This window comes from Octopus sinensis, unplaced genomic scaffold, assembly GCF_006345805.1.
Source record: "Octopus sinensis unplaced genomic scaffold, ASM634580v1 Contig02042, whole genome shotgun sequence".
In the NCBI taxonomy this organism is placed as follows: Eukaryota; Metazoa; Mollusca; class Cephalopoda; order Octopoda; family Octopodidae; genus Octopus; species Octopus sinensis.
Genome location: NW_021825323.1, coordinates 663646 through 735734, shown reverse-complemented (window position 1 = coordinate 735734; position 72089 = coordinate 663646). Strand labels below are relative to the sequence as shown.

General features: G+C 34.0%; 5 protein-coding genes, 2 long non-coding RNA genes and 2 pseudogenes across 7 annotated transcripts; 4 read left to right on the top strand and 5 right to left on the bottom strand.

Annotated features, from left to right (window-relative positions):
- Window positions 1-11749: 11749 nt before the first annotated feature.
- LOC115227207 lies at window positions 11750-12901 on the bottom strand (annotated as a pseudogene).
- Window positions 12902-26265: 13364 nt separating this feature from the next.
- LOC115227175 (RNA 3'-terminal phosphate cyclase-like protein) lies at window positions 26266-27276 on the top strand. The gene is made up of 3 exons (XM_029798088.1): window positions 26266-26288; window positions 26651-26773; window positions 27165-27276. The coding sequence occupies exons 1-3, from the start codon at window positions 26266-26268 to the stop codon at window positions 27274-27276; spliced, it is 258 nt and encodes an 85-aa protein (XP_029653948.1).
- Window positions 27277-30816: 3540 nt separating this feature from the next.
- LOC115227174 (guanine nucleotide-binding protein-like 3 homolog) lies at window positions 30817-38761 on the bottom strand. Its single transcript, XM_029798087.1, is given in 7 exon segments — window positions 30817-30981; window positions 30984-31124; window positions 31304-31417; window positions 33399-33473; window positions 36170-36259; window positions 37626-37739; window positions 38630-38761. Coding segments are annotated over 7 exon segments (831 nt in total).
- A 3671-nt stretch (window positions 38762-42432) lies between these two features.
- On the top strand, window positions 42433-42981 carry LOC115227172. The gene has a single exon (XM_029798086.1). It carries the CDS (start codon window positions 42433-42435, stop codon window positions 42979-42981), a length of 549 nt encoding a protein of 182 aa, XP_029653946.1.
- Window positions 42982-47308: 4327 nt separating this feature from the next.
- On the top strand, window positions 47309-52010 carry LOC115227171 (annotated as a pseudogene).
- Window positions 49816-51071, top strand: LOC115227208. The gene is made up of 3 exons (XR_003883084.2): window positions 49816-50079; window positions 50110-50247; window positions 50803-51071. It is a non-coding gene; the product is annotated as an uncharacterized LOC115227208 (long non-coding RNA).
- A 6219-nt stretch (window positions 52011-58229) lies between the features above and the next one.
- LOC118760931 (spectrin beta chain-like) lies at window positions 58230-59317 on the bottom strand. Its single transcript, XM_036498553.1, has 5 exons — window positions 59265-59317; window positions 59122-59234; window positions 58908-59090; window positions 58568-58877; window positions 58230-58537 (listed from the first exon to the last, which is right to left on the bottom strand). Exons 2-5 carry the CDS (start codon window positions 59212-59214, stop codon window positions 58230-58232), a joined length of 894 nt encoding a protein of 297 aa, XP_036354446.1. The 5' UTR covers window positions 59215-59234; window positions 59265-59317.
- A 206-nt stretch (window positions 59318-59523) lies between these two features.
- Window positions 59524-61414, bottom strand: LOC115227170. The gene is made up of 5 exons (XM_029798083.2): window positions 61277-61414; window positions 61091-61194; window positions 60498-60636; window positions 59817-60467; window positions 59524-59685 (listed from the first exon to the last, which is right to left on the bottom strand). The coding sequence occupies exons 1-5, from the start codon at window positions 61412-61414 to the stop codon at window positions 59524-59526; spliced, it is 1194 nt and encodes a 397-aa protein (XP_029653943.2).
- Window positions 61415-63133: 1719 nt separating this feature from the next.
- LOC115227201 lies at window positions 63134-63432 on the bottom strand. The gene is made up of 2 exons (XR_003883079.1): window positions 63282-63432; window positions 63134-63251 (listed from the first exon to the last, which is right to left on the bottom strand). It is a non-coding gene; the product is annotated as an uncharacterized LOC115227201 (long non-coding RNA).
- Window positions 63433-72089: the final 8657 nt, after the last annotated feature.

Sequence of the window (72089 nt, the reverse complement as noted above, 5' to 3'; positions counted from 1 at the left end):
AAAAATTTGGATTTAGCATTTCACGTTATTTTTTTACACAAAAAACTAGATACGACAAGGCCAATAAGACCAGGAGAGGTTGATGGAAAAGGTATTTGATATATTTGATTTCGGATTATCATTTTTGTGACAAAAAAACAATGAAAAATCTTATTAAGAATAATAAACTAATTGAATATGCTGAATTTTCCGGGAACATTTACGGAACAAGGTTTATGTTCATTCTATAAATTTATTCTAAAAGTTTTCAGGCCGTTGAATCTGTCAAAAACACTAAAAAGACGTGTGTTCTTGACTTGGAACTTCAAGGCGTCCGTTCTCTCAAAAAACTGAAAGACTTTCCTGCCAAATTCATACTAATCGTTCCTTCTAGTTTAGAAATTTTGGTTTTTTTTATTTTTCTATTACAATTCAGAGAAAACGCCTTGAGCTTCGGGGAACTGAAACTAGCAAAAGTATAGAAAAACGTTTGAAACGTGCCAAAGCTGACATGAAAGCGAGTTTATTTTGTTCTCCAATTATGCTTAGTCGAGTCTAAGAAAAATTTGTTTGATGCCACTGTTGTGAATGATGAAATTTGTGAGGCTTATCAGAATTTTCGCAGTACAATCATGTCGTTTATCGGTGATAATTAATTCTATAAAATGGCTTTTATTTTTAACTAAATATTTTATTACATTTCTGACCTTGTAAATTTCTGGCAAATTTTGGCATTTGTTAACGAATATTTTTATTTTGGTAGATACTTTTAAGAGTTGTGCCCAAATTTATTCAGAAACAAATAAATATGTGTTCTTTTTTTGAAAACTATTCTCTGCTGTCTTTATAAAATATAATTTTTGGCAATTCGTTATAGTTAAAATAGCTGTTTCATATTCCACACCACCTTTGGACAAATTACGTATTTTATACTATAAAAATTTAATTGAAAACTTAAAGATTGAGATTTTGAAGGCTTTGAAGTGTAAATAGATCTTTTATTAGTAGTTTTGGCCATCTTGTATATATAAAAACAAAGACGTGAAAAAAATTTATTCTGTAATTTTCCATTAAATTTATTAAAAAGTTAAAATCGAACTTTTATTTGTTAAATAAAACATATTCAAATTATAAAAAAACTGCTTGCGTTAAGTGAGGTGTTGCCCCTATGACCGAACGAGAAACAATGTACAAACTTATAATTGGGTATTAAAATTAAATTAAACGTGTTCCAGTCAACTGCTATTTGACGGACACCAGGAATTAGCATTTCAGCTAAATTCAACAATTCATTCAATGAGGATTCTTTCTCCATCAGACCGACTAGCCCAAATTGTACAAAAAGGAATAAATGCAGAAGGTTTATTAACAATTATAAATATTAAAGAAAACATTGCCTTTCAAAATAATGAGCAATTTTCAAAACTTTTCGACTCCGGAATTGATATGGACAACGCACTCGAAAGTAGTCGCAATAAACAAGATTTAGCCCGTCCTTTGGCTTCCTCATTCGACAAATACGAAACATATTACATAACATCTCACAGAGATTGCTGTCGTGCGGCTGCCTTTGATCTGGTTGGTCAAAACATTGCCACAGCCTCAACTGATTGTTCTATTAAGGTTTTAATGCTTATTATAACTAAAATAGATTTTAAGCCTAGCTAAAATGCTAACCAAAAATAGTTCTGCAGGCGACACGGAGTTTCATCCCGTCGTGCGGAATTTGTATGATCATACTTCGGTTTTTTAAGAAAGTTCTGTTTATTTGGTAGGAAGTAAGTTGTTTGCGTTTTCACCCAACGGTGGGTCATTTTATTGTGTCTGGCAGTCGGGACTGTACTGTCAAGTTTTTTGATTACAGTAAACCGATGGCCCGAAAGGCTTTTCGTGTTATTACAGAGGCTGCTGAAGTAGTCGATTTGGCTTTCCATCCTTTGGGGGATTATTTACTTGTCGCCACTACACACCCAACCCGTTGTTATATTTTATTCGTTAGTTTAGTCCGGTTATACAATGCCAATACACTGCAATGTTATGTTTCCTCTGTGCCGTCGGATCAACACGCTGCAGGACTAACACGGGTTATTTCCTAATGGGTCAAATCAGGTGGCTTGGAGTGATTGTGGACGATTCTTGGCATCCTCTTCCATTGATGGAAGCATTGGCATATGGGATGGAGTAAGCTGTCGCAGAGTAAATCGTTTTATAAACGCCCACTCATCCACTCCTGTTCATTCTGTTGTTTTTTCAAAGAATTCAAAGGTTAGATTTCTGTTATTTATTTTAGTATGTTTTGTCCACTGGAGGTGACGGAATCGTCAAACTGTGGGATCTTTCTTCCTCGAGATGTCTTCAGGCTTATAGGGGAACTAGCAGTGGCGAAATGCCGTCGATGATTCCATGTCCCGCAGTCTTTACCCACACCGAGGACTTTGGTTTTTAGTCATGTTTTATTCCAGTTTTGGGAATAAATAATGACATTCGTGAGATATGTTGTTGGGATGCTCGGACTGCTGAGTTGTTGAACACGCAGAGTTATGGTTCAGATTGAGTAATGAGGAGTAGGGCACAATGATGTGGTCAGACATATTGCACATTCTAATACAATTGGGGCCTTCGTGACTTGTAGTGATGACAATCGGTGTCGGTTCTGGTGTTCTGATGATTTTGTTAATACTGTTTGAAAGATCTTTTATTTTCATTCGTTTAAAAATATTATAAAAGTAAAATAATTGTTTTTGAATGGTTAACTGAATTGACCTTGATATTAATCCTACCGTCCGGATTTGAATATTTGACAAATTTGTTAGTTTAATTTTTTTATGATATCGCATAAAAATTACAGTCGATTAATATTCTATTGGGTTGGCAACTAAGTTCACGCGGTTTTTTAAATCTACATGAATTAAGTAAAAACTAAAAACTATTTAATCAATGATGTATTCTCCATTTGTGTTTATTATTTATTAATGACCAAGAGACCAGGGTAAGCCAGTTAATTATAATCCCCGTGAGTCCCCGATTCAAGCGAGGGAGATCCTTCTGAAAGGTTCGATCCTGCCCACGTGATCGGACTGAGACGACGATTTCCCAGGGTCAGAGTTCTAGAAGTCCTTTTTCGGTAGGCATTACGTGCCTCCTGAGCGTTTTCATATCCGATTGGAAATTCCAACTGATATGGTGGACCAATAAATAAATAAATCTCCATTTGTGTCGATAATTTTTCCCCATCGTTCAACAAGTTTTCAATACCTTCTCGGTAAAAATCTTTTGTTTTTGACTCAAAAAATCCGCCTAACCAAGCTTTCAATTCTGTATCGTTATTGAACGAAAACCCACGCATAGCATTAGAAAGTGACCTAAAAAGATGAAAATATGTTGGTGCAAGTACGGCGAGCGTGGCAGCACTACCCAGCCGTATGTTTGGACATCTTCTTTGGTCATATTTACGATATGAGTCCGGGCATTGTCATACAATAAAAGAACATTGTGTTGTCGATTAAGGCGCTTTTCTTGAATAACCATTTTGACTCTTTTCATTTTTTGAACATAGATTACGGCGTTCACAGCTTGGTTTTTTCCAGCAATTCGTAATGAAAATCCCCTCCCAGTCCTACCATGCAAGTTGGTTTAACTATCCTTCATCAATTTCAGTTGAGCGGACAGAACGTGGTGCATCTTTGAAATCAAAATTTTCCTCTTTGAACCTAGCAAACCACTTACGGGCGATCTTTCTGGCATTGTATTGTTCCCGTATATAAGATTAATTTCACGAGCAGCTTTTGCAGCAGTAAAACCTTCGTTAAATAAAAGAGAAGGAAGTGTCGAAAGTGTACGTTTTTTAACTTGATATTCCATTTGATAATCTGAAAATAAAGTGAAATAACTTTAATTGAAACTCAATAAATTTAAAAAACAGTTGCCAACCCAATGATAAAAAAATCTTAGAAGAATTGTTTAATATTTCGGTTTAAGAACATTTAAAAAAGTATTGTCTGTAAATTACAATTTTGAATAAGTAATGACCCACAAAGATAATGCCCCACCAAGTCGCTGCCTAATAATGCCTCATTTTTTGTTTATATATGTGTACAGGTATGAGCCGAAAATGATTAGAAATAACTTTGCGTTTCAAATCTTTAAGCTTCTTTACAAAATTCAAGTCTTAAACTCAAAGACAATTAATCAAAATATATTCAACTATATACAAAATGTTAAAACAAAGCTAATCATTAAACTTGAACAACATTATCCCAAGTCCGCTTGACAACCTTATTAAGAAAGAACGAAAGGGCTTCTTAGCCATCCAACAGGACCACCTGGCAAAAGACCTTAACAACCAGAAGCACATCACCCCGATTCAATTCCTCAGAAAAACTGCTCCCCGCCCGTCCCGCACTTGCGTTGGGTCCAGAGTCCAACATCTGGAAAAGCTGAGAAGGATTTTGAGGATTGTTGGAATCACCTAATTAATTACCCTAATTAACTGTTGGTAATTCTTAGGTTAAATAAAAAAAAACTAATAAAAAGTCAATTAAGCAATTTCGTTTGAGAATAGTTACAAAAATTCTCTATGTGTAGTCCATCTGCTTTGATGCATGTATCTTTAAATAATAGACTAGAATTTCCTCATGACTGCACATTGTACAGAAAAGGGGGTATTTTGACTACTTACCGCCAAAAAAGTGGATTAATTTATTTAAAATTCTAAATAAACAAGACAAATATTTTCAATCAATAGGATCAAAATCAAGAAAATCTAAGGAATCCTGAATCGAGTCAGGTTTTGATTCAAAAATAATTTTTTGTTGCATGTCAGTCACATTCATATCAATTTGGCGTTTCTTTATTTCTAATGCTTCAATCTTTTTTAATTAAATTGAATAAAAAACGTTTAGATCTTCCAATCTTTCTTTCAAAATTTCTTTCATCTTTTTAATTGATTTCCTTTGCTGTGATATCTCCTCCGTTATTATATCAGCCAACCTTGAATCCATTAGTACGACTAAATATATATTATTTAGATTATTATATAAATAAATAGTTTTTCACGAACAAAAAAATAATTAAAAATTTCTCACTAAAAATACCCAAAAAACTCGATTATGGTCATATAGTTAAATATGGAGTTTTTCATGAATCATGAACATCAACAAAGTTTTATCTGAAAGTTTCATTGATTTAATTTTAAAAATTTATTATAATAAATTGAATATAAGAACACTTGGTGTGCTGTGTTCCAAATGCTCGACTTGTTAGAATTTGAAAAAGAAATGTTTTTAGATTTTTACGACAACGACATTTTACTTATCGCTGCTCGGTAAATGATAATAATTTATTCCAAGCGGACTAGACGTTGATAATATACTTTTACATTTTTTAATGGCCTATGGAGACCCTGGAGTATTAATATTTATTGTCAACCTTCATAAAAACGACGAGGCATTAAAGTATATTTTATTATTTTTAGATTTATTTAATCAAGGAATTGCTTTCTAACAATGTCGAATGTACAGTCCGTTCAATCGACAGTCATTGCAGTTCTTCCGAACGGTATTAAAGCATTAATAAAGCAGTTTAGTCGGGATTTATACTTAAATGGTGGAATATATTTTGTGACATCCAGAATCCTTATTGTCGACATTCTTTGTGACAGAGTACCAATAGAATATGTCACAGGAATTGTAATCCATAAAGCACATAAGTTTATACATTTAATGACCATTTTAGAATAATGAAACATACTTCCGAAGCGTTTATTGCTCGGCTTTACAGAGAAAAGAATTCTGTTTTTTTTAATTGATATTTTTGATAGAAAGGATTTTTAAAAGCGATTTCGTGGGCTCCCGAGTCATTTATCCGTAGATTTGGGGATTTGGAAAAGTCTCTGCAAGATCTATTCATTAATAGAATTTGTATTTGGCCACGTTTCCACTCAACGGTTATCAACACGATTGAAAAACGAAATGTTTTAAACTAACTAAATTATTAATAGCATAATATAAGAGAGATCGAACTGAAGATGTCTTTTCTTATGGAAAAATGCCATTCTTCTTTATTTGAATTATCTACCGCATGTGTACGGGAATTAAAAACAGTTCTTCCTACAAAACTTGTAGTAGTTGAAATGTCAAGATATTTTAGAATTCAATTTTTAAAATGGACGAGTTGGTTGTGCCGAATGTTGAAAGTTTGCTAAATTATGTACTTGATTCATCTCCGAGTCTAAGTCAGCGTACGAGAAATATAATTTCAAATTTGAAAACTTTTATTTTATTACTTGGGTAAGTGTTTTTGTTTTGATTAGAAGTCAGCTTTTACATTCCGACGGGCTAACGTTTTTAAAATCAGTGAGGATTTGAGGTATTTTATGCTTGAATTTGTTAGACAAACTGCTCGGGAGGGGGATAATAGTGTTGGGTGGATATTTCTAGACTCAGCAGATACTCTCTTTAACGTTTCCATTATTTGGCCTGTTGTTTAGGCAGCTCAGGAGAGAGTGGAATATAAGAATGATGGTTATTTTGTTATTAATATGCTTTAGTTTGTTATATTGAATCTAACTCTCGATGGAATTCTTTTTTTAATATTTTAACGGAAATTATCAGTGATGGAAGTCTGCAAGTGTTTCCTGTACGTATATTGGTTATAACATCATCAATTAAAAACCGAGAGACTCTTGCTCACGTAAATCACGTTTATTTAAACTTTATAGATATTGAAAGACGGTGCTGTTTCTTATTTTAAAAGTTTATACTTGTCTTTATATGGGAAGGTTTTTGATGGGGATTTTATTTATGAGTGTACCCATGTTAGTATTATTTAAGTGGAAATAAATTTTAGAATATTTTTGAATTGCAAAAGTCTTATGGAACCCCAATAGTAATAAGAGACGAAGAGGATTTTCCCATTTTAGAAAATGAGCAGGCTGAATTTTCTTTTAAAATATATTTGCAATCGGTGTCGTCATATGGTGGATATTCCCGGCCTCTCTATGATTCTTGTAAATCAATTAAGCCCGCAAAAGTAATCTTATATGAGCCAAAGCACCACCTTATACGTCAATTAGAGGTCTAACTTTAAAATGTGAATTTTGTTAGGTCTATCAATGCAGGGTTGATTTCACCGTTTCTTTCTTCTTTTTGATGTTTGTAAATAGTTATGAAGAACAGTTATACTTGACTGGTTTAGCTAAAGAGCGTGAAGCATTTGAATATATTGCTTCACAGAAATCATCGGTGGTTCCAATTGACGGGCTACAATATTCTACCCCAGGTTTGGCGGATGAGAGAAGAGGAGGAACGATTCAGAACCCTTATGTTATAATGTAAAGTATTACATTTTAGATGTTTGTTGATATGAGAGAATTTCGCTCTGATTTGCCATATTTCCTTCACATAAACGGATTTAGAGTTCTTCCCACGACTTTAGAGGTCTTATTTATGATTTATATTTTAGATTGGAGATTATTTGATTTGTCCAGGACTTTGTGTGGAGAGAAAGAATGTGGCGGATTTGATCTCTTCGTTAAAATCGGGTCGCCTTTATACTCAGTGTGTCGCCATGTGTTCAGTTTATCCGCTTCCAGTCTTGTTAGTGGAGTTTGATTTGGATAGAGCTTTTGCTCTTCAGGTGATGTGAATATCCCAAATACTTTTAGTCGAAATCGCAGTTCTCTGCAGATATTGTTTTATACGACTTGAGTACTAAATTGGGACTGCTGTCAATGTGTTTTCCATCTTTAAAGTTTTTGTGGTGTTCTAATCCACGTGCAGCTGCAGGATTATTAACGCAGTTGAAAGTATTTGTTTATTTGTTTGTTTAGAAAAATCGAAAAGATTTTTCTGTAGAAGAAATTGAAAAGAATAAAATAAAGGTCGTCCAAGAGTCTGATTCACATTTCTCTGTTCTCCAAAGAGAACTGCTCTTGAAGATTACAGGAGTCAATCAAGCTAATGTTGGGTGCCTTTTGAATAACTTTGGATGTTTGGCTGATATTTGTCTTGCGGAAAAAGATTCACTTTATAAAGTTTTAGCAAACAAAAATACTGCTAATGAGATTTATGATTTTTGTCATTTCAAGAAATAAAAATTTCGTAATTTATTAGTGAAGTATTTATTTTTATAATTATGTATTCTTCTTGCTAGAAAGGAACTATTATTTCAGACAATTTCCAATGAGATTATTTGGCACAGTGTAGTCGTGGTGGTCACGTGTTTTCTTTTACATAAACAAATAGGTTAGTTATCGAAAAATTGAAAGAAAATATAGATAGTGGTGCAAACCACAGTATTCCAACCTCAAGTGTTAATAGGGTTGGGTTATGTGACTGGTTTTCAAACTTTCAGAGACCCTTTCTGATTTTCTAAAAATTTGGTATCCTTAACAGGTTCCTCTGATGTCTCGTGGTGGCTGCTTCCTTCACTTAGTCGTTCATTGATTGCATGCTTCGGCGTTGTAGGTAAAAGTTTTTATTCCGGGCGCATTCTCATCAATGTTTTTTTGATCACGATTGTCTGAACATATGCACGCGTTGAGTCATGGGCTTGTAGAGAGTTTTGGTACTGCTCTGACGTTATATATTAAGGCAACAAAATTAAATGAATGAGACATGTTTTTAGCTTAATATTAACATCCAGGGTCAATGTGGATAGTTCCGAGCTTATGTCCGAGAAAGCTTTAAGTTTATTCCTTCACTTTTTTTCGTTGAGGAATATAAAGTAAAAACCAAACTTGCAGAGGTATTTAGTCGATAATGATAATAAAGAAATTATTACTTTTTGTTTATTTTTTGATATTTCCCACTGTATTTAGTCCGAAAACAAAAAAATCCTTGTTTTTATTTGTATTTTAATAAATAGTCCTCAGTTAACTGATTTAACTGTTCGTAATCTCTTATAGTTAAATTCACAGGTTCTGTCTTAATATCAAAAATGATTTTTTACCCAATGATAATTATCAATATTTTCCTAAAAATATTTTTGAAAATTTTCTATTAATTTTTTTAAATGATAGTCGATTTATGTGTGAACCTCAGAATTTAACCCCTGTTTGCTTCAACATCAGTTGATTCTTCAAACTGAATAGAAACATAGTCAGATTTTTTTGCTGAACAACAAAATGCCGATAGAGTTTAGATAGTACTAATGCCTCTTTTGACACAATTTGGTGGCAGATCATACATTTTGCTCTCTTAAAATCGTCCCCAAATCGGCAAAATCCAGGAGCAAGATATCCTTTTTTGTATTTTCTCTTCTGGATGTGGAATAAAGAAGCTATTCATTTAAATTGATTTTTTTCAATATCATAATTTTTTGAGGCACCCAGGATCCAAAATGAGACAGACTTTGAGAACCACTGAGTTAGGTTATCCAATTAAGTCGTGTCCGACCCATGGAAATTTAATAACCCAATTTTTCTCACCTCTCTTACTTATTCGTAATTTTCAGAAACCTTGATAAAGGTAATCTCGTGACGTCTTCTACCGCTAATAGCCATCGAGTCCTCGGTCGGCCGGGACTTCTTCCAGTAATATTCTTTATTCCTTTCAATAAATCAGAGCGGGCAAAATGTCTAAAAAACGCCAATCTGTGTTTTACTTCAAACAAGATATATTCATCCACTCATTTGAGTATATCGATGTTTGTTATTTTTGACGTTCAAGGGATTCTCGGTAAACTCCTCTAGTACCAAAGTTCGAATGCATCAATTTTTTGTCTATCCGCCTTATCAGTATTTATGTTTCTGCGCCGTATAGACAAACCAGGAACACAATTGCATTGACCAGTCTTCATTTGCTTCTTATCTCTGCTTTTCCATTACTGTTCATTTTCAGGAAAGCACTCCGTTTTATATCAATCTGTTTCTTGATTTTCAAGTTTCTGTCACCAGTCCGATTATTAGGCATTCCAGAAAAAAAACATACAGCGGTCAAGACATATCCTAAGCAGATCGTGGAACAGATCTTCAGCTACTTGTTGAAAAATTAAGACGAACTTCAATAACACTTGGAATACTCCCGAGTAAAAAAATTCGATTACTAAAGGATACCACAGACATACGCCGCGGAAGTTGAGCACAATATTAGATTACTGGATTTTAATGAAAGGGAGCCGATGAATTGTTGAACGATATGAGGTTAGTTGTCAGGAGTGCTGTAATACAACACGGTCAAGAGCTTCGAGTGGCTCTCTGTCAAGGCCCTAAACATTGCTGGGACTTGTAAAACTGCTAAACTCCCTGGGAATATAGACGAAACGAGAAAACTTAACTCTGAATTCAAAATGGCTGCCAGGAGGGATAAAGAAGACAACTAAAAGTCACACTGCAAAAAACTGGAAGATGACTATAAGAGAAGTCACACTAAGAATGTGTATTTACAATTAAAAAGATTGTGTACTCTAAATGACGAGGAAAATCACTATGAAGGATGGTATAGAATCGCTAAGATACCAAGGGATCAGAAATTGCTGAAGAAAATACGCGAAGATCTACACTTTTTGGTAAAAAATGATTCAAAATCAATTTGTTCTTTTTCTTTAAAAATTTGATAAATATAATATTTTTGTCGAATCTGATTTTGAATCATTTTTTGTCGAGGAGTGTGTATTCAGAAACGGTGTGCCCACATTAATATGTTGATAAAGCAACGTTGGATAGGGGACATAAAACCCTTAAGGAGGAATGCTTGTGATTATCACGGCAATTACCTGGGAACAAAGCTCCGGATATTTATTCAAATATTGAAAATAGACAATAGCAAAGACTGCTTAAAGTTTAAGCACACTTGAGAATCTATGGCTTTAACTATTATACAATTGCCTTAATTCTTTACGCCAGCAAAATACTTCTAAAGATAATACAATATCATCTAATGCCAATTGCAAAATGATTTTACCAAATGTTCAAGCAGGATTCAGGAAGGGACGAGGTACACGTAACCATAACACAAATGTCAGATGAATTATAGAGAAAGCCTAGGAATCACAAAAGAATGTATACATGTGCATTATTGACTATTGAAAGGTTTTTGATTTCGTTATACACAACAAACAGTGGTCCACTTTAAAAGAATTTCAATTCGATGTCCATCTGATATTGCCGATTAAGTGTTCACACTGTATAAAAATCTTTTAGTGGAATGAAAAACAAATGGCTTCAAGAAAAGGTTTAATCTAGAATTAAGACTAATAAGCACCATTCCGATTTTAGTTCACATAAGTTGTCACTTATTTTTGAATATATTTAACAAATCTTTTTGAACTAAGAATTGTAAGACAATCAAAGCATTCTGAAAGCCTCATATATGGATTGATCATCCAATAAAGAGGAAAACGTCAAATTTACCAAAGTTTATTTGCCAAGTTATATTCGAGCACGATCACAGTCATGCACTTTAATCTGAGGTTTGAGTAACATATACAGTTAAACACATACTTTTTGCGCGTCTTGAAATTAGCAGTAAAACTCTGATAATGTTCAAATTTCTCTTAGTGTTAAACCATTCATCGGTCTCTTTAAAAAAATAATAAAAGCAGTTCATAACGTAGAGAATCAAAAACACAGTCACGCCCAAACCAACCTGTCACCTGATTCATTCTTTTTTCACAAATCATTTTGAAAACCCATAATGTTTTATCAGGATCGTTATTTATCTGAAATTTCATATAAATTTTCCATCTCCCTATCTTTTTTACTTATTTGGTTTTAAAAAATATAAGACTTAGAAAGCAAAATTACAACAAATCCAATGTTAGTCAAGTAAGAAGTTACTAATTGTTACAGTTACGAAAGCACGTGCCAGGAATAGGCGAATTGTAAATGTTAGTAAATAACTCATTTTTGTCAGGAAATGGATCACTCAATGCTAGTTTCACACTATCAGCCACTTCCATCTTACACCTCTTCTCTATTTCCTAAACTATTAAACAAATGCATTTTTAGAACGTTCAACTCTTGACTTGTAGAAATATTCGAGTGGATAAGCTTGTCCCGCAATTGTAGAATCGGGTCAGACTGCTTCCGCACTGTCTGGACTTCATCTCGTGTACGGTAACTATATTTACCATCTTTATGGCATACCTAGTGCCCGGATCACTCATGCTGTGTCCAAAATAACGGTATGTGTCCATTTCCACAACAATAGGCCCCTTCCCACTACGGCAGTAATCTACAGCATATCTCATCCCTTCAATCACAGAAAACAAATCCATCCCGTCAAGCTATTTGATGACCATTCCTGATAAAAATACCCAAATTCCAGGGACATAATCTCCTCTAGTGTAGTAGTCTGTACAATATGAGGCTCGTTCCACTGCAGTCCCCATCCCATATCGATTATTCTCGCATACAAATATGCAAGGAAGTTTCCATAGCATCGCCATATTGAACGCCTCAAAGACTTGTCCCTGATTTGCTGCTCCATCTCCATATAGATTGACACACACGCAATCTTCATTCCGATATTTCATAGCAAAAGCTACTCCTGTTCCGACCGGGACCTGTGCCCCCACAATTCCATTTCCACCAAAAAGAGTGTCCGTGTACATGTGCATTGATCCACCCTTTCCACGAGAACAACCCGTGTCACGACCCAAGAGCTCTGCAATTATAGACCGGACGGAAAGTCCTCGAAGATATGCAAATCCGTGAACGCGATATGCGGTTATCACAGCATCGTTCTCTTTTAACATTGCCTCAATTCCAACCGCACAAGCTTCCTTCAAGAGATATTCGATTTATGCACAACCTGGCCGGAATAAAGATGAAGGAATCCTTTAATTAGTTTGTCTTTATAAAGCGTAGCGGATTCTGACTCTATTCGACGTATGATGGTCATTTGTTCATACATTTTCAGAGCATCAGCCCTAGAGACAGTACTCTCCTCGGAAGGAGAGGCTTCCAGTCTGTGTAGTTTGTATGGCTAGTCGGAATGTATTAGATCTGTGGTACCTTCGTCTTGAATGTGTGCTCAGTAACATTGCTAAGTAAGCAACGCCGAAGAGAACTTGTGGTTAAATTTAGACGTAGCATGTAATAAAATAATAACTAGAAATATAAATAAAAACTAATTATTTAAGTAAAGATATATTTTTATTAAAATTAGTTTTTTTATTTTAGCTTTAGGGTTTCTTTAGCATCAAAAATGCCAACCTTTAAATCTTCCTTTTCAAACGGGAAAGAGTTGGGACCTCACGTGTGTAAACTCTGTTTACTTCACAGAACATAAAAATATCACTCGAAACCCTTGGAGCCATTTAGAACTGGTATTTGGCCGAAAGAGTCTTTCTCGCTATAATCTGGGGTAATGCCTGGGCTATCCGTCAATAAGCTTTTTCTTTTCTAGTGAAACTAATCAAATGATACTTAAAAACAAAATGAAGTCCCAAATGTCATTTTTTAATTGTCTTTAATATACAAAATTCGTTGTTGAAATATATTTTTTTTTATTTTAAATCTATATTTCTTAAATATCCAATATCACGCCACTTTCTAATCGATGTCTTTGTTACTAAAATTTTATATTAACAATTTTAATCTGTTTAAGAACCTCGTCACGTTTGTCGAAAATGCAGAAAAATGCAGAAAATAATTTTTTTGCCGGAAAGATTTAAAGGACCTTATCATCAAGGATATTTTAGATTTTTGGGTGGAAGGTCCTCGGAAAACTTCATCATTTTGTACTTGCTCCACATTATTAGCTAATTATAAGGGGAATGAATTTTCACAATTTATCTATATTTTGCTAATTTTAAGTTGGTTAAGTGTGCACAGACACACCATACCATTTTATTATCAAGATTTTATTGCTCCATTTTGATTTTGCTAAGACCCGCGTTAAACCTGAAATAATATAGACTACTTTGCTTTTCCGAATATCTTAAGATCAAAATATAGTTATAATACAGTCAAGCCTCTCTAATTTACCACCTCTATGGTTTGTCACTCTTCTTTTTTTACTGAAAAATGGAAATTCTGTTTTTCCCTTATGTTTTTTTATTTTTGACCATTTTGTATTTTTACCACTTTTTTCAGGCATTGTGTTTTTTATAAGTAAGTTTATCAAAATACAGGTTATTTCTATTAAAAAAACAATGTCCCTGATAATTAACAATCGCTTGGAATCTCAGATCGCTATTAAAAGAGAAAATCGCTATTATTCGCTATTAATATTGTAAAAAAACAAACTTATAAAACATACCAGAGTTTCCAAAATATTTTCCTTGCTATTCAAGAAGGAAATGCGTCGTGTGATTCGCCTTTTCTGACCCTCTGCTCTTCCAACCTCGCACCTCTGGTCAAATGGGGCGTTACCTACGATCTACGGAGCAATCACAATCCGCTAATTATAAAAGTCCAAGTCAAATTGCCCATTAGAAAGGGGCTCCACAACCTGAAATACGACTACAAGCACGCAGATTGGGTCAATTTTGCCTATTCCATTGACAAAGCACTGGTTAACTTTGATGTACATAATTTCGACTCGATCGACAACGCCCTCAAGCACTTCTACCGAACAATTTTGATTGGAAGAAAATTATTCTTAAGAATGAGGAAAATTTACCCAAAACCAGTAAGAAAATTTCCGTCGGGGATTCTACCTCTAATCGAGGAACGAAACTCATTGAAAGGTCGCTCTCATCTTACAAAAGATAACCGGCATCGGATCAGACTACTGAACAAAGTCATAAAACAATCTGCAAAAGACAAACGGTACGGGAGGGCCGAAAAGTTCGCCAGAGGATTAAATGCGGAGGTCCCACTAACAAAAGTATGGGCTTCCCTAAGAAGATTCACAAACCCTGAGAGATTTGAATCGGGTGAGGATAATGCGGTTCCCTTCACCAACAAACTGATAAAGTTTTACGCTGGGATCAGCAACATCCCCCACAGGAAATACGATGGACCACGCTTGAAGTCGTTGAAACCTCGAAGATGTCGGGACATGATTATCCTCACTCAAGAGGAGATGTCTCAGACCATCAGAAATTTAAGAAGCACTGGCTCTTGTGGACCTGACGGAATTCCTACTATCCTGGTGAAAAACCTAGGACCGGTGGCAATATCAGCTCTCTGTCAAATTTACAACTTTTCTATAAACAACAACGCAATACCCACACTATGGAAAATGGCACACATTCGCCCTATTCTGAAACCAGGGAGACCAAAAGACAACCCGGCGTCCTACAGGCCAATATCTCTCCTCTGCGTCCTTTCCAAAGTTCTGGAAAAACTTATACTCAACCACATCAAACAATATCTCCCGGATTTGGACTTTCAACATGGATTTAAATGTGGTAAATCAACCACCTCGCACCTTGTCACTTTGACGAACTTCATCTCAGATGGACTATCTACCAAACCGTATAACCAAAAACGGTTATGTGCTCAGTGGATATCCATAAGGCTTTTGACTCCGTTCCCAGAAAAATACTGAACAGGAAAATATACCTTAGTGGAATTCACCCAAGACTGAAAATGTGGCTAGCTAACTTCCTCAGCGGCCGAAGAGGCAGAATCCAACAAAACAATACAAGATCGATGTCTCGATACTTTTTAAACGGGGTCCCTCAAGGCTCCCCCTTTTCACCAGCCCTGTTCAACTTATTCTTATCGGATCTACCGCTACCAAACGACAAAGACTCAATCATTTTATCATACGCTGACGATATCGTAATTGCTACCCGGAGCCGTGAGGTGAACACGGCGAGTACAAAACTGCAGAACCACCTTAACAATCTCGAAAGTTGGCTCTCGCTAAACCGACTATCAACGAGTCCGGAAAAATCGGTCACCACGCTTATGACCTCAGCAAGGAAGCTTGGGAAAACGGTGGTGAACCTGTACCTAAATAACATGGAAATCCCGTTTCAAAAATCTCAGAAAATCCTCGGGGTGACTTACGACAGTCATATGTGTTTCTCTCAACAAGTCGATAATATTACTACGAGGTGCATGAAGAAACTGAACATCTTAAAAGTGTTTCCTCGTAAATGCAGACAGTGTATCAGCTTCCCCGCACGACAAGCCTTATACTGGCAATTCATCGAACCCTCCCTTAGCTATGCTTGTGAGGCGTGGGGAGGGTTTATCAGCGGAACGAACCGCGCTAAAATCGGGAAAACTCAAGATCGCTTCCGAAAAGCACTGCAGGGACCGAACGAACATCTACTCATCGCCCCATTTAATGAAATCTTGAGAAGAAACCTCGGGGCTACAGGGCCTAAAACACCACCACCGCGCCCTCACAGAAATTGTGCCGGGACAAGGGAGGAGCACCGGGCAAAGTTGAGGACCCTCCTCAGAGAAGCCGGGATCACCTGATTAATTAGTTTTATGTTTTTGGACGGTGATCTTGGTTCTAATAATAATAATAATAATTCAAGAAGGAAATCAAACGGCGATCTATTAAAAATTATTTCGATAATGAAGTAGAGCTCAAAAAACTTTTGCTCTAAATGAAAATTTGAACTCTATACCACGAAATTTGAAATACAAAACTATTGACTCGGAGCTAAAGGAATGGCTCGATATTGTTGAAGCTGATGGTGGCTTTTATAATGATGGAAGCAAAGTCATTATACGAAAATGGAAATGTGTGTTCTAATTCAAATGAAACTGATATATTTAAAGCATCTAATGGCTGGATGTCGCAATATTCATATGAGAGTATGCAATGTCAGAGGATTTAAAAAAAAGATTGTAACTATGATGACTTTATTTTATACTCTCAAGAAAAATTTATTTTATGCAGACCTTCAGACATATTTAACTGTGATAAAACCGCACTCTTTTATTAACTCCAAAACAACTCAACAACAAAATTACAACCATTAGACTCAGGAATAATTAAGTGCTTGAAGTCTCAACATTATCATTACCAACTCTCTCATATTGTGAACGAAACTGATTCCAAATGACTGCTGAATCGCTATTTAAACAGATTAATATAAAAGATGCAGTAATTTTTACATCATATGCTTGGAATCACATTTCTTCTAAGACTATCAACAATTTCAGGAATAAAAAAGGCCTCACGAGTAGAATTATTGATGATTTTTCGTGCGAAATTGAGGGATTTGGAAAATTGTTAAATGAACTAAACATTATTGATGTAGCTGATCAAGAAGAAATCCTAGAGATCGACTAAAGAATAAAAGATTGGCTTATTGACGGCAACATTCTTAACAATGACGAAAACTTGGAGGAATGTGAAACGAAAATGAAGATACCAAAAATGAAGATACTGAAAATTTAAAAATTGTATTGGAAGATGCTGTGAATAACTTCAACAATTTCAAAACAGTTTTTGTAGGGCTTGAACATTTTTCGAATGCTTGCTTAGTTGCATTGAAAACTATCGAAAACATACTAAACAAGAAAATGAGAAAAAGAAAAAAAACATTATTAGATTATCTAACTGTTGTTCCTAAAAATATTCTCAAATATAAACTTATTTTCATTATTTTGACTAATAAACCCATAGAAACAAAAAATAACAAACTAATTAAAAAAACACGATAAGATGCCATTCAAGCTTTAAACCTCTTTTTTTACCACCTCGCCTTTTGGCACTATTTTGGTCTGTCCCGTTGGTAGCAATAAATAGAGGGTTGACCTTATATAAACTATAAATTAGCTTGCACGGAAAAATCATTTTATTGAGATTAAAAAATTAAAATTTGAAAAAAAGATTAGCGAAGTATAAGTAGTTATCAATTAAGATGGTTATCGAGCCAAAGCAGTTATTAGGTCAGAACACAAATCAAAAAACGAAAGAGTCTGGCAAGAGAAAGAATCCACCAACAGTTCATCTTAAAAAAATCAGAAATTAGAAAACTCGAATGAACGGGTGGAATTAAATTCACAAAGTCGAGAAGGTGGTTTTGCTGATCAATCTGAAAAAGTTCCAGAGACATCTTTGTCTGAAAATTAAAACATCAAAGATGAACATAACGACAACCGGCAGCACACCACCTTCGTATAATAATGTGAAAAGTCGAAATTGTTTTCCACTCCTATCGACTAAAAAAGTTATAAAAACATAATTCAGATTTTTCAGAACTTTGTAAATTTCCAGCATAATGTCGTGAGCTCTGCTTTGAGAACGAATCCCAAGGTGCCACCTCGTTTTTTTCTTGATTGAGGAACTGCAAGGTCATTTCCTGGTTGATCATTGGGGGAAACGTCCTTCAATTCTTCGAAAATTGAATAAAATATAATACCAGGCATTTTCTCTGGATGAGGGATCACCTAAAATAGTAAAAAATAAATACCTTATAAGATTCATTTGTCATGTCTACACTCGGCCTCCAAATTCCGAGGCTATCCCCTCAAAACATGCACAAAACACACAAACCTTCCTCAGTCATTCTCCGGTTGTCCATGATCAAATGATAAGTCACTGCAAGCTGGTTATTGTACCGGTCAGGATCATTCAAAGACTCGTAGACCTTATCAGGAAGAACATCAAATTTCTATTAAGTTATGTTTTGAGTAAAAAAACTTCACAAATTTCTTCAACAGCAAATTCGTCGATGTGAGTTCTGTCGGCTTTGGATTGAGGAAAGAGCGAGGGCGGTAAATCCTTCTGAAACCACTCATGGTCTCTAAAACAACATTTTTTAATCATATTGACCTAATTGTTTTAATTGTGGCCCGACGAGTGACTTCGACTTGAAGGATCTTAGTTATCAAATCTCCAGACAGACGCGACACGTGATTCGGTATAGAATAAATTCCGTCTAAATAAAAAGTTATCATTTTTTACGAAACTTTTGATCTTTCTGTACAAAGTTGGCATGTGGTCGTCATCGAATGGTAACTAGGCTATAAATATTGTTTTATAACCGAAGAACATAGCATTGCATAAAGAATTACCCCAGAACTCCATACATCGACTTCGTCCCCCAAATAAAGCCTAATTTTCATTTTAAAAAGGATACTTTCCACAAATGACCTCAGGAGCGGCATAGTTTGGTGAACCACAACTCGTTTTTAGAAGCATTCCATCCCTCATGACATTAGCCAAGCCAAAATCTGCTATTTTAATGTTTTGATGGTTGTCCAGTAAAATATTTTCAGGTTTTAAATCTCGGTGGACGACCATATGTCGGTGGCAGTAATCCAACCCCGAAATCAACTGCTGGAAAAAACGACGAGCCAAGGATTCTTTCAGCTAATGAAAAATGACCAAAAGTCCTCACTCTTCCGTTTTTTTGAATAAACTCAAATAATTCTCCTGCGGGGACGTACTCCATTACCACATAAATATCTAACGGCGTAGATATCACTTGATAACTACGAACAAATGAGTCGGAAAGTATACTATTTGACTATGTGTGGATGTCGGAAATGTTGAACATTTTCAATTTCCCGTTTAACTTTGGCAACGACATCGAGCTTCCTCACTTTTTGTCGATTTAGAATCTTGATAGCAACTTTGTGGCCGGTTATTTCATGTAGTGCCACTAATTATAATGACAAAAAATGATTTTACCCTTGACTTTACCAAAAGTTCCGCTTCCAAGAGTTTCGGCAAATTTATACCGACTGATTCGAACTTGATCTTCACTGACCCTCATTTAAATGGAAACCAATCTCAACCGATAAATCAATTTTAATAATTTTAAAAATTAAAGTTTAAAGATGACACAATTATTAATTAAATAGTGTTCCTGTTATAATATTCTGATAACGTTTTTTGAAATATCAATTTTTTAAATTTATCATCATTTTAAAGTAATTAAATCAAAGATAAATCCAAAGGTATTCATTTTAAGTTATAAAATTTCACAGGCAGCAATATATTGTTTATTTGCTAATGATATCATCATAAAATCACGGGACCAAAATATACTCATAGCAATTCAAAGACTTTAGGAAAATATTAACAACACATTCTCTTGGCTATGTACAAATCAGCTGAACCTAAGCGCCGAAAAATACATGACCACTCTATTCACGACTGACAAAAAAATATGACAAAGCACATTAGTTTTAGTTATAAATGATAGTCTTTTAGTTTTTACAAAATTCTTGGACTAAAAGTAAATTTATTTTCCGATTAAAATTATTTTTAAAAAATCATTTAAATACTCGTGCAAATGAGAAGAGGTTTGTTGTTACTTTGTTAACAGAATTATAATTAAATTCTATGAATTATCTATTTCTAAAATATTTTAATTTAATTAAGGCAATTCATTTTCTGGAAGAGGAGGTCGTGGTGGTGGGAACAATTCCAATGCAGGACGCGGAAATTTGAATTCTTCTCGTGGACGTGGAGGTGGCCGCGGTCGAGGAGGAGGTCGTGGTGGTTTCCGCGGTGGAAGTAAAGTCATGGTCGAAGATCATCGACTTCCTGGTAGACTATCTAATTATATATTTTTATAGGAATTTTTATCGCTAGGCAGAAAGATGACGTATTGTTAACAAAAAGTTTAGTTCCAGGCCATGATGTGTATGGCGAAAAACGAATCAGCGTCCGAGTACTCAATTTCCTATCATTTTAGACTGAAACGGGTGATAAACTTGAATATCGAGCCTGGAATCCATTTCGGTCCAAATTGGCGGCGGGAATTCTTGGAGGGATAGGTCAAATAAACATTAATCCCGGAAATAAAGTCCTATACTTAGGAGCTGCCTCGGGGACGACTGTTTCTCACGTGTCTGACATTGTAGGGCCTGTAATTAATTTTATTGCTATTTTTAAAGGAGGGCTTGGTTTATGCGGTTGAATTTTCTGTTCGGTGTGGCCGTGATTTGTTGGCAATGGCAATGAAGAGGACAAATGTGGTCCCCATTATTGAGGATGCTCGCCACCCACACAAATACAGGATGGTTGTTGGTTTTGTTGTTTGTTGAGTATAAATAGGGATGGTAGATACTATTTTCGCAGATGTGGCTCAGCCAGATCAGGCTAGAATTGTGGCGATCAATGCCCACCATTTTTTGAAAAATACTGGAAATGTTGTTATTTCTATTAAGGTTTATGATTTGGTTATTTTTAGGCTAACTGCATTGATTCTACTGCTGAGCCTGAAGCTGTGTTTGCTTCAGAAGTCAACAAATTAAGATCTGAGAAGATAAAGCCGATAGAACAGATTACACTTGAGCCATTTGAACGCGATCACGCTCTGGTTGTTGGACAGTATAGGTTTCTTTATTCGGTCTAAGAATGTCAGACCACTTCCCAAAGCGTGAATTAATACATCTTCCTGGTTTTGTGTTTAGACTGACTATTTTTATTACATTTAATTTGACTTACCTTTTTCTGTTAATTGTAATAGTGATTAGTTAAGTTTATCAATATTCTTATTTGGAGTGCATTTTTGTATCTTTTCTTGAGATATTTAATGTTAGTATTTGTTTTTAGAGGATTCCCGGCGGCATTTTAGTTTAATTTTTAAAGACATAACTAATTTTAGTTGATCTCTGTTAAAAAAATTGTCTTTTCCAACCTCGGGTTTTCGAGTTATAAATAGTATTCCTTTCACCAGTCCATGTAAAAATGTCCTCTGCGGACGAGACATGACTTTTCCAGTTTGTATAGTGTGCCGTAAGTGCGTGTCTTCCTTCTTGTGATGTTTCTTATTTTTGTGCTAGAATTCTTTTGTCATATCATTTCTTTCAATCAGTTCCATGATATCCGTTTTTTCCATTTTCACTTTTAGTGGCCGGTCTGATATCTTGTCTTGTGTCTTTTGAATAAAGGCTATCAATATCACTTACATAAGCTATCATATTTGTTTTTATTTCAAAGACTGTCGCAAGTCTAGAAAAAAATTAAAAGCAGAATAGGAGATACTAGATCTCTTTGGGAAGTACCGATTGTTGTTTCATATTTTCCGAAAATGCATCCCTAGTCATCAGTTAGGCTTGTCTTTAACATGACTGTCCTAACTATTCTTTTTCAAGTCGTCTAATAAACCTCCAAGTACTTGTAGCAATTTGGTTTTATTGACCGAAGTAAATTCCTTTTACATGTCAATCACGAGGATAATTGTCATCTTGGACTAGTTCTAAAAGCTAAAACACTTTTTTAACTTCAACAACTATTCACACGTATAAAAGTTTTTACTTTCAATCATAATTAATTAATTTGGTGATTTAGAACATGCATTCTCACCTTTTTTTTGTTCATTCGCCCCCTTATGATATTTATCGCCCCCCTTTGAAATTTATCGCCCCCTTGTCCTTACAATTTAAAAATTTTTGGGCATTGTCCCTTAATTGGTGGTTTTTTGTATATAACTCAAAAATCAAAATATAAAATAATAATCAAATGTAAAAAATTGAATTTCTATTAAAAATTATAGTGAGGACTTTTGATATTGATGTTTACTCGCTAAAAATTCTATGTCGGGTTTAAATCCCATTAAAACAGCTTTACTATCTACAATGACGCTTTCATCAATTTGTACTGAAAACTTACTTCGCTTCAGTCTTTCAATAAGGATTTCCTTAACATTGTCACCCATTTCATCAATTCTTTGACGAATCACCTGAACGTGTTAGTTAATGGTTAAGACGGTGATTTTGTTTGCTTAAATAATAATAGTAATAATCGAATCATTGCTAAGAGGTAGACTGTTAATATTTTAGAAGCATCTTGATGCATTACATCCGATATTATTACTTCCAGTGATGGAATTATTGCATTTTCTGCGATAGTATGAGAACTGGAAGTTTTCGCAATAATTCAGCAATTTTATAAGAAGCGATGTGCGCACCCACAACTCACATATAAATAAGTGTTAAATAACCATCATGTACTGGCTTTGTGAATTACGATTTGATCGTTTTCTTATTTTCAAAATTGTATTTTAAATTTGAAAATATTCAATCGGCTTTGACATTTTATCCGGGGTGCTTGCGTTTTAGATGATCCAGTAATCGTGAGGCTTCATCGCCTCATTTGAGAAAGAACATTGACAAATAAGACAATAAGGCTGTTTTGTATCTTCAGTACTTTGAATAAACCCATATTTTAAATATTCGTTTTGATAATGACGACTTTTCTTATTTGAGCGAGAAGACATCTTAGATACCAAACAAGAATGTAAAAACAGCGTGCTATTTTAAAATCGCCCCTTGTAAAAATTATCGCCCCCCTGTACACAAATTTTCGCCCCTAGGGGGGCGATTCGCCCCGGTTGAGAACACCTGATTTAGAAAATGTATCTCAGAACCAACATTTTTTGAAAAAATTGTTTCAGAAACGAATTTATGAGTAGGATTGTTTATCTTGAAAGAGAAAAGCATTTTTTAGTTGGGTAGAAAGGTGGACCACGGTGACGTTACTCTGTCATTAAAACAACAAATTCAAGGATAAAGATCAATTTTATATCATTTTAACAAACAATTAAGTATATTAATTTGAAACAATTATAAATCAATTATTTAAAGTATGAGCCTCGGATAGCGTGTGAATACAAAAAAAATACAAATAAAAAAAAATTTAACAAACAGAACGATAAAACTAAAAAATTGCTTTATTTATGAACTAGGCAAATTCTTCAATTCAATTTATTTTTATTGACACGTTCGAGAAAAGAACTTAAAATTCCCTTTCGTCTCAACTCAAATCCGATTAATTAGCTTTTTCAGTTCCTCTGCTTCTGCCTTATATGGGGAGTGCTAAGGGGATAAATTGAAATTTTATGTTTAGTTAGATCAACATTATCCCCTCTTATTTGTTTACTGTACGATTAAATTGGTGTGGTAGTATAGTTACCTTTGTGTTGTGGATTACTTCCACTTCACTAGCAAGCAAATCGTATCTATGGAGCTTTTCCACCTCAACTTGCTTTAGATTTTTTAGGAGGTAATCCCAATCTCAATAAGCGTGATTGTATTCCTCATTTTGTCGAGTATGAAGATGTTTGGCTTGTTATTCTCGATCCTCAGATTGTCGTATTCACACGAATCTCGTCAATATTATTTGCAACCACTGACTAAACAGAATGAGTTTTCAACCCCCTGGATTTCTTTATTTTATACTTCGTGTATAAATGCAAATGTATACACTTCACTACTTCGTTGTGTCTTCTTGAGTAGTCACTATTTAGCATTCGACCACACCTCGTCGCTAAATGATCAACTGTCTTCCTGGCTGAGTTACAGTGACTGGTCCTGTATTAGACACGAAACCCTCTCGGTTCTGGGGGAGTTATTTTCACGAGATAACCAATGAGAGGATTCACCAACATCGATGTTAGGATCATTTAAACACTCGAAGAGAATTGCATGCAATGGCTTTTTCCTTATTTGCTCAATCAAGCGCTTCTTCTGCACTTCCCTCAGTATGTTCAAATCAAGGTCCCCAGTTTCTTTGATTCTGTATTTGCGCTTGAGTTATTCTACAATTGTGGCCAAATATGTTTTGCGCTTTCACAAAAAAGGTTCTGGAAGTCTATGAGGGAAGAGGAAAACACATTAAGTATTAAAATACTTGCGGTCACGTTTTTATGAACAAAGATTTTTTGGAATATGTTGTTACTTTGGAAAGTAGATAAAAAAGATTTTTTTATTCGGTATTCCTTGAAAATTTAAAAAAAACTAGAAAAATTGAAAACAATACAGTATCAAAAAAACAAAAATTTAGCAATAATCAAAGCAAGTTTTGTCGCACTTACACATTTTAAAGATCTTTACTATCCTTGGCTGAAGACTAAGCTATGGATAATGGATTTGGACGGTCGTGAGTTCGATTCCAAAGGAGGCCGTTTTCATCCTGGGGCTAATTCTCGTTATTGTTCCCCTGCCCGTGAGGCAACGAGTACTTCTGGCACGACACAGTTGGAAATGGGGATCTCTTACCTTTCGGCTTAGCGTGGCGTTACGGGTCCACCATGTCAGTTGGAAATTCCTTCGGATATGGCAACGCTCAGGAGGCACTTAATGCCTACCGAAAGAGGACTCTTAGCTTCTCAGACCCTGGACATCGTCGTCTCAGGCCGATCTTGCGGGAAGGATTGAACCTTTCAGAAGGATCTCCCTCGTTTGGATCGGCGATCACGGGAATAACTATAATTAACTGGCTTTGCCCGTGTTTGGTCTTTAAATAATAAATAATAAATAAAACTATCCAACTTTTATCAAACAAATTATTTAAAAACTATGCTATCTTAACATTCTGACTTGAATTGATTTATAGAATAAAAGTGAAAGTTATCAGGTTTTTAGAGTAAAGTAAAGTTATGGTAGATGATCAACAAAATTATCAGTTGTTCTTATTTAACTCTAGACACAAATTGGAGTAGACTATAATAAATATGCCCATGCATTCAGCCTATTACTTTGATAAAAATATTATGATTATTGTTGTTAATCGTGGACTTGGGACTTGTTTAAATTAGAAAAAAACCGAGCAGAAGCATGTTCAGAAAGTTTTAAAAAGTAGCAAAAGACAATAATAAATAAAACTAACTCTCAAAGGAGAATGATTATTGAAAAATATAAATCAGGATTACCTTAGATAAAATTTTTTAATAGGCAATTTACATGTCATTTGAAATGAAAGTATCCGTTATGTCTGCAAGCAACAATTTTTTGACACAAATATATAAAATCGAATTCGTTAAAACGTAAAAAACTTTCCATTTTATTATTTATTAACGCCAAATTAACTATCACGTAAGAAGTAAGTGCCTATCAAGAAACAGACATCTATTACTGGTCGCTTCGAGATATTCCAGAAACTGATATTCATGAAGGAAGACAGTGAAAAACGTCATATTTGAATCAGTTACAATGTAAAGACTTTGGGCTTTCATTCCAAGTATGTTTTTAAAAGTGGGATTCTAGCGCATGATTGTAGGCACAGTGTAATCAGACGAGGTTTGCAGAAGACAAGTTATCAATTAAGTTAAGAATATGCAAGTAATTAAAAAATGTATAGTTAAAATTTATTATTGTATTTTAAATATATTGTTATAATAAAAACGTGTTTTCTAATTGTAGTTGGTGGGCCATGCTTATTTCATCAAATATTATCAATTACCAAGATACGAATTTGCTTCGGATTAAATTAGCATGCTCCCTTATCAGTGGTAGAAACATCACAATTAACCAGAAAAATCAAAATGAAACTAAAGTCATGTTCCAAGGTAATTTAATATCACAAAGAAAAGATTACCAAATTGACTTATTAAAACTAATCGAGAAACTAACAAATGGCACATTCATTAAAATCGACGAAACTGGTAACAAAATACTACTTTAAATCTCAGGAACTCAATTAAGTTTTTCTCCTGGGACAATAATTGGCGGAAATTTCGAACATGAATGTTCCAAGTCACGTGGTGTTGGATATTATATTCAATTTATGCTTATGATAATTTCTTTCATAAAGAGTCCCCTTTCGATGACACTTATGGGAGTAACTGACGATTTCAACGACCCCTCTGTTTATTTCTGCTAACTTTTATGGATTAGGTTGATTATTTGATTCAATCATCTTTGCCTTTGGTGAAGAAGTTTATGGGGGACGGGGATTCTCTGATTGAAATTGTCGTTAAAAGAAGAGGAGTTAAACCCAATGGAGGAGGACTGGTTGTCTTAAATTGCTCTCCGCTTTCTTCCTTCCGGCCACTCCAACTTGTAGATTGTGGGAAAGTTCGGAGAATTAGAGGAATTGCGTAAATATATTTTAAATAAATATTTAAGATGGACTGTTCGGGTCTCTCCGACAATTTCAAATCGAATTCTTTATTCTTCTCGGTCGATATTGAATAAATTTATTCCCGACATATATATTAATACACACCACACCAAAGGAGATAAGACAAGGTTTTTGTATTGTTGATTATTCAGTTCTTCCCCTGGATTTGGTATGACTTTGTGGGCTGAGACAACCACGGGAGTTATCTACTGTGCCCAGGCATGTTCAAAGCCACGTCTTTCTGACTTGAAGTGCGTTGAGAATCCAAGCACTCCGGAAGATGTCGGACACGAGGCAGCAAAACGCCTAATTTTCGAAATTTACAAAGTTGGGGATTATTTGACTTATAAAGGGAGGATATACGTGCACTGGAAATCAGTTCTTGGTTTGCTGGATGATGTTGATGAATAAATCGGATGTTTCTAAGGCTTTAATGTCTCCTCCTTCCACCTACACGTTATTTATTGGGTTTATTTTTCAGTGTTAGTAGTCTTCGGCTATATCGAGACTTTTTCGGAGGGGTTTTAAGGTTGACGTCATTAGAGAGAAGGAGATTCAACAAGGGGGTGACAAGTTGTACTATACTTGTGTTGGAGTTGGATATCGGAATGCTAGCAAAGAAGCTATTTGATATATTTTTTACATAATTCTGAATATTTCGATTTTTATTCGAAAATCATAGAAATGTAAGATTTGGTCCCGTGTCATCCCACAAGGAATGGGATGGTCAATAGAGTCGTGCATAATCCCTCGTTTGTTTACGAAGACGTCATACTTCCTCTATCTGCAAATGACCTAGAGGTGTGATGCTAACCTCTATCATAATAATCTTATCCTGGATTATAATATTGTTTTGTTGTGTTTGACAACAATCGAGGTGTGCATTGGGATATCCGTCATAGTCCATGTCTGTGTTTTCATACACATTGAATTCGCTCAGCAACTTTTTGGGCAATTTCAAACCATGTCTGTCTAACAGAAAAAAATGTAATTTGTGTTTATATTGAATATTATGATCAAATAAATCGAAGATTGCCAATTGTTTATGTCGATAATATGAACAATGCGAAAATCATATTTGATAGGAAATTTTAGTGCGCGTGTACAAGTAATGGCAAAAGATTATTTTAAGATGATTTAATTATATCTGAGTTGAATAATTAATAGTATACTTATTAATGACTAATTATTCCTTAAAAAATTTTCAATTTACAATAATTCGCCTTTTTGAGACTCAGCATATCTTCATCACTACAAAGACTTGTGTTGAATGTGGTTACGGTTTTTTAAGCCGACTCGAAATAGCAAGATCCGCCTTCTAAATACCTTTTCGATAGTCCAAATAAGGATATTAGTTTTTCTTGTTAGAAATTTTCATACATATTATTTGTCCGAAAAGCAGATAATAATTATTCAATTTCCTTTATCTTTGATTCATATATCACTGATTAAAAATTAAATAATATTTTTATAATAGATTAGTTTCAATTTATTAGTGTTTTGGAAACAATTTGAGTGACGTTGGATTGTTAAAATATGAATTCTGAGTTTTTTGGACTGCTAAACACTCTTTCAAACGACGAATTGACGCAAATATGTGAAGATGAGGAGAAGGCAACCAATTTTACAAGAAAATCACCACAAGTTATCTTTAAAAAATTAATTAATAAGATAATGCAACTCCAATCACATTATAATGAAGTTTCGTCAGATTGTTGTTCGATTGCATCAAAAACATTGCAGTTAAGGGAAGAGTATAATAGACTGAGGGAATCTGTCCAATCTGAACATGCAGAACTCACATCACTTTTTGACCAGTTTCAAACTTTAGCCAACAAAAATGGTCATTTTATATTTATTTTCATTGATTTATAGAATTGCGAAATCATGGCATTTCGCGTGAGTTAGTTCGCGACCAATTGCAAATTGAAGCTTCTCTCTCTGATGAAAAATCAGAAAAATTGGTCAATGATTTTTATGAAAAAAAACTGTCATTGGAAGAATTTATTCAGATATTTAAGTCTGAGAGAAATAAATATTATCAATATTTTTTGAGAGAAAAAAAATATATCGAAATGATGGCTAAACGATCGAAGCGCTAGTGAGTATCGAGACTATTTCATTTTTTTTATAAATAACCTTTATTTACAATTTCTTTTTTTCGCGCATAGTTTCATTCGTAAATCAGAGTATTTAAAATAAGCTAGAGTCTAAATATATTTTAAAAACGTATTTTAGGATTTTAAAATAAAAAATCACTACAAATAAGGAATTTTATAATTAGTAAAGCAGGTGTTCTCAACCGGGGGCGAATCGCCCCCCTAGGGGCGAAAATTTTGTACAGGGGGGCGATAATATATTTAATAAAATATTCGAATTTTAATATAATACAAGTATTTATACATGTTAATTTTAATAATGTTTCAGATTTCAGATTTATTAATATTTTTTCTATAGTGTTAATCCTTAAATTTTATATTTAAAATCTCTTAGATTCAAAGATTTGTTTGATTTGGAATTTGAAGCATGGATGATTGATCCGTTTTCATGTGTGCCAGAAGATATGAACGAAACAATCCAAGAAGAGATAATTGAATTGAAATATAATGAAGAATATATTCACAGATTTCAACAGGATGGTATCTCTAAATTTTGGCAATCAAAAGATCTACAAATGAAATTTCCAAATTTATGGAAGGAAATGAGTAATGTACTATTGACATTCCCTACCGCTTATTTAGTTGAAAGTGGATTTAGTTTTGTCAATCATATACACAATGTGAAAGAATAGACTGCAAGTGTGTTATAGAGGCGATATACGCCTAAAGTTGAGCAGAATTAAACCCGACATAGAATATTTAGCGAGTAACATCAATATCAAGGGTCTCGCTAATAATTTTTAATAAAAATTCTATTTTTTACATTTGATTATTATTTTATATTTTGATTTTTGAGTTATATACAAAAAAACAACCAATTAAGGGACAATGCCCAAAAATTTTTAAATTGTATGTGGACAAGGGGGCGATAAAATTTCAAAGGGGGCGACAAAATATCTAAGGGGGCGATGAACAAAAAAAGGTTGAGAATGCCTGTAGTAAAGCATAGTGCCGGAAAATTTATACGACATGCATCGCTTATTGACATTGAAAGAGAGCACTAAATCTAGGCCGGATTTTCTTCCGTAGTCGAACCTGATGGGCTCGACCGTGAGAATGAGAGAAGTTCTGATAGGACGACGATCTTCCCTTCAAGTGCGGAAAATCCTTTGGTAGGAGTTTATGTATAATCATTTCGGTGATCAGGGCACGGATTTTTTCAGACCTTTGACCTAGCTATTCCAAAAATCAATCTGCTGGGGCATTTTTAAAGCAATCCCTTAGTAGGCGATGTTCCCTCCTATGTTTGAGGTTTTTTTAAAAAAATTTAGTAAAGATCCTGTCACGTCGGCCAAATTATTTATTTTGTAATTAAATTAAAGGCATTCAAGAAACTAATACTAAGAAAGGTATTTGTTGTCATTAATCACCTTTATTTTATTGGCAAACTACGATTTTAAATCATTAAATTATGACTCTTTAAAACGTTAAAAAAATAATAAATCAAAATGTTAGCAATCCATTTCCAAATCCTTGTTCATATCACCGTCTTGAACATGATCGTCTATAAAGAAAATGAAAAATTAAATACCATCAAACAATAAAAGACCATCAATATCAAACTCCTTACTCATTTTTTCCACAATTTTAGAATCAACGTGATCCAAATGACGACATTTATAAGCAGACGAAACAGGCACATAATGAAGAATCTTCCCACTATTTTAATACACAACAGAAATATACTTATTCCAGTCTCGTATAAGCAAATGAGCTGCTCCCTCTAAGTGAGGCACTCCTCCCTGTTTAATACAACCATTTCTCGTGGCTAGTTCTGCCAATAACTGTTCCACGTCAGAAATCCCATGTAATCCATACACTCGAATCATCTACATTTTATCCAAATCATAAAACCTCATCCGGAGTGACCAATTTTATAATCTCCGTAGCAACAGAAATAGGATCCGTGATCTGCTGAGGACATACACAATTAGCAAGCACGGCTTTGACAGGATCATCCTGAGGGGACTTGAATATGATTCCAGGGCTGTCAATAAGCTCCAGATATTGAGTCAGTTGCACTGTTTGGAGAGATCTGATAAATCACTGTACAATAAACACCTGGTAACCCCTGCTAAAGGACCAATGTTACAAACTCGTTTCCGTTTCAGACTATTAATTACCGAACTCTTGCCTGTATTTGGATATCCTCAAATATAAAAAAGCCAAAGAAAGTACCAACAACTCCAACAGTTATTTTTGTCCGTATATCTTGACAACGACAGTAATTTCCAAGTAGCCGTAAAAGAAGGTCAGCACCACTACATTGAGATTGTTTTAATTCTCGATCGCCAAGAGTAAAAAAGTCATCAAACCGTCCCTTACAAATACAGTTTTCCAAAAATACCAATTGGCATGACTGAGTTTGCGTAGATGCTTTGAAGGGAATTGTAGGCAGTTCAGTCCGAAGTTGTTTGAGCCAGTCTTTCATTACAAGCGGGGGAACAAGATCTTAATTATGGCAGTTTTAGACTAACCAATCTTATTCAGCAAAACTACAAGGCGTTTTGAACTACCATTAGCCAATACTTTGGCTTCTATTTCTCGGGATCTCGAACCAATTGGGTCACGTGCGTCGATAACTTCAATGATAACATCCGATTGTTCAATGACCTGAGGGTTTGTATTAAAAATACTTTATTCACTTCATGGGAATACAACTTGGCAGAATTCTCATTACATACATTATAACAGTGTTTTTGGGACAAATTAGTCTTAGATTCGTAAACAAGTCCACGGCTTGTTGCATTTGACATTAATTCTGAAAGATTTGCAGGTGCAGGTTCTTTCGGTCGTTCTAAATTAGAATTTAATTCATTATTTATCTTACCCCTTTTTTGTTTATTTTGTCTCTGAGGAAATTATTATAGATTATACCTTATTTTCCAGTTTTTTGATACAATTATTTAAAAGTTTTTGATTTTTTACTAACGAAATAAGTTTCAGAAAATATTACATTTAATTTTCATTAGAACTTCCTTTTCAAAAATTTCCACACAAAATAATAAATATAACACGTGTTTTATTTAAAACATATATTCAGTTTATTTTTATAGATTAATAATAATAAATTTTAAATTGGCCCGACTTCTATCACGGAATTAATATATGCAGACGACATGGATTTTGTTTCAAAGAATAATAATGACATCAGGATTTCACTTAACCACGCTTCTTGAGTATTTGGAGAATGGTTCTTAAAATTACGAAAAAAAGACTGATTTCATTACAGTTAAACAAAAAGATAAAGTCACTGACGATATGAATGAGATCACTGGTCGATATGTTTGTACAATCCTTTCATTTTGCCCATCTTACAGTACAACTTAGAAACATGGGGTCTGAATCAGAAATTTGTTGAGAATCTCAGTCTTTTTCACAGGAAACAACTCAGGTCATTACTGGAAATACACCATCCGAGAAAAATCAAGAACTAAGACTTATACTCCGTTTCTAAAGCAGGCAGAAAAGTTAGAGATAATTATTACTACGACCCGATGGAAAATCTTTGGCCACTCACTATGGATGGATTCCTGTGTTCCGGCAATGAAAACATACTTTTAATGCCTGGGCCTTTTCGAAGCAGGCCACGGACGATTCTACCACTGGTCATAAATAATGACCTAAAGCATGCCGGATTGTTACGATCTAAACAGTCTTCGAAAAATCGCAACCTCAAAAAGAGCGTGGAGATGCCCAACAAAAAAATTTTCCAGAGTGTGGTTCAACTGGGAAAGACGGCAGATATTTTAGATTCGAAAAGATATATGTGAAAATAGGCGCTTCGTAAATAGCAGCGGATCTTGTTCTCGCTAGAGGAAAAAATATGGCAGGCCTTACGGAGAAAGGATTCGCAGAGGAAACAGGGCGGTTTTGGGGCTAAAGTCGTAAACGAAGAACAAGATCCGCCGCTCTTCACGAAGCGCCTATTTTCACATATATTGCAACAAGATGTCTAAAAAAGCAGCGTTAGTAATCACGCTTTGGCACTGCTCTTCCTCCATCATTCAAACTGTTTTCACATCTTACCCTCAGCTATCTAAAACATTTTTCTTTCCGACCACATTTAAACACCAGCTTATTAAACACCACTTGCTTTTCGAGCCCTCGACGAAGATCCAAATCAAAATCCCCAAACCCGCCTGTATTCAAGCAGCATTTGCTTGACTGCTCTTATCAACGATGCTCTGATCCTGAACTAGCAGGACAATCGGTGGCGCATGGTCAGTTGCGCTTCTTTACTGGTAGGCGTGCCAATCCGACAAAACAAAAGTAACTCAAATCTCTCATGATCTGTCAAGCATAATGAACATAAAATTTTGTCCGTCGGAAAACATCTCTATTTCATTTACCTTTGCATTTCCTAAAACAAGCTGCCCATTGACACTGTCACAAATAATCAAAGAATTAAAAGATAGCCAGCAACAAGCTGGCCTTAAAGACACCTGTGCAGCGATCAGAGCTAAACCTGCTCTTCTCAGCTCATCTAGTATTCAAAAAACGACGGCGGAATCTGCTCAATTGTGATCGGAAAACGTTTCCTGTTGACTGCCAGCTAAAGCTGCTTCAAAAATTCTGGACTAGTTTGACTAACAAACTTTTTCCGCGCGGTGTACACTGTCCGGAAATTCTTAATTTTAGTCCCAATTTCCTCCACTTGGTAGTCAAACTAGACATAGAAACGTTTTTGAAAAAATGGGTAATATTCTGACAGACGGTATTATCATAGAATGTATCATTAAACTTAATTTAAAAACTTAATCAAAATAATAAAATCGCGTCAAATACAATTCAGCTCTCAGATTTGAATGATCCTTGTTGGACACATGCTTCGCCGCAAAGTGAGCGTATTATTATAATTAAAATAATTTGATTAGCTATCATTAGAAGCCTCAAATAAATTACGAGACAACATAATAACATTGTCAGGTGTACAAATACATTTTCCTTACACTCCTTACCAATCCCAAATAGCTCTAATGGAAACGGTTTAAATATATTCATATGTTTTAGCTTATAAAAGGAATGAAAAAACAAGAAAATTGTATGCTTGAATCGCCTACAGGCAGCGGTAAAACTATGGCTCTTCTCTGTGCTTCTCTCGCTTGGCAGAGAAGCATTTCGTCGTCTAATCCTTTGCCAGCGAAACGCGTTGTTGACAGTTTTTAAGTCCTAAAAATTGATTTAGTCGTTGATGACGATTTTGAGATTGAAAAATTTTCTCCAAATTTATCTTTATCCGAACAAAATCAGAAAACAATTAAAAAGCCGCCCAAAATAATATATCTTACTAAAACTCACGAACAAATCAAACAAGTCGTAAATGAACTTAAAAAAACAGTATACAACGACGTCAGGTGATCATTCTGAATTTGTTTGATTCTAAAATAATAAAAATACATTATAAATTTATTGCAGAATGTCCGTACTGAGTTCAAGACATCATACCTGCCTCGATAAAAGAGTATCCGCTGTTAGTGGCCGACAAGGAGGTATATGCAAGCATTTGGTATTCTACTTTTTTACATGTAGACAAAAAGCGGAAGTTGTATTTACTATTTTGGACTATCTTCGAAATTAGACTTGTTGGAGCATTTCAGTTCAGTTGGATCGTGGGATATTGAAGATCTCGTTAGATTCGGGGAAAAGTCTAAAGTTTGTTGATTCATATTTTTTAAGGTCTGTCCCTACTACTCAGCACAAATGTTGGTTAATGATGCAGATTTAGTTATAAGTCCGTATCACTACATATTTGGAAGTGACTCTGACGAACATGTATGCCATTTTATTGTAGTTTTAGTTTTCCATTCCATTACGCGGGAATGTAGTAATTTTTGACGAAGGACACAACTTGGATGAATTGTGTCGTGATCGGTCATCAATACAATATCACGTTGACGAACTCGATAAAATTCACAAATATATGAGTAAAATAGGTTTTATACTGATCCCCTTAACATTTACAGACCTTTCTTCTGACGCGTCCATAAAATATTGTTCGATTGTCTCAGACCTAGTATTTAATTTTTTTGTTTAATAGGCCCAAAAAATATCGAGCTTCTGCAGGTCTTATACTGATTTGGCCTTGAACTACGATAACAATGAATTTTTTGCATCGTACACCGGTTTCGACATGATAGAAAGGCTCAAACGAATGTCGATTGGACCGAATGATTATCCTGATTTATTTGTTTCAAGTTCTTTTCTTAATGTTTAGAGGAATATAAAAGCAGTTTCAAAGCCCCCTTTTAGCTCGAAAGATGTTATTCCTATGATGAACGAGAACTACTCTTCAGGAAAAGAATTTATAGGGAAGTTAATGGCATGTCTCAGATTGCTCTATGGGCATGATGAGGCCCGTTACAACGACTACAGGTATATTTAAAAACTGATGAATAGGCTTATCATCAATAAAAGATTTGACGAGGTTAAAGGGTGGGATGTATCCTTTCAATTGCTTTGTCTTTCGTCTAAAATAGTCTAATTTTTAATGAATGTGATTTCAATTAGATATTCTCAGGGATCGCCAAAAATGCTCGAATGATCAGCGTTGTTAGTGGCACGATTACGCCTTTCTCGTATCTCATTAATGAGTTAGGGGCTGAATTTCCACACACTCTGAACGCTGGTATTTATTTCAGTCCTTATAAGGTAATTTGATACTCTACAAGACAATTAGTTTTGGGCTGGGTATATATCCCATGGACCTGACAATGTGACATTACATGGAGCTTATCGTAACTCTATGGATAAAGAATATGCCAATTCTATTGGTCTGAGTATACTTAAGTTGCTGGAAGTATGTTTGATTGATTTTTATTTTCAGGTTATTCCAAATGGGGCTATTTGTTTCTTTCCTTCAAGGAGATTTTATGTCAACATTTCTTTTTTCTGGAAAGTTTTTTTGATTTTTTATTTCAACAGTCATCGGGAATTTTTGATAAGATAAAGGCGACAAAATCTTTATTTTCTGATATTGAGTGTCAATCGGCTCAGGAAAGCAGTAATCTTGTCACATCCTACATTGCTGCTTCCTCTAAAGATAAAGGTTGTTATTAATTTCAAACTCGAGTTTTAAGGGGCTGTGCTTTTTTGTGTGTGCAGGGGGAGGATGAGTGAAGGCGTCAACTTTCCCGACAAAGCATCACGTGCAGCAATTATAGTATTTTTTGTTCTTGACTATTTGGGTGAGTCAACCGTTTGTCAACGTCACATCTCCTGCCGTTATTTGTTCAGTTTTGTATTTCTAGGTCAATGCAAAAATTGTTTACAATAAGGAGTTTATGCCAAATGATCATTCCAGCCAGTGGGTTGTGGATTCGATGTACAGAGCGGTTAATCAAGCATTGGGGAGGTGTCTTAGACATAGGTTTTTTGCCTTATAATTATTTCTTGTTCTGACTGGGCTTGTATGGTTCTTCTTGATTGTCGATATAATCGATATTCGGAAGGTTTTTAAATTGATAAACCCTCGTACCTTTTATAACCCTTTTTCATATATTTAGGACTGGTGGACTGGATTGGGAAGAAGATAAGTCATTTTAAAACATTTGAAAACTCCGTCGATTCAATTTCTAATTTTATTAATCGACAGCTTTCTCCACCTTCCACTGCTTTGTTAAAGGTTTTTCTTATAATGTATATTTTTGAAGTCTGATGAATATAATCTGGGGAAAAAATGTTGTATTTATATTGTATTTGTAGATTTCGGATCTAAAATATTGCCGTCCTTCCCACTTGTGTCATCGAGTATATTGATGTCGATTCAGTTTTGCATGTACAAGAAATGCTCAAGGCTCCTTCGAGTTTTGACCCCGAGACACTTATTTCAGAATTTCGTATTTTTGTTATAATCATTCATATAAATAGAAACATCTTCAGGGATTATTCAGTTGTACAGAACAAATGAATCTTCCACTCACACAATTTGTCGTATTATTTCTGATAAGAATTTGGAGAAAGTTGTCTTTTCATTTTTATAGACTATTTATAGGTTTATCTGATTTCTAATCGGGGATAAATATTTTTGATAATTAAAAACAAATTAGTTTTTATGGTTTTTATATTTTTTGTAAAGTTGTTAATTGATTAATTCTTTCTAAATAAATATAAGATTTCTTTTTTGCACTTTATAATCAAGAAAGATAAAGCCCCCTTGGCTGAAGACTAAGCTATGGATTTGGACAGTCGTGAGTTCGATTCCGAAGGAGGTCAGTTTCCATCCTGGGGCCAATTCTCGTTATCGTTCCCCTGCCCGTGAGGCAACGAGTACTTCTGGCACGACACAGTTGGAAATGGGGATCTCTTACCTTCCGGTCTTAGCGTGGCGTTATGGGGTCCACCATGTCAGTTGGAAAATTCCAATCGGATATGGCAACGCTCAGGAGGCACTTAATGCCTACCGAAAAAGGACCTCTAGCTCTCAGACCCTGGGACATCGTCGTCTCAGGCCGATCATGCGGGCAGGATCGAACCTTTCATAAGGATCTCCCTCGTTTGGATCGGCGATCACGGGAATAACTATAATTAACTGGCTTTGCCCGTGTTTGGTCTTTAATAATAAATAAATAAGAAAGATAAATTGTCTGAAGATAATTGTTGATTTCTTATTTTTTTCAATTTTGAGAAGACCTCTACCATGATAGACTTTTTTGATCACAGATCTACTTTTAAAGGGTGCAATCAACCTTTATATTTTCTTTGTTGATTTGCCTCTCCATTGAAAGTTCGTAATTTATAACTATTTCAAAATAAACCTTTTTGACAATCGAAATTTCGCTCATCGAATTTTTTATCTATTAAATTTAAATGTTTAAACTACCTCAACGCGATTGTTTGATAAAATACTGATAATTTCTGCAGATGGATAATATGGAGATTCAAACTTATCCAGTCGCAACGAAGGATTTGTTCCAAAGTCTTTTTTAACTCGAACCTAAACATTAATTTTGATGCATACTTTATCACCAACACTAAATTCATACTTACTATTGTGAACATTCATTTTTATGTTCATCAGTTTGTAATAATTAGAATTAAGATCAATGGGGTTGATTTCGAATGAAATCTTTTCGGACTTGTAAACGAATAATTACAATCATCTACATATAGAAATTCAAATTACATGAATTTTCAATTGGACTCGGACAATTATTTGCATCATCGACTTGATCAGGACTCAACAAATCATTACTTAAATTATCTAAGGAATAATTTTATAATTACAACCATAAAATATTGTATTTATTCCACTTATTCCCCGGTATCTTTCAAAAGGGCTCTCATTAGAAGATGAGTGGACAGAAATGTTATAACTGTACACTGCATTCTCTAATTTTTCCAGCCACTTTTTATTATCATTGTCGATCATTTTTGCCATTTTTCTTGTAATTGACTGGTTGAAGCGTTCGACAATCCCTTGTGAGCGGGGATTGTTTGGCCTTCCGTGAATTCGTTTGATATTGAATTCCTCACATAGATTGGTCATTTCACGATTCTTGAATTCAGTCCCATTATCGGACTGAAAAAATTGACACGGACCATTTAAGAAAAATAATGATCTGAGGTTTTCACAAACTTCATTTGAGGACTTAGTGTAGAGCGGCCTCGCAATGCAAATCTATAAAATTGTTAAAAAAACTAACATGCTATATACGTCAATGACCGTTAAAATCCATTTAAAATTTTTATTTATAGTAGAAAAACTTTTCAGATCTATAAGATCTATCTGAAATCTTTCATTTGGGCAAGATGCAAAGACATGGTTATTTATATCTCCAATCTAGGATTTAAAAAGTTAAAACTTTAAGGGTCGCGCAAACTTACAAATTTCACAGTTTCAAATGACTTTCGAATAATCTCATTTTTAACTGTGAAATATCGTTGTCGACATTCATATTCAATTTTGTTAACTTTTCCATTCGAGAAGTCATGCAAACTTTTAGCAACGATCTCCATTTCGGGTTCATTGTCTAGACCAGTGGTTCTCAACCTTTATTTTTGTATCGCCCCCTTGGAATTTTTTTCGCCCCTCCAATTTTTATATCGCCCCCTTATTTCATTAGTAAAAATTTTTATTTAAAAAATAAGAGTTTTAATGAGATCCTTGTGGTTGATGAAGATTGACAAGTTTTTAAAAATTTGTACTTCTTTTCGTAAGTGTAATTCTAATGTCGCCTCTTTCTTCTATATTTAGTTTGTTTCTTTTTTTCCGATCATACTATTCAGAGTGCTGAATCCTCTCTCTACGCAGTATGACGTAGGAAAACATAATATTATTGGCATCATTTTTCCCATAATTTCGGGAATTTCATTTTATAGATTTTTCTCCCCAGAATTGTGTCAGGTTTTCATTTTTAAATTTTATTTTCAGTTCTTCGTCGTTTTTTAGTTCTATTAATTCTTCTTGACATTCATCATCAGAATCATAATGAATGGGCAACCAAGGATTAATCATCCAATCAGAAAAGTTTAAATTAATTAAATCTTCAAATCTTTTTTTCAAATCTTGTTCCAAAGATTCTAAATGAAATTCATAAATTTTCAGATCGTTGTCATCAAAAGTGTGGTCATAAAAATCGAATTTTCCAAATTTTCTATTACTTAAATTAAATTTGTAAAATTGAATTTTTTCAATGAATGTATTTATAATTCGTTTTCAATCAATTAAATTAACATAATCTCCTTGTAAAGCCAATGAAACTTCATTTAATTTTTTAAAAATCCAATTTAAATAAAAAATATTTTTTCTATGAATTTTGCAGGAATTAAACAATTTAAATTCTTCTTGTAATCTTAAAAAATCAACAATTGCATCAAATAATATCACAAATCTTTCAAGACAATTTCCCTTGGATAACCATGTTACTTCGGTATGTAAAAGTAACCTAACATAATCTTCATTTTGATTAGTGCAGGATTCACGAAAAATACGATCGTACTTGCTGTTTCTTTTAATTTTATTGATAACTTTGATAACAATTTGCATTGAGGCATTCAATTCTTCAGATAATTTTTTTGCAATTAAATGATGCCGATGTAAAATACAATGAATTGAAGTGGACATTGGAGATTTTTGTTTTAGAAAAGCTAAAAAACCACGATATTTTCCAACCATAGCCATTGCGCCATCAGTTGCGCACGATAAAATATGTTCAAATGGAATATCATTTAAGAATAAATAAGATTCAAACATTATGAATATTGACAATCCTGTAGTATCCGTGACTAAAGATTTTGCAAATAATAACTCTTCTTGCAAAATAGAATCATAATCGAAATATCTTTATAAAAGTATTTATAAAAAGTAATACCTTACATATGCCATCAAAATTGACTGATTATCAACAACAACTGATTCGTCAGTTGGACTGAAAACTTGCGTTCTCTGAAAAATAAAATTAAAGATTGTTCAATTTCATTAGAAATTCATATTAATTCTTCTTGACATTCATCAAATTCTTTTTTAATTCTAGAAAAAAGTCTGGCTTTTTTCCAATTGAATTATGATGTTTTCGCTTTAAATGTTCAATCAAACGAGACGGTTTCATTGCCTCATTCGAAAAAATTGTACCACATTGAAGACAAAGTGGTTTATTAGGATCTTGAGGATCTTTAATAAATCCAAGAGAAATATATTCATCTTTATACATTCTGACTTTTTTTGAACACGACCCATAAAGATAACTAGAAATCACGCTTAGAAATTTAAATAAAATATAATAAAAATATCATATTATTAATAAATATTATTAGACTCGATTATATATCTTTATTTTTCAAAGATTATCGACTTCTACATAAGATTTTGAAGATTTCAAGGCTAATGTTGATCGGCACAAGAAAAACGGATGGAATTCTTGAAAAGAATCTGTCGTTATGAAGAAATGACGGTCATTGTGGATCAATTCATTTCTACCAGTTCAATTCCAAGGCATTTTAGCGTTACTCATTGTAGATATTTCAACATATCCAAAACGAGTTAACTTCTACCGATGAATTACATCCGAATGATGAAAAATAGAAACTGGCGAGAATCCGCCTATTGTGACTCATATGTCAAAGAGGAAACCATCCATTCCTCCTCTACGAATGAATTAGAAACTCGTTGTTTGAGTGTGAGGAGTTATCTCAAAATGATTCTGAAATCTCTCTCAAAATAGAACTGGACGAGCTTTCATCGGAGAACTCTAAGGATTCAATATCAGAACACCTTGGCACTCCCCCCACGGACATACCTTCAGTTAAAGAACATGAAATGTGTACTCCCGACGAGATTGAAATAACACTCATTGATGAATCGGTCTCTCCAACGCCCACTCTCCCTTTCGTCGAGAGAGAAATGGTTGTTTCCCGATGTAGAACATTTGCGCGACATGCCTGGCCGTTATTAGTCGCCGCAGATCACGAACTGGAATCTCTGCCTCTCACTTGGAATGACAGAAGTGAAAGATTGGTGGACGACATTGTGCGTTGAGTATTTGTTAATCGTAGGTTATTATGGTCATTAATGACTATATTAAAACGGCACAAGTTAGTAAAAAGTGAATTGGTCTTGGCTGCCGAGAAAGCGAGTACTCAGTTCGCTCGGTGGTCGTCGCAGTTCCCGGAGTGTCGTCTACCTTCTACAATTGAGGAGTTTGAAAATGCTGTGGAAACAGCAGTGGTTGACACTGTGTTTGCCGAATTTATTCCAATCAAACTAAAAACCGGCAGGCGAATCGATCATGTCGAACAATTTTGATTTCGGAACTTTTCCAGGAAGCAAGACGGTGGCGCAATTATGAGAAAAAACAGACGTTGCAGTTAAGGAGGGACTGGTCGATCAAGCAATGCTCGTGTTGGCCGATGATACTGCATCTATTTTATCACAGATTTACAGCATTTGATACTACTGCCGCTTCCTGATTAATTATATATCTTCAAACAATGATTTCGTAAATAGTTAGTTTCATCATCTCGTTCTAATTGTTTTTTCTGACAAATCACTATTTAGAAGAATTTTTCCTTAACAGGAAGCAATAGATACTTATGGCACGTGTAGAATCTGGCCTCATACTCCTAATACAGTGGGAGCAAACAACTTATTGAACGCCTATCTTTTTTTTTAATTTGACATGTTTTATAATGATTACTATTTTTGATAGCTTTTATAACTTTTATAATGAAATCGTGTGTTCTTATTAGCCTATTTTCTATTAATTATCAAATTTTTTTTGCAATTAGAAGTTAATATACAGTGGGGCAAATAAGTCATGGCACACCTATCATTTTTTTTAATTCAATATATTTTTACAATGATAACTTTTTCGATTTAGTTCATCATGCTACACAATAAAATCTTGCATTCTTTTGAACCCATTTCGTGCTAATTATATTCATGAATTTCAAATAAATATAATTGTTTTTGCTGCATATTTAGAAAAACGTCAAATTTGATGTGTAAAAAAGTGATGACACTATCAAAAAATATGGATTTTTTTGACAATAAGATACAAATGATTATCTTTTGGTGCCTTGTTTTTTCTTTGAAATAATTGATTCTTAGTTCTATTAATATAATTGATTAGTAGATTCCGATTAGTATAAATATACTTTTATTTTCGCATTTTATTAAAATTATCTCGTCGATGAGGAAAGAGCATTCTTTGGACCTAAAACAACGAGTTGTAACTGCCCACCAAAACGGTAAAAGTTATGGAGAGATTTCTAAATTGTTGATATTACCAAAAAGTACTGTTCGAAATATTATTACTCGATGGAAGCAACGCGGAACTGTTATTAATAAACCAAGATCGGGTGCTCCAAAAAAGATATCTCTGCGTTCTTCTTCATTAATGAAAAGATTAGTTACTTCAAACCCAAAAATAACTCGAAAAGAATTGGCCGATAATTTAAAAATCACAGGAACGTCAGTGTCCCTTCGTACAATCACTTCTACACTACGCAAAGAAGGTATCAATAAGCGAAGGCCCCGTCGAGTTCCGTTATTAAAGAAAATACACCTTTCAGCGCGAATCCAATATGCAAAAAATCTTTTGAACAAAGAAAATGAATTCATAAACAATATTTTGTGGTCGGACGAATCAAAAATACAACTTTTCGGACTGAACTACACGCTTTCAATTGGCGCAAATCAAATCAGGCGTATATCCCAAAATGCACCATACCTACCGTAAAGCACGGGGGAGGTAGTATCATGTTGTGGGGTGTTTTTCATCAACAGGTGTTGGTGAACTATTTGTAATTGATGGAATGATGAATTCTCTTAAATATTGCGAAATTTTGGAAAAATGTCTTTTACCTTCGGTCGCGAACTTAAATTTGACACAACATTGGACATTCCAGCATGACAACGATCCTAAGCACAAGTCAAAAGTAACCGTTAAATGGTTAGAAAAAAAACAAAATAAATGTTTTGGAATGGCCAAGTCAATCGCCAGACCTGAATCCCATCGAAAACTTAGGGAAAATATTAAAAATAAAAGTTGGCTTAAGAAAACCAAAAAATATCCAGGAATTAAAAACAATTTGCTACGAAGAATGGAAAAATATTTCTAAAGTAGAATGTCAAAAACTAATTTTTTCTTACAAAAAACGATTGGAAGCAGTTCTGCTAGCAAAAGGGAATGCAACTAAATATTAATTGGATTTCGTGCCATTACTTTTTCCCTCAAAAAATTGACTTTTAAAAATAAATCGTTAATTAGTGCACTATTAATAATTCCCTTTAAGATAGTTTTTTTAATAATTTATCTAAAAAGTTCTATATTACTAATTTATTTTTTAAAGTAATGTATTTAATAATTTTTTTGCAAAGAATTGTTAAATTTAGTCAAAATTTGCAAAGGTGCCATGACTTTTTTGCCCCACTGTAGTTACATCAACAAAAAATCCATATATTACTTGTAGAACTTACAATTTTAAAACAATAGGAATAATTTTAACAAAGCCATCCATCTGAAGTGGACCCCGCCGACATTATCGACTTTGTGTTGCCTCTCACGATAGCAACAGAGATCAACTGAAGAAGCCACCGAGTCTCACGTGTGTCGTGCCTTTTTAATGTGGCTAAGCGTCGAAGTTTCTTTAGGAAGCGAAGAGATTTCCCACTTATTCTTCCAGTTGTCTCGACCACAATCAGATAGAAATCGAATCGGTCTCGCAGCGCTTCGTATTTTCTTTCCTTTGCCCTCATCGTTTTTTCTGCGGCATACAGTGTGTCCACTGCGCTCCTGGAAATGTTGGACGGGCATAGAGTGTCCACACAGACTGAGATTTTTTTCAGTTGAGTTTATTTTTGGGGGATAAATGTTGAGGATATTTTTCTATTAATTGTTTTCACGAATTTCAAATAACGTTTTTAAACCAATAATAAATTAATAGTTAATCAGAAACTAAGCAGATCTCACTCCAGCTCGCTGATATCCACTCTCCTTCTCTTGGAAGAAGAGTCTACTTCTAGCTGCCTCTTACTCCCCACTACCACATCTGATTCAACCATTGCATCTTCTTTAGCATACATTGGGTCGTCTTCATCTTTGCATGCCATCTCCACATACCGGTTGGAAGCAGAAGCGTATTTTTCACCGAATACCTTCATTCCGTGCTTGTGTTTGATCATCATACTCTCGAGCGTTTTTTTCAGTACAACGGATTGAATGTATGTCCTCGTTCCTGCTTCAATAGATAGTTTCTTCATATAATTTTTGAAGCATTTCGAGACAACTCCATCCCATGTCATAACCACAGGAATTATTTTTACTTGACAGCTATACAGAAGCGAGAGCTCAGTGGCCAGTAGATCATACTTGTGACACTTTTCAACTTCCACTTGCTTGAGACTATCCTGTGAAGTAATACCCACTTCAATTAGATTTATTTCGTTTCTGACTTTGTTGTGGACAAAGATATCTGGCTTGTTGTATTCTACTTTTGTTTCGGTGAGGATTGTTGTATCAAACCTGATTTCAACTTTTCCCGTCGACAGTGTTAACTGAACAGAATGTTCCTTCAATCGTCTTGCTTTTTTAAGTCCATACATCCGGCACAAGTTAAGGCAGGGGTGTCAAACTCATTTCGCTTTGAGGGCCGCATTTTGTAACAATTTCGCTTCGAGGGCCGCATTTATAATAACTTCTCATTAATGGAAAATTAATTCTGATATTTATTATGATGAATAACCAAAATAAGAGAAGCTAAATTATTCAATTATCGCCCTTTAATTTTGGTCATCTGCATTGGAAACATTAAAAAAGAATGGTGATGCGAATAATGAAAATTGTTGTTCAAAAGACCAAAATCATTAAATATTTCTTGAAATTCCTTTAACAGCGATTCTAGTTGTCTTTCATACTGAGAAAAATTCATTACATTATGTGCATCAACAGTACTCCTGAGCTCTTTGCACGTAGGAAAATGAGATAAATCTTCATTTAATAGCTGAAACTTCCATAATTTTATTTTCGAAATAAAACACTTGATATGATCTGACAACTGAGTTATGAGCTTGTCTTTGCCTTGCAATTCTAAATTAAGGTCGTTCATATGTGTGGTAATATCCACTGCAAATGCCAAATCTTTGATCCAAGATTGACTTTTCATTTCGTCTGTGTTTTGCCCTTTCATCTCCATAAATAAAATTATTTCCGATCTCAACAAATAAAATCTTTTAACAACTTTGTGAAGTGATAACCAGCGGACTGGAGTATAAAAAGGAATGTCGCTGAACTGATTATTAATATCTGTCAGCAGTTTACTAAACTGCCGGTGGTTGAGGGGATGACCTCTGATATAGTTTACTGTTTTCGTGACCAAACTAATGGTATTTTCCATTTTTAATATCTTTGAGCACAAATATTGCTGATGAATAATATAATGAAAATGAGCAAATGATGACCCGGGATTTACCTTTTCTATTTCAGCTCGCAATTTAGCGGCAACGCCAGCATGTCGTCCAACCATATTCGGAGCACCATCAGTGCATAAACATACAAGCTTCTTCAAATCAAACCCATATTCAAAGAAAATTTGTAGTAGTTTTATAAAGATATCTTTACTTGTAGTAGTATCGTGCATTGGTACCAGTTCGAGAAATTCTTCATAAATATTAAAATCTGAATCACACGCTCTAAAAAAGATTGCTAATTGTGCAATTCCAACGACGTCGACTGTTTCATCGATTGCAATTGAAAAATATTCGAATTTTAACAAATCAGACTTTAATTGGTGTTTCAAATTCAATGCCATTTCATTAATGTGTTCAGCAAATCACCATCACAATATGATTTTCCATTTACTGCAAGCATTCTGCTGATTTCATAGCTTGCAGTGACTAATGCAGTACTTCGATTATGATTTTTTGTGAAATGAGTTTGTAACGCAGATAATTTTTTTCGCAATTCATTTAGCTTTGAAACACGCATTGGACCTTCTTAGTTAATAAGCAACTTAATACCTTCGAAATAATTGTATAATAGATGATTAGATTGATAATGCCTCTTTAGGTTGTATTCTTTCGGTATAGCGATAAACTTGTTGCATATCAAACAATGTATTTTTCCATCAACCATTGTGCAAAAAAAGAGAAGTTCCCATTTATCTTGAAACACTCTCCGTTCATCTTTCAAGGAGCGTTTCTTTTTTATTCCAGAAGAAGCACGTGACATTAACAAACACGATTTAAAAATACAATTAAAAATTTTAATTAAATGTAAAAAAATAACAAATAATTTTTTGCATTGTATAGCCATTAAATCAGACCGCACTTATGTTTGGCAAAGTACGCTGAGGGCCGCACCTATGTCTTTCGAGGGCCACATGCGGCCCCGCGGCCGCATGTTTGACACCCCTGAGTTAAGGTGAATACACTTCACAACATCATTGTGTCTCCGGAGATAATCACTGTTGAGCATTTTACCACACTGAGTAGCCAAGTGGTCAACAGTTTTCTTGCTTTTCTTACAATGATTGCATAATGATCCAGCGGATGCAAAGCATCTCCTTTTTATTTTATCGAACACCACACAGGGGGTTCTGATTTTAATTGCGCTTAATCAGATTCAAAAGATTGTAACTAGTCTGAGTCAGAGTCAAAGCGGTTTTTGGACTGAAAAATCACTAATTATTATTTTGGTGTCACATATAAAATTGTGCTGTTCAGCAAATTTCCAACTATAATTGAAATTGCTTTTAACAGGGCTTTCAACGCTGTACGTCATGGGAAACTAATTATGAATAGACTTAGTCATTCTGATTCAGGCTCATCTATCCAAAACAACGAAAGGCAGAATACAAATTTATGAATTGGTAGATTGATCATGTGATGTAATTATTTGATTGCTTTTCTGTAAACTCATTCGATGTTTAAATGGTTTTTTGACTCCGAAAAAGATTTTTTAGATTAATACATTTATTAAATTACAAAATTTTAATTTTTATTATTAAATTATAAATATAATTTGTATATTTATTTAAAATTTTCCTTGGCTTTGATTAGTACTTTTACGAATATTTTTGGAATTTTCGTATAAATAAAAAAATGTTCATTTATTTAGATAAAATGCTAAGACTATGTCATTTTCATCACACCCATCTCAATTTGCTAAACATTTCTATACGCCCATTATCAACAAATCTGACCATCACGCCCATTAAAAAACTGCTTGTTGCTAACCGAGGTTTATACAACCTTTTTAACAGTTAAAAAGGGGAAATTGCACTCCGAATATTTCGAACTTGCACTGAATTGGATATTCGTACTGTCGGTATTTACTCAGAACAAGACAGCGGACAGTCATTTCGTACCAAGTCGGACGAATCGTATTTGGTTGGTAGAGGATTGGGAGCGGTTCAAGCCTATATGTCCATTCCTGACATCATCAACATTGCAAAAGTTTATAAAAATATTGTTACTTTAAAAGTCGACAGGTGTAGATGCAATTCATCCAGGATATGGCTTCTTGTCAGAACAGCCAGATTTTGCTACTGCTTGTGCCAATGCAGGAATACTTTATGTCGGCCCCAGACCTGAAACTGTCGCTTTAATGGGAAATAAGGTCACTGCACGAAAAGCAGCCATCTCATCTGGTTAATTAAAACGAATATTTTTAGGAATTAATCTCATTCCTGGTTCAGAACAGCCAATCAGAAATGCTGCCGAGGCAGTTGACTTCATAACGAAATATGGCCTTCCTTGCATATTTAAAGCAGCGTACGGAGGAGGTGGTCGCGGAATGCGTAAGATTAATTCCCTTAATGTGAGTGTACTCTGAAATATTCTAGCAAGTATCAGAGGCTTTCGAAAGAGCCCATTCAGAAGCTCTGGCAGCTTTCGGGAACGGAGAACTGTTTATTGAACGATATATAGATAATGCTAAACATATCGAAGTGCAAATTATGGGTTTATAGTCGTTGGTTAAACAATTAGGCGATTTATATGGAAATATTCGCCATTTTTACGAACGAGATTGCTCAATACAGCGTAGACACCAAAAACTGATAGAGATTGCTCCCGCACCTTTCCTAAATTCGGACGTGCGCCAAAATCTTTTAAACGATGCAGTAAAGCTGGCACAATATGTAAACTATAACAACGCGGGAACAGTTGAATTTTTGGTTGACGCAGAAAACAGACATTACTTCATTGAAGTCAATTCGCGTCTTCAAGTAGAACATACTATAAGTGAAGAAATTACTGGGTTACTTCAAATCATTGTTTGTATTATTAGATTGGATCTTGTTGAAATGCAAATAAGAGTTGCTGAGGGACATTCCCTTGAATCCTTGGGAATTAGAGACCAGGACTCAATCAATAAAAGAGGAGTCTCAATTCAATGCAGAATTACAACAGAAGATCCTTCGAATGACTTTGCTCCCGATTTTGGGAGACTTGATGTTTCAGATATATTAATAATAATTAATAGGTCTACAGAGCCGGACTTGGAAAGGGGGTTAGAATTGATAGTTCCCCTCCCCATACAAATTCATCTATTCTTCCCTACTACGATTCACTTTTGACAAAAGTCATTGTCAATTCCAACAATTTCGAGAATGCTTGCAAAAAAATGACTCGTGCTTTGCGAGAAACACGAGTTCGTGGGGTCAAAGTATGTATTTATCAATTCAGTATTGTATTAGACTAATATTCCATATTTGCTAAACGTAATGCAAAATAAAGCCTTTATTTCTGGGGAATATGACACTAAATTTATCGACAATTCACCAGAATTGATGAAAGTTTCTTTTGGTCGGGACAGAATTCAATCTTTGCTTAAATATTTGAGTCACATAGTCGTAAACGGGCCATTTATATCCTGGGGGACTCAACTTCCTCCAGCCAGATTAGTCCCCGACCTTCCATTGGTCTCAAAAACTTCTGGTATTAAAATTTTCGATTCGAATATGATAGATGATTTATCCAAGGAAGGATGGAGATCAATTTTTTTAAATAAGGGCCCTGAGGCCTTTGCAAAGGCAGTTGTTGAGCACAAAGGCAATCTTGTATTTGTAAAGACTATTTTAGGAGTTCTATTGACTGATACGACCTTCCGTGACGCTCATCAGTCACTGTTGGCTACACGAGTCCGAACATATGACATGTTGGCAATATCTGACTTTGTTGCTCGTAATCTTAACGGATTATTATCGTTGGAGATGTGGGGAGGTCAAAAAAATTTCAAAAAATTATTAGGCGCCACTTTCGATGTTTCTATGCGATTTCTTAACGAATGTCCATGGGAGCGTCTTAGAGAGCTTAGGGCTCGCATTCCTAACATTCCTTTTCAAATGCTTTTCAGGGGAACTAATGCAGTTGGCTATACCGCATATCCAGATAATGTTATTAAAAAGTTTTGATTCACAAAAATCCTGTTTAGGTTTTGTGAAATTTCTAAACTAAATGGAATTGACATTTTTAGAATATTTGATTGCCAAAATTACCTTCCAAATCTCAGAGTTGGGATCGAGGCTGTAGGAAACGCCGGTTATAAATCATTTTTTATTCAAAGGCGGGATTGTGGAAGCTGCCATCTGTTATACAGGAGATGTTGCAAGTACAACAAGTGATAAATACAATCTTGACTATTATTTGGAAATGGCAGACAAAATAGTGGAGACTGGATGCCACATTTTAGCCATCAAAGTAGCTATGATGGATTAATTTAAGGACATGGCCGGATTGTTGAAACCTAAATCTGGGACAATTTTAGTAGATGCTATCAAACAAAGATATCCTCACATTCCTTTACATATCCACACACATGATACCGCTGGAACTGGTAATATTTCAACAGAAATTTAAAATATAGGAATTGCCTCAATGCTTCAGGTTGCTACAGCAGGAGCTGATATTATTGACGTGGCTGTGGATGCTGTTAGCGGAATCACATCTCAACCCAGCATGGGAGCATTTGTGGCTGTACTCAAAGATACTCCTAGAAAATGTGGTTTGTCGTGTCTTTGCGGTTTATTTTGATAATACAGTGCAACCCCTTATTGGGGCGACCCCGGACGTGGGGCACCTCGGATTTAACCCTCGGGTTTTGGGGCAATTTGAATTTCTATTGGAGTTTTTTCTGTTTATTCTTTATAGATAAACCCCGTTATGGGGCATTTAATATTATAGTATTTTTTAGTTATAATTTTTGCATTTATTTATAATAACTAATAATAACGTGTTCTCTGTTGTTTTGATGATTAATTTGATGGATGTGAAGGTTCAGGGCTTCAGAGACCCGATAATAGTGATAAACATTCATTCCCGACAAGGTCTTTTTGGATCGATTATTTGACAATGGATCGATTATCAAAATTACCAATTCGGACGAAAATAACGGATCATTACCCGACAGTAAAGACTAAAATTGTTAATGAAATAAGATAAACATCTTTTGGTTTTAAATTAACAAAACGTTAGTTTTTTTCGTTAATATTGAAACCCCTCTATCTGGGAAACCCCTGTTTTTGGGGCACTAGTTGCCCAAAAAGAGGCTAGACTGTAGTTGGAATGAATTCACAAGATATTTCTACATATTCTGCCTATTGGGAGCAAGCTCGGCAGCTCTATGGCCCCTTTGAGTCTTCAGTCACGATGAAGAGTGGAAATGCTGACGTCTATCTCAACGAAATTCCTGGTTTATAAAATTAATGATTTTTTTGGTGGTCAATACACAAATCTCCAGTTCCAGGCTCATTCTCTAGGAATGGGATCACAGTTTGAGGCCATAAAGCAAGCATATCGTGAGGCTAATTTACTTTTAGGTGACATTGTAAAGGTATTATATCAATTATCTTACATCAGGTTACTCCCTCTTCTAAAGTTGTTGGTGATCTAGCACAGTTTATGGTTCAAAATAAACTTTCTGCCCAAGATCTCGAGGAGCGAGTTGAAACTCTTTCATTACCTCAGTCGGTTGTTGATTTCTTTAAAGGGATGATTGGTGTTCCTTATTATGGCTTCCCTGAACCACTCAGAACTAAAGTCATGTGGTCTTTTATTATTTTTTAGATTCTTAAAGGGAGAGAATTTGTTTCCGGAGAACGTGCAGATATGGAACCTCTTGATTTTGGAAAAATCCAGAAAAAACTTAGCGAAGAGTTTAGCTATGCAGCTTCTATAGACGACGTTCTTAGCTATGCCTTATATCCTAAAGTCTTCGAAGATTTCAGGAAGTTCATACAAACATATGGTCCTGTCACTAAGTTACCAACTGATGTATTTTTTGCAGGCCCCAAGCTGGGACGTGAGTTTGAGGTATTTGACATAATTAGAATGAGTAATTAATAGGTTGAGTTAGAACCTGGAAAGACAGTTTATTTTAAATATGTTGGAATAATAGAAAGAGGAGGTGGAAATAGGGAGGTTGTGTTTGAAGTTAATGGAGAAACACGTTCGTTGTTAGTTGCAGAAAATCAAAAGGAATCGGCCGATAAACAGAGAATAGTTAAAGCTTTGAAGACCAATAAAGGACATGTCGGTGCGCCAATTCCGGCTGAGATAATATCACTGAAGGTCAAAGTTGGTGACATAGTCAAACCAAATGACGTTCTTGTTATATTGAGCGCAATGAAAATGGAAATATCCATAGATTCTACCTGTTCAGGAATTGTTAAACAAATTCTTGTTGATGTTGGATCTAAAGTGGCGCCAGACGATTTATTGATTGAAATCGAGGTTTCACCAGATTCTTCCTAATTAACTTAATTCGTTCTCAACTAATACATTACTTATTTTGAAAATCTTTTTTTGGAGTTAATAATTTATTCATTAATTATTCATATGAGATGACGAGGAACTCTATCATTTTTTGAAGATTGTAGCGCTGGTTTAGAACAGAAATTTTTGAAGAAATTTGATTAATAGAATCGCTAATGGAATCGCCATATGGCTCAACTTAAGTAATTTGAATGGTCATATTGAAGAACAACTTTTGCATTTTTTATAAACTTTACAGACTCAAGTCTAATTTTGTGGAAATTCTTTTTTATTAATAACGAATTAAAATTAGATATTGTTTTTTTACAGTCAATCCACAAAAAATATATCAAGAATACTGTAGTCATCTTTTTCAAACACACTAATTCTTCTTGAATTAAATCCAACAAAATTCACAATATCCATAGTTTGAATTATAGTTAGTTAACGTTAGCCTCACTGAGCAGGGAAATGACCAAAATCTTTGACTTTCCTTGACCCACTCATATATGTCGATTTGTGGTTGAAAAAATGGGGATCTCTTACCTTCCTTCCGGTCTTAGCGTGGCGTTATGGGGTCCACCATGTCAGTTGGAACTTCCAATCGGATATGGAAACGCTCAGGAGGCACTTAATGCCTACCGAAAAAAAACTTCTAGATCTCTGGCCCTGGGACATCGTCGTCTCAGTCCGATCATTGTGGGCAGGATTGAACCTTTCAGTAGGATCTCCCTCGCTTGAATCGGGGGATCACGGGGGATTATAATTAACTGGCTTACCCTGGTCCTTTGGTCAATAAAAAGTGTTAAAGTGGTCCCATTTCTACAAACATTTTACAAGTTATAATCGTCGAGCGGTCTAAATCTTTAAAGAACGTTTGTAAAAATATATTCATAATTATAGAAAATTTAAAGGATACAAAAAATCAGTTTGTTGAGATTTTAATTCAAATTCAAAAATAACAAAATCAATATAATAAAAGCTAATAAAAACAAACCAATTAGAAGAAGAAAGTAAATTAATTAAATTAATAATCTAACTAACAAACATGCGTGCAGTAAATTGTCCATAGTCATATGAGTTCTCAACTACCTCGCCTGTTTCATCGCGATATTCCTCCATATTATTTACACAATAATCGACAAGCTCGGGAGAAAGAAACTAAATTTTAATACAATAACAAAAAACTGTAGAAAGTTCATCTCTAGTCACAAATTCTCTTCTATCAGTGGCAATAAATCGAAATGCTTCATCAACATCTTTAGCTGACTGGATAACTACCGTTTCTCTTCCAATCATGTACGTCATAAATTCCTGCATACTCACATAATCCTTCCTACACATCAATAACAAGTCAAACAACCTTCTGGGATTTACTTGATCAAGTATTTCCTTATAAACAGGCAAATAAAACTTTGAATCGTCGGGTAATGAGACACCAAGAGCACGAAGGCATGAAAAAAAGTCCTCAATACTAAGCTTTCCAGTCCTACCAGTATCATAATGTCTAAATAAAATATAAAAACAATAATTACAGGAACATTAAATTAAACTCCTTCATAGTCTTCTCAGACACTCCCGAATAGTTCCTCGCCTGAATTTGTTCTTTGAGACTGAACTGGACTCGAGTTGTAAAGGAAGCCAATTGGTCATATCTCTGCGACAAAGATACTGCAGTGTGTGTCGTATATCTAAACAAATATTACTTTAACCGTACTTATTATCGAAGCTTAACGATCCTTCTAATATTTCAGCATATTTCTCAATTTCTTGAAGCAACTTTTTTTTATTGCGGATATCGGCAGCCCAACTCTATAAATTAGAATCTATGTAAAAGAAAATACCTCCGACTGTCTAAGCTGGGCCTCCAAGGTATCGGAAGAACACAGCAACTCAGTTCTGTGGCAATGAAAGCACTAAACAACCTCACATAGATCATCCACCGATGGAACTCATCGGCAAGAGTGGCAAATTTCTTCAAAATACCGTCGTTCCGAACCTGACTTTGATATTCGGATTCAATTCCCATAGTTTTACGCTAGAAAATACTAACAAAGAACTACTTGTGACTCTGCCATCACCAAATTCCACACTTCTGTAATCCTTTCGATAGGAATCGTGTTATAAATAGTTAAATCTCCAGACAATCGGACAATGTGGTCGAAATTATCAACCAAACATGCATAATCGTTTTCTTTACGTTCGCATGTTTCAAGGAATGATTCATGTGCAAGTTTCAAGTGCTATTAACTTTAAATAAAATTATTAACTTCAGCTTCTTCCAATGAAGCACTATTCACAGCTTCAGACAAATCTTCGAGACTGTTTTGACACCAAGTGTTGAAAGCAATCGCGTTTTTCGAATACACGAATAACAGATCATCAATATCCTGAGTATCTTTCATTTTTTCATTTATTTTGAGACGATAAGATTCGCATGTTCTCAAAAGAAAGTTCCATCTAAATTTTGCACACTAAATAATAAACTTGTCCATTATTTTCGAATAAAACTCCAATAAATCAGGAGCCAACTCCGACTCAAGTTCCGCTTTATTCTGTTTTATACTTTGTAACCGATCATTGCCAAATTCCTCCAATTTTTTATCAAATCGATCCTATTATTTTTAACTGCGAAATGTTATAAACTTGTTTATTAGAAAAAGTTTTCCAAACGGAGCTCTTTTCAAGAACTTGAGCTTCGTCACACAAATACTTGTAATTGGAATCTAAATAAGGATGATAGCCAAACCAATCCAATTTTCGACTTTTTCACATTCCCACTTAAATTGATAGTGATTTTTGCATTTTTCCAAACTTTCCGAATATTCTCCCAATCGCAATCCAAGCTCTTCAAATTCCCCTCGCAGTTGCAATATTTTCCTTTCTACTTCCTCATTTCTGGCCGAATCCTTTAAATGTATATGAATGTAGACAAACCATAGTCAAATCACTTCCATGTTGATACAATTCCTCCATGACCTCACCACGTGCTTTCACCTCGTCTTGAAACTTAACCACAGAAGCAATTGTTGCCTGAAAATAATAAGCAGTCCGATTTAAACTTTCACTGAATTTAAACTATTGCCATATCCTCCTTCATTTACCAAAGTCAGTTTTTTACATATCCATGCAGAATTATCGTTCATGTCAAACATAAATTGGTAAAAAACGAGATCATCGTTAAGCTTGGATTCGGCAACAACGATAGAAGATCTGAGAAGTTCACTTTCGGAAATATAATCATCAATGGCTTTTTGTAAATTAACGACACAATTCGAAATAAGAGCGCCTTCATGTTCTTCAATCAACAAATATCGTGAGCGTTCAAAAAGCTTGATTCCTCGATTAGATATTTCCTAAAATAAATCGTGAATAAAAAGACTTCAAAATTCTCATCATATTTATTAGTCTGATCTCGGATTCTTGAAATCGATGAAACGAGTCGTCGAGTTGTCGGTACATCGCTACCAGTCCCCAATGTAGAAACATATCGTCCAGTTTCTCTGGAAATCAACGATTTAAACGCTTACCGAACAAATGCCAATGCATTATCGACTTGGCGACGGAGGGAAATGCAATCTAACAACAAACGCTTTTCTTCTTTCTCACACTGACATTGATTTTTAATACTAAAACATCGTCAAAAGGTAAAAAAAACCTTTCATATTGTTGATTAATTGGATCAACTATGCTATGAAGATCTGTTTCCATTTTTACGGCTTTATCGTCAATATTTTCGTTTAATTTTATTATTAAAGGCTACAAAACTTATTATCTATATAAACAGCAGCATATGATTCGAGAGAAGTCTCAATACTTCCTACTTTGTCCAAATAATTCTCAATAAGAAACTGATCTGCGACTTGAGGCTGGAAACTCAACGTTCCCTGATACTGACAATTAATTATTATATAAATACTCCAGTAAGCATCGATTCGAGAACTTTAATTTCTGACGTGTACATCAAATTGAGCTGAGCATTCTCGGCTTTCTCTCGGTATTGATCCAACTCGTCTCTAAGCTGCTGAACCAACGAATTTATTTCGTTCAACTTCTTGTCCAATGCATCCTCACTTATCTCACACAAACCAGCCTCAATCAAGTCTACGCAACTAAATAAAAACAAAACTAACAATTAGCTGTATCTCTCAAAGAACTGATACCGAAAATATCATCATTTAAATCGCTTTCCGCATCCCGGATGAAATCGAGTTTATTCTAAATTTAATTTTGACAAATATAAACATTTATTTGTATAAAATCCGTCGGGATAGGCCGTGATAAAGCTACAATTTTCGAGTCTGCCCATCTCTCGATATCGTTCAAACGCGAAACAAAAGAATCGAACGTAAGGTTATCGACTTTAACGTCTTTTACTGCACTGTTCATCAAATCACAAACTTCATCCCATCTTTCGTTAGATAAATATGTTTACTTTTTATCTAAATATTCTTTTCTCTGCTGAATCTGGTTAGAGGCATAATGAGCGTTAAAAATCATGTCATTTGAAAGAGTTGAAAGTTCACCAAGTCTATTTCTCTAAAGAATTATTAGTCTAACAAAAACCCAGAACTGTTGAAAATCTAGTATTGAATCGGACCCAGGTTCGGTAGACTTTAAGAACTCAACGTAGCGAGGATCCTCAAGTTCGGCAGTTTTTTTAGTTAAAAATCGTTCAAACTAAATAATTAAAACTTATAGGAGCGAACATCATCAAAGTCGTCAGAAAGAATTTTATACTCGTTGACTTGTGACAACATATCATTACGGTTATCCCACAGCTGCTCGAGTTCGTTCCGAGAGTTACAAAACATGGCAAGTTTGTTTCTGACTTGTTCAGACTTTTCTGGCAAGTTTGCCATTAGTTCGTCAGCTTGTGTCTCAAACATATCCATTAAATGTCCATATGAATCAATTTCAACCCTCAATTTCTAAGATAAATAAAAATGAATATACTTTATGATTGAGCACGGCTTCACTCAATTCTTGAAATGATGGAATCACATTGTTCAAACATAGTTCAGAAGAAGTAGTGTCCAGCCACGTCTGCAAAGTCCTTAAAAATTAAAACAAGTAGGTAACTGATTCAAATCCATGAATCTAAACCAAGAAACAGAATCTTGCAAATCTCGTTCTCTCTTTTCGATCTGAGAATTAGCTTAAAAGATGCTTATAACCTTTGTAACAAAGTCATTCCACTCGTCAGTGAATGCATCCTGTGTCTCCTGAATACCACTGGCATCACCAGGATATTTTTCAATCAACTCAATTGACTTATTTTCTAATGCGACCATCTAAAATATTTCAATCAAATAAAATACTTGTTCATTCAAAACTACGAAAGCACGATGGAGTGCCATGTGATCATTTCGAAGCTGTATACTGGAAGAAAGGTCAATTCCCATATCATCATTCTCAACCGAAGACTTGTTCTCATTTAACCACAAACTCACAGAATCGACATCGTGGAAATATCTTAAAAATATCATTAAAGAGTCACGTTTTAATCTCCAGGTCATTAGACAATGTGTTTGTAATCTCTGCTGCTTCTCTGTCAGCATCATCACATCTCGAATGTAATTGCCCCAAGGCAGATTGTAACTCAATCGTCAAAGGGCAGTCAATCAACTCGGAAATTGAATTTAGCTCTTGATTTAACTGGTTGATTTGTTCTTTGTTCTGTTTAAGATTTTCCCTAACATTTTGTGTGCGATCAAATCTTTTTTTCATTTGCTCTGGATTTTCATCTATATAACTTTCCTTGTATGTACCATCCATCTAAAATATAATAAACATCTTCTACATCTTGGTTAATCTGAGACATTATTTGCATGGCTCGACGTTTTAAATCATAAGACACAGTAATTTTATCCAACCGGTCGATAGCGATTCTGCAATTTTCCATAACCTGGGCATATCTATTTAATAAATATCACGTAATCAACACCTATCCTCTAAGGAAAATTGTAATTGGGGTACAGAAAGAATAGCAGGTTCTTCTGTTGCATCCTCTCCAGCAATCATGAGTAACGAGCTTGGAATGAAGCCAGTTTTGGGTCCCGAATCAGAAGGAAGCTCGACTTTGGTCCATTTCTAATGTAATGCAAGTGACAAAAACTGGATTTTCTTGACTTAACACAGTCACAAAGTCTCCACGTTGGACCTGCAATTGGTTGGGGGCGAATGGTGAAAAATCGTCGGAAATATACCTTTTTTCTACAGATTTGGATATTCTCAACTCTTGAATCTAGAAATAAAATTGTTTCCTATGACATTAAATTGCTGAGCTTTATCTGACAATTCATCAATTCGTGTTCCAAAACTAACAACTTGATCCATAAGCTGTTTAACACGGTCAATGTGCAATAAATGGACATCTTCGTCATTGAGATAAGATGTGGTGTAACACATTTCTACTTCTTCAAGCCAGTTCATCGCCTCCCTTACTTCGTAGTAATAATCATAGACATCATGCGCTTGCTCCAAATGTTGTCTACGCACATTATAAATATTCAATAATTCTTCCCAACTATCTCCCAATTCTATTACTTGTATGTAGTAAGAATATCAACCCATTACTCTCTCGTATAGATTTGTTCTTTTAACGTACAAAGAAGATTCTGCTTCCACATCTTTCAAAAGTTGCTGGGAAAGGTTTCGATATGTATTCAAAGTATCATCAACCTTCTCGTTTTCTTTAATGAGCCTGATAATTTCTGCCAATGTCGAACCTAAAATCATTAAAATCAAGCAACCATAATAGGGATCATTCAAACGTGCCTTGAAGTTATTCATCCACTCAAGAATATCATCATAGCGTAACTTCATAACGATCCCCCTCGAAGCAGAATCTGTCTCATTTTTATTTCGAGCCAGGGCAGTCTATAACGTTGACATAGTTCATGTAGATACCGCAAGCAGCACATTTCGGTCAGTCAAAGATGAATATTTAGATTTAATAGCTTCACCATTAAGGTGATTATATGTTAGTTCATTGACCCTGTTTTCTAAATCGACCATAATGCTTTCCATGTCACTGAGTTCAGTGCTGATATACTCATTTCGGCCAATCTCTACCATCAAATCTTCGACATTCTGATAAGAAATGAACAAAAACTTAAAAAACCTCAATTTCATTAGCAGCAGATAACATTTTTTCTAAACTAGTCAACCAATTGGCCACAGCTTCAACATCCACATTGAAATTATATTCTAACATGGCCTGATCCAATAATTGGGCTAGCAAAATAAAAACTCAGACAGACATACATCGATTATTAATTATGTTGTTTAGTGAACTGCTGAGATCAAAAATATCGCTGATGTCGTTTCTATTAATGATGAGTCTGCAATCACAACCTAATTGATTCATAGTCTGCTGCATTATTCAATTCCAAATATTCCTTTGACATGCTCTCCAACTTGTCAAGGAAAACAAGTCTCCCTTCAAACTCTTCGACCAGTCTTTCATGGCGGGAGGTGAAGAGTGATAAATTTTCAGACGTCTTTAACCATCCATATATTAAAATCATACCAAAACAAATTCATCGTTTAATAAAATTTGTTTTTCTTCCAGCCATGCCCGAAAATCGGCAAGTTCGAACTCAAAGTTGAGCGATTCGGCCTGTTTCCTCGAGGTTTGAATAAGGGTTTCAATTTCGGCTTTGAGTTCGTCATAATTCTTCAGCAGCTAAACATAAAAATGAGATTTTTACATCCAAATTCGATTCCTGGATCTCCATTGCCTCAGAATGATCAGAATCAATCATTTTTTGTCCAAACAAAATACATTCCTAAAAGGCTAAAAAAACAAAAAGTAACCTGAATTTGATCAGATTTTTCATTTATCGTTTTCTCAAGACCTTCTAGCTGTTTCAACTGTGCTCGACAATTGTCAGTATTACAACATATCGCTTCTCCAGTAGTAAATGAACGGAAATTTCCACGTCTCCGAGAAATCCATGAATTGATCACAGAAAGTTTATTTTTATAGTTTAACGTATCCAAACGAGAATTTAAAAATTGGCAAAAATCCTGGCATTCAGAAAGTAGAGAATTATAATCAGTTTGAAGCTGTTCAGCGGAAGTTATGTTATCAAATTTGGTTTTTAAATTGTCGATTGCAAATACCAAGGATTCGACTAACTCGCTTTCACCTTCAATTTCAGTCAAATAAGTGTGTGCAGCCTCAAGCACGATCTCAACCTCGGTTATATTCGACAAATCTCGATCTTCTTTTAACTTTGCTAACAAAACACGCATTTCTTCGATCCACGAATATTTTGACTCCGATTTCTTAATGATTTCATACTTTTCCAGAGAAGCCTTTAAATTCTCAACAAAAGTTAGATTTAATAATCCCAATCTAGACATTTCAGATTCCAGTGCTTCTATCGACTCAGCTAATTTGGATTTTTCTTCAGGGGAGGAATTATCAGCAACTTTTTCCACAAATTTACTCACATCTTCGATCTAAATATTTTCAAGTGCCAAATTAATAACCTGAGATTGGAGCTGTTCAAGTTCGTCATTGATCTCATTTCCTTTAGTCTTAAGATTGGTCAAATCAGAAGAAAAATCATGGTCTTGTTCGAGAAAACGTCCAATTTTCTGAACTGAGGAATTACAGTTCTCTATTTGCCTGAGAATTAATTTGTAAGGTCAAAAACTTAAAAATGTCCAGAATTATAGACATTTCGTTAACTCGGATGTTCACATTGTTGAATAAATCGTTGAGATATCCCCATTGATTTAGCAGATCCTTAAAATATCAAACCCATAAATGTCTCACGTCGCGTCTCTTCTCGACAGATTTTCCATATGCTTCATTTTTGTAAGTATCCAACACTTCCAACAAACCGGGGACTCTATCTTCATTTAATTCCAACTCCTAAAACATAATGATTTCGCTAAATTACAAATAATACACGAACAAAAAATAAATTCTTAACTAAATCGTTTCCTTTAAATAGTATTTTTTATCTCATGAAATTGATTTTTAATTGAGATAACTTGATTAACTATTCAAAATAAAACGTCGATAGGATCAATAGCTATCATATATTATCATATTTTTTAAATTAATCATAATTAACCCGATATAATAAATACCGACCTTGTACAAACTCTCCATTTCGGAAATGAGGTAAGCAGCGTTTTCAGAGGTGTTGAGTTCTTGTATATTGACCAGAGCAGTAATCTAAACAAATACAAATGGTAAAATTATTTTTAATTGAAAAATATTTTTAAAAAACATAATAATTGACTAATGATTAAAATACAACTTTGGAGTCAATCCAGAGCATCATATTATCATATTCGACGTTTAAATCAACAAATTTTTGGCAACTTTGAACTTTTCTTTCCGCCTCCAAAAATTCCTGATTTAACTGAAGCCACCGTTTTTCGTGATTTTCCATAGAATCCTAAAAACTGACTGTAAAATAATACAATAATATCTGCGGAAGAAATGTGACCTGACTCTATTATAGACTGTGAGTTGCCGTTCATTTGGTCTACAGTGGACGTGTAATCTTGCAATATCGGATTCATTTTTGAAATGAACTTGTAGTTATTCTACGTACATAATAATAAGAAATTGGAAAGGAATAAACATTTATATCTTCAGGGGATATATCCATTGCTTGAATTTCAGACAGAAGGTTGGTCATCCATTCGTTAGAGGAGACAAGATCTCGCTGGAAAGAATGAAATTTGCGAGACATTTCCAAATCATATTCGCGATCTTTGACTTGTTTTGACAATTCCGCATGTTGTTCGATTACTTGATTTCTGCGTTGCTTGACTTCTTGAGCATTTTGTGGAATTTCAGAATATTCACCACTAGACCGCATACTTTCGCAAACTATGATCGATAAAATTGATTAAATTTGTTCAGTTAAAGTTAACCAGATAATATTATTTATTTTAATATAATTTTCACATCTTATTCAATTAATATTTTTCAATTTTTTGAGGTAGTGAAACTCCAAATCATATGAATACCATAAAAACATTTTAACCTTACAAAAGATTCATTCTACCAAGTCTAAAAAACGTTTCAAATTTTTAAGTTTTAAACTATGTAAATTTTAACATTGAAACGAATGATTGCAACAGACGAAAACCAATCAGGCTTTGGTTGTATTTAGATTTTCTTGTAGGGATCTTTTAGTACTTGCTAGTAGGGGTTTCTGCGCGCTGTGCCAGAGGCAAGTGAAGAGAAAGACTGCTGGCATTGATGATATACAAGCTAAATACAGGGAGGATAAAATATAAAAAAACATCAAGATTAATTAATAAACCAAAAAAATATCCCCAAATCATATTTTTTAGTATTTTTTCAGAGAAGAAATCTAAAAATGCATTCAAGAATCAAACTTGAAAGGGTAGTATGACATTTTTGCCCTGACAACCTGAAGTAACAAAGAAAATATCAATGAAAAGAAAGTAATTCCAAAAATGATTGCTATAAACCAAATCAAACCACCAAATACCTTTCGTCCCCTTAAACATGGGAAAACTTTCCGGATAAACTACAAGAGCCAAGGATAAAGAAGAAAGAATATCTAAAAAAATAATTTCTAAATCAAACAAATCGCAAATATAAGAACAGCTTCGAATCCCAATTGGAAATCTCCATTCGGATATACAAACATCTAGAAAATATGATTCAAGACTGTACAGGAGTTCCATCTTGATACGCAGCAAGCAGAGGAGCTCCGCGGATAAAAACAGCCAAAAAACCAGATGTCAAAAAAGGAATTAACAACTGAAACTGAAAAAACAGTTTTACTGTCAAAAAAATCTGCCAAAGTTTTTTACTTCTTAGCCGCTCGAAAAGTCCTTCCTGGAGATAAAGGACAGCCATAAAAAACACGCTCGCAACAAACAAAAATACAATAATTTCATATTTTGGTGGCCTGTGGAGCTTAAACTGGAAAATAGTTTATTTTAGTTAAACTTTATTGCCAGTTTGCAACGCAATAAATCGACCAATTTCGTGAGCTTTGAAATTCCTTAAAGTTAGAAAGTTTATAAAACCTGAATGTTTTCTCCGAGTTGGAACTAAATATAAATATATACTGAGGAATACTCTGAATGTTTTTCTAAAACATTATGTTCATTAAATAATTAACCCAAACAAAAAATTGACGAGCTTTTACAAAATCGGCCTTGGCAAAAAATGTTTCATTGAAAAATACGTTTTCTTTTCGAAATGACTCTAATGCGACCTGTAATTCGCCGACAGCTGACCTAAATATATGTACTTTGTGCTTTAAATACTTGCAATAAGTACATTGATGGTCTGGATGTGTTGAAGTAAATAATATTAGTATAGAATAGTTTTTATCTTGTGTGTTTATTAGTTGATAGTGTTCGTCTGATAAACTTATGATTCCTTTTTCGTCGATAGAGGATAGTAGTTTTTTGTAATTTTTATCTTTATTCTTTAAACTTATTTCAATGAAAAATACGGTTAAAGACCTCGTTGAGATCAATAAAAATTGGATGAGAAGAAACAACCACATGGATTGCCCTATTAATAGTATCCTTTTGAATAAAATTAAATTTAAATTAGAATTAATTAATTTTGATATAAATTTTAGAGATTTGTAAAAAATGACGGTCTTAACATCTTAGTCATAGTCTGCTAATGGATGTTTTCTTCAATTCATAGTTAATAGTTTATTCATAGTTTTCGTACATACAGAAAGTGTGTGGGGTCACGGTCTGAACATCGTGAAATGATGGCTCGACTGTTGAGAAGTGTCGGAATCACCTGAACGTGTTAGTTAATGGTTAAGACGGTGATTTTGTTTGGCTTAAATAATAATAATAATAAATGAGATCTTTTCTCATATTTGTGCCTGAGTTAATTTAAAAAGAATGCCTCCTATCCTAAAGAAGTTTGAAAAGCTCGTGGAATTTTATCCTAATAAAAACTGGAAATATAATGACTAGGGAAACAATTGCAATTTTTTGCAATTAAAATAATTTAATTAAAATTCGATTAAATAATAAAGTAATGAATAGACATTAATTTTAATTATATTTTTATTCGATTAAATTGCAATTTGCAATTTTTTGTAGTCATTTTACAATTTTTTGCAATTTTTTTAAATTAAAAAAAAAATTTTTATTAAAAAATAATATAATTATAAGTAAAAGATTATAAACTCATACGGCTTTTTGAGCAGGAAACATATCCTTTGCCATCTGAATCATCTTGCAGGTTAAATGTTAAAGAAATATCAAAATATAAAATTAATACCATTCAGACTCATTTACTGTTGTTTTTTTTAAGTTATTCAATAGTGGGGAATGTGTTTTTTTTGTTTGTGATGAAGCCCAAATCAATGGAACTCGTTTTTTAATTACTTTGATTGGGAAAATCTCCACTCCAAAAAATCTTCATTTAGTATCGTGTACCAATCTATATTATCCGCCTACTACTTCAACAATTTGTGTTGAGGTGGACAAAGTAATAAAGAAATTTTCTATTGAACGTGAAAATTTTATATTATTCGTTACAGATGGGGCGAGATATATGACCAGTGGTATATATAAATAAATTTAATTTTAGCTGGGGCATCAATGAAATTGATATACCAAAATCTTTTCCACGTGACTTGCGTGTCACATTTATTGCACAACTGTGCTCTAAAGATTAAGGCATACTTCGCAGATGTTGATGAATTGATTTCGTCTATAAAGGCTGCCACAGTCAAAAACAAGAGACGTTTGGAGATGTTTTCACGAATCGGAAATCCACCCGAAGTTGTGGTTACAAGATGGGGAAGCTGGCTAAAAGCAGCAAAATATTACTCCCAGAATCTTCCAGAAATTATTAAAATCGTATCTGAATTTGAAGGAGATGGAGTTTTAATACAAAATGTTTTAGTTTTTATTATTTTAGGCAAAAAATCAGTGAATAATCCTACGTTGTTTCCAAGCTTAACCCAAATCAGTTCAAATTATTTGGGATTAATTGAAATGATTTCAAATACTGAATTGCTTGATTACTCCATTGCAACAGCTTATGGTGATCTAAACACCCTAGACTTTACATCAGATCCATGCGACATAAAATCCTATATATCAAAAAAGCTTGAGAAATCAGGAATACTAAGTATTCTTGAATTCTCAATAAGAATCTATCGCCAGAAGTTTATTCACATCTCAGAAAATGTAGCGCAAGTTCAGCATCTATCGAAAGGGCAATATCTCTTTTGACGAAAATTCTTAGTAAAGAGAGGAACTTTAAACCTGAAAATGTTCAGGAATATTTGATTTCCTATTACAATAAATAATTTCGTTAATTTTTTGCATAATGTAATGTTTACAATTAAAAAAAATTATTTTTGCAATTTTTTACAATTTTTAAAATTCATTTTTGCAATTTTTTTTATTAAAAAGTGCAATTTTTTGGTTGCCCTAGTTATTACATAATCTCAAGTACTCCAAATACTCATATCTACGCAATTTCCAAAATTAGGTAATATATTACATAATATATTACGCAATTTATTACCCAATTTATTACATAATCTCAAGTACCCCAATATCCTCACATCTACGGACCATTCAAATTTGCATAATATATCACGTAATTTATTACTCAATTTATTACATAATCTCAAGTACCCCGTATCCTTTTATCTACGGACCTTCCAAAATTGCATAATATATTACGTAATTTATTACGCAATTTATTACATACATAATCTCAAGTACCCCCATATCCTCATATCTATAGACCTTGCAAAATTGCATCCTATTTTACGCAATTTTTGTCGTAAGTTATTACATAATCTCAAGTACTCAAAATACTCACATCAACGGAATTTCCAAAATTAGGTAATATATTACATAATATATTACGCAATTTATTACATAATCTCAAGTACTCCAAATAATCACATCTACGCAATTTCCAAAATTGCATAATATATTACGTAATTTATTACGCAATTTATTAAATAATCTCAAGTACCCCCATATCCTCATATTAATAGACCTTGCAAAATTGGATCCTATTTTACGCAATTTTTCTCGTAAGTTATTACATAATCTCAAGTACTCCAAATACTCACATCTACGCAATTTCCAAAATTAGGTAATATATTACATAATATATTACACAATTTATTACCCAATTTATTACATAATCTCAAGTACCCTAATATCCTCACATCTACGGACCATTCAAAATTGCATAATATATCACGTAATTTATTACTCAATTTATTACATAATCTTAAGTACCCCGTATCCTTATATCTACGGACTTTCCAAAATTGCATAATATATTACGTAATTTATTACGCAATTTATTAAATAATCTCAAGTACCCCCATATCCTCATATTAATAGACCTTGCAAAATTGGATCCTATTTTACGCAATTTTTCTCGTAAGTTATTACATAATCTCAAGTACTCCAAATACTCACATCTACGCAATTTCCAAAATTAGGTAATATATTACATAATATATTACGCAATTTATTACCCAATTTATTACATAATCTCAAGTACCCCAATATCCTCACATCTACGGACCATTCAAATTTGCATAATATATCACGTAATTTATTACTCAATTTATTACATAATCTCAAGTACCCCGTATCCTTATATCTACGGACTTTCCAAAATTGCATAATATATTACGTAATTTATTACGCAATTTATTAAATAATCTCAAGTACCCCCATATCCTCATATTAATAGACCTTGCAAAATTGGATCCTATTTTACGCAATTTTTCTCGTAAGTTATTACATAATCTCAAGTACTCCAAATACTCACATCTACGCAATTTCCAAAATTAGGTAATATATTACATAATATATTACGCAATTTATTACCCAATTTATTACATAATCTCAAGTACCCCAATATCCTCACATCTACGGACCATTCAAATTTGCATAATATATCACGTAATTTATTACTCAATTTATTACATAATCTCAAGTACCCCGTATCCTTATATCTACGGACTTTCCAAAATTGCATAATATATTACGTAATTTATTACGCAATTTATTAAATAATCTCAAGTACCCCCATATCCTCATATTAATAGTCCTTGCAAAGTTGGATCCTATTTTACGCAATTTTTCTCGTAAGTTATTACATAATCTCAAGTACTCCAAATAATCACATCTACGCAATTTCCAAAATTGCATAATATATTACGTAATTTATTACGCAATTTATTACATAATCTCAAGTACCCCAACATCCTCATATCTTAAACCTTCCACAATTGCATAATATATTACGCCATTTATTACTCAATTTATTACATAATCTCAAGTACCCCGTATCCTTATATCTACGGACCTTCCAAAATTGCATAATATATTACATAATTTATTACGCAATTTATTACATAATCTCAAGTATTCCAAATACTCACATCTACGCAATTTCCAAAATTGCGTAATATATTACGTAATTTATTACGCAATTTATTACATAATCTCAAGTACCCCAACATCCTCATATCTTGGACCTTCCAAAATTGCATAATAAATTACGCCATTTATTACGAAATTTATTACATAATGTCAAGTACCCCCATATCATATCTAAGGAACTTGTTAAATTGCATAATATATTACGCAATTTATTACCCAATTTATTACATAATCTCAAGTACCCCAATATCCTCACATCCACGGACCATTCAAAATTGCATAATATATCACGTAATTTATTACTCAATTTATTACATAATCTCAAGAACCCCGTATCCTTATATCTACGGACCTTCCAAAATTGCATAATATATTACGTAATTTATTACGCAATTTATTACATAATCTCAAGTACCCCCATATCCTCATATCAATAGACCTTGCAAAATTGCATCCTATTTTACGCAATTTTTGTCGTAAGTTATTACATAATCTCAAGTACTCAAAATACTCACATCAACGGAATTTCCAAAATTAGGTAATATATTACATAATATATTACGCAATTTATTACATAATCTCAAGTACTCCAAATACTCACATCTACGCAATTTCCAAAATTGCATAATATATTACGTAATTTATTACGCAATTTATTACATAATCTCAAGTACCCCAACATCCTCATATCTTAAACCTTCCAAAATTGCATAATATATTACGCCATTTATTACTCAATTTATTACATAATCTCAAGTACCCCGTATCCTTATATCTACGGACCTTCCAAAATTGCATAATATATTACATAGTTTATTACGAAATTTATTACATAATCTCAAGTACCCCCATATCATATCTAAGGAACTTGTTAAATTGCATAATATATTACGCAATTTATTACCCAATTTATTACATAATCTCAAGTACCCTAATATCCTCACATCTACGGACCATTCAAATTTGCATAATATATCACGTAATTTATTACTCAATTTATTACATAATGTCAAGTACCCCGTATCCTTATATCTTCGGAACACCCAAATTTCATTATATATTACGTAATTTATTACGCAATTTAATTACATAATCTCAAGTACCCCCATATCCTCATATCAATAGACTTTGCAAAATTGCATCCTATTTTACGCAATTTTTGTCGTAAGTTATTACTAGGGCAACCAATTGCAATTTTTTGCAATTAAATATAATTTAATTAAAATTCGATAATAATAAAGTAATGAATAGACATTAATTTTAATTATATTTTTATTCGATTTAAATTTGCAATTTTTTGCAATTTTTTGTAGTCATTTTACAATTTTTTGCAATTTTTTTAAATTAAAAAAAAAATTTTTTTATTAAAAAATAATATAATTATAAGTAAAAGATTATTAAAACGTGTTTTAGTTGTTTGTTGTAATGGGTAAAAGGACAGTGTCACAGAAAATTTCATTTTATGCAAAGAAATTCCCGAGTTTGTATTGACAGTGAAGGAATTTATTTTGCTCCAATTGCTCAATGTTGTACGGTGTGACACAAAATTTTTTGTTGATGCGCTCCTCACTTACGGAGAAGTTCCAATTCCTTCCATTCGCGGTTGAGACTTCCGGTTCCTTGGGCAGTAAGGCAATCAGCTTCGTTCAGGAGATCGGATCCCGCATGTCTGCCATCACAGGCGACGCCCGCGAATCGAGATGGTTTTTCGAGCGGATATCCCTTGCGATAGTACGCTCTAATTCTTTCTCGATCGCGTCGGCTTCCCGCACTTGAAGCTTTTAATTAATTAACTTGTAGTTATTGGTGGTTTTCAAAAAAAAAAAAAAAATTCTAAGAGAAAAAAAAAAAAAAAAAAAAAAAAAAAAAAAAAAAAAAAAGCACACAGTATTTCTTTGAATTAAATTTATAGAATGGACAAATTCATCTCAGAGTTCACAAACATTTCTTTCGGCGATAACGGATACTCGAAAGGATTGGGGGATCAAAGTAACACAAGCGTTTTTGGAGGCAAACATACCAATTTATAAAATCAGACATCCTTCCCTCATACGGCTTTTTGAGCAGGAAACATATCCTTTGCCATCTGAATCATCTTGCAGGTTAAATGTTAAAGAAATATCAAAATATAAAATTAATACCATTCAGACTCATTTACTGTTGTTTTTTTTAAGTTATTCAATAGTGGGGAATGTGTTTTTTTTGTTGTGATGAAGCCCAAATCAATGGAACTCGTTTTTTAATTACTTTGATTGGGAAAATCTCCACTCCAAAAAATCTTCATTTAGTATCGTGTACCAATCTATATTATCCGCCTACTACTTCAACAATTTGTGTTGAGGTGGACAAAGTAATAAAGAAAGAAATTTTTATTGAACGTGAAAATTTTATATTATTCGTTACAGATGGGGCGAGATATATGACCAGTGGTATATATAAATAAATTTAATTTTAGCTGGGGCATCAATGAAATTGATATACCAAAATCTTTTCCACGTGACTTGCGTGTCACATTTATTGCACAACTGTGCTCTAAAGATTAAGGCATACTTCGCAGATGTTGATGAATTGATTTCGTCTATAAAGGCTGCCACAGTCAAAAACAAAGAGAGACGTTTGGAGATGTTTTCACGAATCGGAAATCCACCCGAAGTTGTGGTTACAAGATGGGGAAGCTGGCTAAAAGCAGCAAAATATTACTCCCAGAATCTTCCAGAAATTATTAAAATCGTATCTGAATTTGAAGGAGATGGAGTTTTAATACAAAATGTTTTAGTTTTTAATTATTTTAGGCAAAAAAATCAGTGAATAATCCTACGTTGTTTCCAAGCTTAACCCAAATCAGTTCAAATTATTTGGGATTAATTGAAATGATTTCAAATACTGAATTGCTTGATTACTCCATTGCAACAGCTTATGGTGATCTAAACACCCTAGACTTTACATCAGATCCATGCGACATAAAATCCTATATATCAAAAAAGCTTGAGAAATCAGGAATACTAAGTATTCTTGAATTCTCAAATAAGAATCTATCGCCAGAAGTTTATTCACATCTCAGAAAATGTAGCGCAAGTTCAGCATCTATCGAAAGGGCAATATCTCTTTTGACGAAAATTCTTAGTAAAGAGAGGAACTTTAAACCTGAAAATGTTCAGGAATATTTGATTTCCTATTACAATAAATAATTTCGTTATTTTTTGCATAATGTAATGTTTACAATTAAAAAAAATTATTTTTGCAATTTTTTACAATTTAAAATCATTTTTGCAATTTTTTTTATTAAAAAGTGCAATTTTTGGTTTGCCTAATAATGACAGAAACAAAATGACAAGGTAAAATACAAATTCATTTTACGAAAGTTTGGCTTCCTCGTGGTTCAAAAGATTTATTGTTAATTTTTTAACCCGAAATCAGGATAATAATTAGTTATGATAATTGGTCCCCTGATCCCGACAATCCTTTTCATGGCAGGCTTATTATTGATTTCAAATTCCTTTGAAGGAAAGAAGAGTCATCATGTTGACCAATTTTTCCTAGAAAGGAACGATAGATTTTATATTTCTCCTTTATTAAGTGAAAAAATGGACCACAGTGACCCCCTTTGATAGCCAAACAAAAATGTTAAGAAAAAAAGAGAGCATTTTCAAACATCTGTTCGTAACATAGTGAGAAATAGCTACATATATAAGATCATTAAATCTATAATCATATGTATCCTTTCCACCAGATCCCTTCACGCCGACCTGCCAGACATGTAAGATTCTGAGATCGTCACCGTCCTTCATGAATTTTCTCAATTGACTCAGAGACCATGAAAAAATCATATTCAAGGAATCCTTCTTTCTCAGCATTGGCCGCCCGATTCCCAGGAAATTTTTTATTTGCTTTCTTCTCCTCCCATCCACCAGATAGCAGAATTTAAAATCAGGTCAAATTTCACAAATTCTTCACAATCTTTATTTATAGCGGTAAAATAAGAAATTTTCAGATTTGATCCTCATTTCCTTCTGTAATTTCGTAATGATTGGCACATCTGGATGATATAGTGCGCTGACGGGTTTTTGCTGGCTAAATTAAATAATGTGGTGACAGTTCTGAGGTCCCTGTGAACATTATGTTCCCAAAGTCGCTTAAACTAGCAAACTGAGTATCGGTATCTTTTGAGGTCTATAGATATGCCTCTTTATCTACTCATTTAGGCCTCTGGTATTAGGCCTTTACCCTAATAATTAGGGTAAATAATCAGGTGGGGATACTCGAAGGCATAAGTGACAAAAATGAAAAGTTGGACGTCACCACCACAACTAAAATATGCAGTGTATCCAGTTGATATTTTAATAAAAATAAATTTTTATTTTTTTTACATTTTTATATTTATTTTAGTCTGTTATAACATATATATTTTAAACCACAACAAATTTTATCTGTTGAAATGGCTAAAGGAAAATCAAAAATCCAATTGGAATATATTAACGACACAGTTAAACGAAGACAAACTTTAAGCAAAAGAAAAGAAGGAATTCTTAAAAAAGTTAACTAATTCTTCAACCTATAAAAGGGTCATGAACTCTCCGTCTTGACCGGGTGCGAAATTGCAGTCATTGTAGCCAGCCCTACTCAAAACGTATATAGTTATGTATCAGATTCATTAAGAAACATAAT

What these genes read in the sequence shown, in the direction of transcription:
- LOC115227175 (XM_029798088.1), top strand. Translation starts at nt 26,266, where the DNA reads ATGAATGTTCCAAGTCACGTGGT. An exon ending in AATGTTCCAAGTCACGTGGT is followed by an intron (nt 26,289 to 26,650) that starts GTTGGATATTAT and finishes TAAATATTTAAG; the next exon opens with ATGGACTGTTCGGGTCTCTC. An exon ending in ACCAAAGGAGATAAGACAAG is followed by an intron (nt 26,774 to 27,164) that starts GTTTTTGTATTG and finishes ACTTTTTCGGAG; the next exon opens with GGGTTTTAAGGTTGACGTCA.
- LOC115227172 (XM_029798086.1), top strand. Translation starts at nt 42,433, where the DNA reads ATGAGGAAAGAGCATTCTTTGGACCTAAAACAACGAGTTGTAACTGCC.
- LOC118760931 (XM_036498553.1), bottom strand. Translation starts at nt 59,214, where the DNA reads ATGTTAGAATATAATTTCAATGTGGATGTTGAAGCTGTGGCCAATTGG. An exon ending in CTGCTGCTAATGAAATTGAG is followed by an intron (nt 59,091 to 59,121) that starts GTTTTTTAAGTT and finishes ATTTCTTATCAG; the next exon opens with AATGTCGAAGATTTGATGGT. An exon ending in ACCGAAATGTGCTGCTTGCG is followed by an intron (nt 58,878 to 58,907) that starts GTATCTACATGA and finishes TCAACGTTATAG; the next exon opens with ACTGCCCTGGCTCGAAATAA.
- LOC115227170 (XM_029798083.2), bottom strand. Translation starts at nt 61,414, where the DNA reads ATGGAAAATCACGAAAAACGGTGGCTTCAGTTAAATCAGGAATTTTTG. An exon ending in TTGAACAGCTCCAATCTCAG is followed by an intron (nt 60,468 to 60,497) that starts GTTATTAATTTG and finishes GAAAATATTTAG; the next exon opens with ATCGAAGATGTGAGTAAATT. An exon ending in AAAAATCTGATCAAATTCAG is followed by an intron (nt 59,686 to 59,816) that starts GTTACTTTTTGT and finishes TTTTATGTTTAG; the next exon opens with CTGCTGAAGAATTATGACGA.